This window comes from Pleurodeles waltl, chromosome 11 (genome assembly GCF_031143425.1).
Source record: "Pleurodeles waltl isolate 20211129_DDA chromosome 11, aPleWal1.hap1.20221129, whole genome shotgun sequence".
Classification (NCBI taxonomy): Eukaryota; Metazoa; Chordata; class Amphibia; order Caudata; family Salamandridae; genus Pleurodeles; species Pleurodeles waltl.
Genome location: NC_090450.1, coordinates 154486517 through 154558605, shown reverse-complemented (window position 1 = coordinate 154558605; position 72089 = coordinate 154486517).

Here is a 72089-nt window from a genome sequence, read left to right as displayed (position 1 = left end):
CTGTCAAGCCAGTGGCAAGACAGGTGGCACTCCAAAGGCACCCCTTATCCCACTGCCTGTGGTTGGGGTTCCCTTTGAAAGGGTAGGGGTTGACATAGTTGGCCCCCTTGACCCTCCTACTGCTTCAGGCAATAGGTTTATCTTGGTGGTAGTGGACCATGCCACAAGATATCCTGAAGCTATTCCTTTAAGGACCACTACAGCTCCTGCAGTGGCAAAGGCCCTCCTGGGAATATTTTCCAGGGTGGGCTTCCCAAAGGAAGTAGTATCAGACAGGGGAAGCAATTTCATGTCTGCATACTTAAAGGCCATGTGGAAGGAGTGTGGTGTAACTTACAAGTTCACAACACCCTATCATCCACAAACAAATGGACTGGTGGAGAGATTTAATAAAACTCTCAAAGGCATGATTATGGGACTCCCTGAAAAACTCCGCAGGAGATGGGATATCCTTCTACCATGCCTCCTTTTTGCCTACAGGGAGGTACCCCAGAAAGGAGTGGGCTTCAGCCCCTTTGAACTTCTTTTTGGACACCCTGTTAGGGGTCCACTCACACTTGTAAAGGAGGGTTGGGAACAACCTTTAAAAGCTCCTAAGCAGGATATTGTGGATTATGTACTTGGCCTCAGATCAAGGATGGCTGAGTACATTAAAAAGGCCAGTAAAAACCTTCAGGCCAGCCAAGAGCTCCAGAAGCAATGGCATGATCAGAAGGCTGTTTTGGTTCAGTACCAACCAGGGCAGAAAGTGTGGGTCTTGGAGCCTGTGGCCCCAAGAGCACTCCAAGATAAATGGAGTGGACCCCACACAATTGTTGAAAAGAAGGGGGAAGTCACCTACTTGGTTGACTTAGGCACTGCCAGGAGTCCCCTTAGGGTGCTCCATGTCAACCGCCTGAAACCCTACTATGACAGGGCTGATCTCACCCTGCTCATGGCAACAGATGAGGGACAGGAAGAAGACAGTGATCCTCTACCTGATCTCTTCTCTTCCAAAGAACAAGATGCTCTTGTGGAAGGTGTAGTTTTGGCTGATTGTCTTACTGCTGAGCAGAAAGATAATTGCATAAATCTCCTAGGACAATTTTCTGAACTCTTCTCCATTGTGCCAGGCACCACTTCTTGGTGTGAGCACACTATAGATACTGGAGACAGTTTACCTGTCAAAAGTAAGATCTATAGGCAGCCTGACCATGTCAGGGACTGCATAAAGCAAGAAGTTCAGAAGATGTTGGAACTAGGAGTGGTTGAGCACTCTGACAGTCCATGGGCTTCTCCTGTGGTACTGGTACCAAAACCCAAATCTAAAGATGGAAAGAAGGAAATGAGGTTTTGTGTCGACTATAGAGGTCTCAACTTGGTAACCAAAACTGATGCTCACCCTATACCCAGGGCAGATGAGCTCATAGATACACTGGCATCTGCCAAGTATCTAAGCACTTTTGATTTGACTGCAGGGTATTGGCAGATCAAATTGTCAGAAGATGCTAAATCTAAGACTGCATTTTCTACCATTGGAGGACATTACCAGTTTACTGTGATGCCTTTTGGTCTGAAAAATGCACCTGCCACTTTTCAGAGGTTGGTGAACACAGTCCTGCAAGGGCTGGAAGCTTTCAGTGCAGCATATTTGGATGATATAGCTGTCTTTAGCTCCAGCTGGGATGATCACCTGGTCCACCTATGGAAAGTTTTGGAGGCCCTGCAAAAGGCAGGCCTCACTATCAAGGCTTCAAAGTGCCAGATAGGGCAGGGTAAGGTGGTTTATCTGGGACACCTTGTTGGTGGGGAACAGATTGCACCACTTCAGGGGAAAATCCAAACTATTATTGATTGGGTTCCCCCTACCACTCAGACTCAGGTGAGAGCCTTCCTAGGCCTCACTGGGTATTACAGGAGGTTCATTAAGAACTATGGCTCCATTGCAGCCCCTCTTAATGACCTCACATCCAAGAAAATGCCTAAAAAGGTATTATGGACAGCAAACTGTCAGAAAGCTTTTGAGGAGCTGAAGCAGGCCATGTGCTCTGCACCTGTCCTGAAAAGCCCTTGTTACTCTAAAAAATTCTATGTCCAGACTGATGCATCTGAATTAGGAGTAGGGGCAGTCCTATCACAACTTAATTCTGAGGGCCAGGATCAACCTGTTGCTTTTATTAGTAGAAGGTTGACCCCTAGAGAAAAGCGTTGGTCTGCCATTGAGAGGGAGGCCTTTGCTGTGGTCTGGGCTCTGAAGAAGTTGAGGCCATACCTGTTTGGCACTCACTTCATTGTTCAGACAGACCACAAACCTCTACTTTGGCTAAAACAAATGAAAGGTGAAAATCCTAAATTGTTGAGGTGGTCCATATCCCTACAGGGAATGGACTATACAGTGGAACATAGACCTGGGAGTAGCCACTCCAATGCAGATGGACTCTCCAGATATTTCCACTTAGACAATGAAGACTCATCAGGTAATGGCTAGTCTTATTGTCCTTCGTTTGGGGGGGGGGTTGTGTAGGAAAGTACCATCTTGCCTGGCATGTTACCCCCATTTTTCACTGTATATATGTTGTTTTAGTTGTATGTGTCACTGGGACCCTGGTAACCCAGGGCCCCAGTGCTCATAAGTGTGCCTGAATGTGTTACCTGTGTAGTGACTAACTGTCTCACTGAGGCTCTGCTAATCAGAACCTCAGTGGTTATGCTCTCTCATTTCTTTCCAAATTGTCACTGACAGGCTAGTGACCATTTTTACCAATTTACATTGGCTTACTGGAACACCCTTATAATTCCCTAGTATATGGTACTGAGGTACCCAGGGTATTGGGGTTCCAGGAGATCCCTATGGGCTGCAGCATTTCTTTTGCCACCCATAGGGAGCTCTGACAATTCTTACACAGGCCTGCCACTGCAGCCTGAGTGAAATAACGTCCACGTTATTTCACAGCCATTTTACACTGCACTGAAGTAACTTATAAGTCACCTATATGTCTAACCTTTACCTGGTAAAGGTTAGGTGCAAAGTTACTTAGTGTGAGGGCACCCTGGCACTAGCCAAGGTGCCCCCACATTGTTCAGAGCCAATTCACTGAACTTTGTGAGTGCGGGGACACCATTACACGCGTGCACTACATATAGGTCACTACCTATATGTAGCTTCACCATGGTAACTCCGAATATGGCCATGTAACATGTCTATGATCATGGAATTGCCCCCTCTATGCCATCCTGGCATTGTTGGTACAATTCCATGATCCAAGTGGTCTGTAGCACAGACCCTGGTACTGCCAGACTGCCCTTCCTGGGGTTTCACTGCAGCTGCTGCTGCTGCCAACCCCTCAGACAGGCAGCTGCCCTCCTGGGGTCCAGCCAGGCCTGGCCCAGGATGGCAGAACAAAGAACTTCCTCTGAGAGAGGGTGTGACACCCTCTCCCTTTGGAAAATGGTGTGAAGGCAGGGGAGGAGTAGCCTCCCCCAGCCTCTGGAAATGCTTTGTTGGGCACAGATGTGCCCAATTCTGCATAAGCCAGTCTACACCGGTTCAGGGACCCCTTAGCCCCTGCTCTGGCGCGAAACTGGACAAAGGAAAGGGGAGTGACCACTCCCCTGACCTGCACCTCCCCTGGGAGGTGTCCAGAGCTCCTCCAGTGTGCTCCAGACCTCTGCCATCTTGGAAACAGAGGTGCTGCTGGCACACTGGACTGCTCTGAGTGGCCAGTGCCACCAGGTGACGTCAGAGACTCCTTGTGATAGGCTCCTTCAGGTGTTAGTAGCCTTTCCTCTCTCCTAGGTAGCCAAACCCTCTTTTCTGGCTATTTAGGGTCTCTGTCTCTGGGGAAACTTTAGATAACGAATGCATGAGCTCAGCCGAGTTCCTCTGCATCTCCCTCTTCACCTTCTGATAAGGAATCGACCGCTGACCGCGCTGGAAGCCTGCAAACCTGCAACATAGTAGCAAAGACGACTACTGCAACTCTGTAACGCTGATCCTGCCGCCTTCTCGACTGTTTTCCTGCTTGTGCATGCTGTGGGGGTAGCCTGCCTCCTCTCTGCACCAGAAGCTCCGAAGAAATCTCCCGTGGGTCGACGAAATCTTCCCCCTGCAACCGCAGGCACCAAAAAGCTGCATCTCCGGTCCCTTGGGTCTCCTCTCAACACGACGAGCGAGGTCCCTCGAATCCAGCGACACCGTCCAAGTGACCCCCACAGTCCAGTGACTCTTCAGCCCAAGTTTGGTGGAGGTAAGTCCTTGCCTCACCTCGCTGGGCTGCATTGCTGGGAACCGCGACTTTGCAAGCTTCTCCGGCCCCTGTGCACTTCCGGCGGAAATCCTGTGTGCACAGCCAAGCCTGGGTCCACGGCACTCTAACCTGCATTGCACGACTTTCTAAGTTGGTCTCCGGCGACGTGGGACTCCTTTGTGCAACTTCGGCGAGCACCGTTTCACGCATCCTCGTAGTGCCTGTTTCTGGCACTTCTCCGGGTGCTACCTGCTTCAGTGAGGGCTCTTTGTCTTGCTCGACGTCCCCTCTCTCTGCAGGTCCAATTTGCGACCTTCTGGTCCCTCCTGGGCCCCAGCAGCGTCCAAAAACGCCAAACGCACGATTTGCGTGTAGCAAGGCTTGTTGGCGTCCATCCGGCGGGAAAATACTTCTGCACGACTCTCCAAGGCGTGGGGGATCCATCCTCCAAAGGGGAAGTCTCTAGCCCTTGTCGTTCCTGCAGTATTCACAGTTCTTCAGCCTAGAAAGAGCTTCTTTGCACCAACCGCTGGCATTTCTTGGGCATCTGCCCATCTCCGAGCTGCTTGTGACTTTTGGACTTGGTCCCCTTGTTCCACAGGTACCTTCAGACAGGAATCCATCGTTGTTGCATTGCTGATTTGTGTTTTCCTTGCATTCTCCCTCTAACACGACTATTTTGTCCTTAGGGGAACTTTGGTGCACTTTGCACTCACTTTTCAGGGTCTTGGGGAGGGTTATTTTTCTAACTCTCACTATTTTCTAATAGTCCCAGCGACCCTCTACAAGGTCACATAGGTTTGGGGTCCATTCGTGGTTCACATTCCACTTTTGGAGTATATGGTTTGTGTTGCCCCTATCCCTATGTTTCCCCATTGCATCCTATTGTAACTATACATTGTTTGCACTGTTTTCTAAGACTATACTGCATATTTTTGCTATTGTGTATATATATCTTGTGTATATTTCCTATCCTCTCACTGAGGGTACACTCTAAGATACTTTGGCATATTGTCATAAAAATAAAGTACCTTTATTTTTAGTATAACTGTGTATTGTGTTTTCTTATGATATTGTGCATATGACACTAAGTGGTACTGTAGTAGCTTCACACGTCTCCTAGTTCAGCCTAAGCTGCTCTGCTAAGCTACCATTATCTATCAGCCTAAGCTGCTAGACACCCTATACACTAATAAGGGATAACTGGGCCTGGTGCAAGGTGCAAGTACCCCTTGGTACTCACTACAAGCCAGTCCAGCCTCCTACAGTAATCCCTATTCCTAAAAAAGGATACATCTAGACCCAAGTGTACACTTCTACACTTGTTCTAATCAGCATGCAATGGGTGCACAGCACTGCATGATCTTGCCATGAAGTCCTGGAGTCACTAGCTGCAGTTGTTGGAGAATGCCAAATTACTCCCACTCCCGTGTCCAGCAGGCGAGACCTCACAAATTCATTACATTTATGCCAAGCAAACTAGAGACACCAGAATCCAGCCTGAAATGTCCCAAAGGAGAATCCAGGAGAATTGTGTGTAAGGAACCTGCCTTATCTCTGCTAGCCCTCGTACTGGAGAATGGGCAGAGTGAGGGGAGTTTTTTTCGTTTTTGTAGTCTTTCTAGCTTTGTATAAAACGCTCCATTAAGACAATTTTTCCAAAGGGTTGGATGGCTTTCGTGTTGGTCTCCGTTTCCTTGCTTTTATTTATGGCTTTTCTCCCTTTTGTGCTTTGCCTGCGCACAAGAGCTTTTTGTTTTTGCAGATTGTAGATTCGTCATTCTGACCTGCTCCAAACACAGCATTACATTAAACAATTGCAAACGCCAACCCGTCTTGCTTGTATACAAAGCTGTAGGCGAGACCCATTGGCATTGCCAGCGCCTGTTTAACACTGTGAGATGAATTTCCTTCCAAATAAGAACTATGACATTAAAGGCCAGTGTGGGTGTAATTTGTTTGCTGACTCAGTGTAACATTCAACATGTTCATGAAATGGTCTTTAGTCAATCTCCGAAAAAGCAAATGAATGCAAACCACTTCTCCAAATGCGAATATCAAGTTTAGTTAATATGATATTTTTTCGCTTTTAATGCTGATTAGTCATCTGACAGGAAAGGAGTGTGCAGTTTCACAGCGGAAACAGCAGTTTAAAGAAAGACCTAATTTTGACCTCACTAACGATTTTCATCAGATGCTGTTGGTATGTGTCTTCCTTCAGCCTCAAGCAGTAAAGTCATTTCTTCTGGCAAGCCAGAGCTGCATTTGGCCTGGGAAAAAACATACTATGGTGTGATATATATATATATATATATATATGTATATACCAAAGACACGTAGGTTAAAAAGCGCAAAGCCTTATCTGCGTTCAACACACACAACGAGCCAAGACGAATTCGGCATCAGCGTATTTATTTGAAAGAAATCCCTTATGCGTTTCGAGCCGAATCTCTTTGCTCACAGGTAGTTACACATACCTCATTCAGAAACTTATTTAAAGCCCACCACCATGTTTTTTCAAATTGCAACATAAACAAAGGACTATCAAAACCCCCGTTTTCAAAGAAAACATGTCGGCCATCTTTGAACATATTTTTTTCTGCTTCTACAAATCTACTGCGTATTATTTAGTAAAGCAACCTATTATCTTGTGTATAATATATGTTATATATTACTGTTAATAAGTAATGCAAAATGATGATTCCAAAAGTTATTTCCGAAAATTATTGTCTTATAATAAATACCTTTATCAAACAAATAATATAATTTAGCTCAATCATACAGTATCACAACTGCCAATATAAATTCTAAACCTTTCTACAATCTGTACTCTTTTAACATATATGCTAGATCCGCAGAGTAGTATTCACGTTTATAACAGAATAAAAAAAGAAACTTAATTATACACCACAGTTAATCTTATCTGTTCTCATACTGGCATCCATACAATAGCTCTTTTGCATTCGATGTACCTAAAAAACAAAAACAAAATAGATCAACAAATGCTATTAAACATATGTGCCTGCTTAAAACAATTACCTTATTAGTGAAAACCAATAAATAATGCTGTATATTATAGTGACACCTATACATTACTTTATATGACCTTTGCAATGTACATATTGTGACAGCTGCACTCATCCTAAATGTACTGATAATTCCTCATCAGACTGGAGTCGAAATATATTATTTAATATAGAACAATGTCCCCCGATGGGTTCAATCTTGATGAGGAATATAAAAGTGAATATTACTCTGCGGATCTAGCATATATGTTAAAAGAGTACGTATTGTAGAAAGGTTTAGAATTTATATTGGCAGTTGTGATACTGTATGATTGAGCTAGATTATGTTATTTGTTTGATAAAGGTATTTAATATAAGACAATAATTTTGGGAAATAACTTTTGGAATCATCAGTTTGCATTACTTATTAACAGTAATATATAAAGTCTATTATACGCAGGATAATAGGTTGCTTTACTATATAATACGCAGTAGATTTGTAGAAGCAGAAAAAAATATGTTCAAAGATGGCTGACATGTTTTCTTTGAAAACGGGGGTTTTGATAGTCCTTTGTTTATGTTGCAATTTGAAAAAACATGGTGGTGGGCTTTAAAAAACTTTAGGAATGAGGTACGTGTAACTACCTGTGAGCAAGGAGCATCGGCTCCGAAACGCGTAAGGGATTTCTTTAAAATAAATACGCTGATGCTGTATTCATTTCGGCTCGTTGTGTGTGTTGAACGCAGATAAGGCTTTGCATTTTTCAACTGACGTGTCTTTGGGATTAATAAGGATTCGCTACCATGCCATGTAGAGCCAAGCACAAAGGTGTTAGTTACTTAGGTACGTCATAGTTAGCTGCATATTTAAACATACAAAACCATAGAAGCTCACCAGTTAAGGTTAGAGTTAGCTGAAGTAAGTATAACTCGTGCCCTAAGGTAACTATAACTAGCGCCCTCACCATGCACAGTTTTTTCATCAAAAAAGTTACTGCAAATATTACAGTGATATTATCAATGAAGTTATCAAAGATATAATGAGTGCTGCAATTTATGGGGTAATTATCAGTGCATGGCAAGGGCACAAGTGTTGGCAGCCAATCAGATCTCAGAATGAGATTGAGAAGGGTTGTGAATCCTTAGCATCCCTATATATACATATGTATTTTTCCTTTAATTTCTCAAAAACATCTGAACAGGTTTTTACCAAATAACAACAAGCATTTGCAATGCAATGGGTCTTGTGTTTGCTTGAGTTACGGCTATTAGCATTGTAAACTCCTAACCAGACTTTTCTTGCCACATAAACTGAAAATGAAAAATGAAACAGTGCCACATAACTAACCGGACTTTTCTTGCCATATAAACTGAAAAGTAAAAGTTTCACATAAGTGAGCCAACGGCCGCCATCAGGGCAAAGCAGATACACAAAGGGAAATAAAAGTTTGCTTGGAGTGAAACCTAGCGGCAAAAGTGCAATTATCCATGTAACTGGCAAAACTGCAATTATCTATGTAACCGGAAAAAGTGCAATTACCTATGTAACAGGATCGATGTCATGCAAAGCGCTCGACTACTGCCCAGCGAGATCGTGCTGCGAAAAAAAAGAGAAAAAGTAGTTCAGAAACCACACGGAAAACATCGAGCCTCGTATGTTTTCAGTAGTTGGTCAATGAGCTCGAGGAGGGCTAAACACCGGAAAAGGCATGACGTATGCATGCATTTTACTAATGAAAGCAAGCGGATTTTAAAAGGCAAGCCCACGAACCAATGAAAGTGACTGACGTGACATGGGCATGGTTAGGAGCCCAAAGAGAGATTACAACAGGGGACGGAGAGCTTTGCGCTTGCCCCTAAAAAAGGCTCTTTCTGGACCACGAACTACCTTTCTGCCAAATTTGGTGTAATTCCGTCTCGTAGTTTTGGTGCCATAGCTACTCAATTTTTCTTATGTGATTTAACATTGAAAACGCTCTAAATTTTTCTTTAGAAACTAGCTCCTAGCTATACCTACCTGGTGCCGACCGCCATTAGGTGCTATATACATATATGAAAATATGTTACATATTTTAGGCTCATGCATAGACGTCATTCAGGGGTCAGTAGTGACACCTTGCTCCAACTTGCTACCCCGGCACTGCCTTTCCGACCCCTGGCTTCCAATAGATAAAGATATTTCACGCTGCTTGCTAGTTTCACATGGGATACATGCACGTGCGTTCTACAAAAGAAAGCCTCACTCTTAATTTTCTAATGCGGATGGAGCAGGAGGAGGGATGGCATCCTGGGCCTTGACAGCACCCTCGGGTTCTAGGGGCCTGACCTTGGCATTGACTGTAGGGATAATTTAAAATTACCATGTGCTGCTGGCAGAATCGGCCTGCTGCACATGCGTCCTTCAAAGTCACTTTTAGTGCTCAGACAAATATAAAAGGAGCGTGACTCACAAGTCTCTGTAGTTCCTCAGAGTTGGCCCAGGGACAGCCTGCAAAATCCTGATGCTAAAGTGTGTGGGTCTTAAAACATTAAATGAAAATGTATTTATGTAGAAGACCTGACTTTTTATTTTTATTTCTAGTAAATATATTACTCTATACTTCTGGATTCATAGGGCCTAGGTAGCAAGAAAGCATGTCGGTTGAGTAGTGCACAATACAGATCAGTGGTGTGGCCTAAAAGCCTATCTGATATTTTTGAAGGTGACCAATAAAACAGCTCACATATCGAGCCCTTCCCTTAGGAAGGAATAATATACAAACAATTGCTAACTTATCTGCTGAGAGCACAGTGCAGATAATAATCTATAGCTTGCAATGCCTACCTAAACACAAAACTCTGCTGCTCTTTTGGATGCTAGACAGGTAGAGCCAAGATTGGAGGGATTTAGGCTGTCACTCAGTGCTTAATTTGTAAATAAAAAGGTTCCGGTGCCCAAAGCCCTCCTCTTAAACGCGCGGCTGCTGCAATTAAATGTGTGAACCCGAAATACTGAGGTGGCGTAATCCTTAAACCATCTCGGGCCTCTTCAATCCAAATAAAGCCACTCCCTGCCCCTTCAGCTCACTCTTGCAGCTTTCTGCTTTCTCCCTTTATGACACTTTTTTGCTTTTCTCTTCCTCCGTCTTTCCCATATATGTGTATTGCTCGCAGCAAATGCTCGAAGCATAACAATAAGACCCGGCCCTAAAAAATAAGTGCTGGTGCTCTGAACCGGAAACCACAAGCACAAATTAAGCACTGCTGTCACTTGAATAGAGGTGTGTGTTCGGATTTTAGTTTCAGTTAATTTTAGGAAACTATCAGTAAATAGGTACTTGCATAAAAATGCACATGACATGTTTTTTTTAGACTAGTCTAAGCTGTATGTGTTAATGATCTTCCCACTGCAATTAAGATTTGCTGTTGAATGCAGTAGAAATACTAGGTTATAGACTCATGCACCAGCAAAAAGGCCTGGCATAAGTGACCTGACCAGAATTTAAGGTATTAGAACTCAATAACAATGTAGCAGGGCCAGGTATGTGCATTTAGCTATTGAATCTTAACTGTTCTGTTAGCTGGGTCTGGTGGCTCAGTGGTGTAATGTATGCTCTACAAGAACAAGTGTTTAACCTCCATGGTCACAGGTTTGAATCCACATGGGTCCACTCAGCCCTTAATCCTTCCTAGAGTGATAATGTAAATACCATTAACTTCGGAAAAAAACGTGTAAACCTGTGCTTTTCACACCGATTACATCATGTGTTCTCTCAAGAAGTCATTTGGCTGATTCATTAATGCCCCTGTGTGAAATTCAGAGGCTTGCATATGACGAAGGTCCAACATATATACATATAGTCTTAAAAAGAATAACCAACTGTAACAGCTATTTAAAGTTATGGACATAATCATGGTTCCTATGAGTGCAAATTTATCAGGGTTTAAATGAGCATAATAATATAATCACCTAATAGGACATTGTGCTCATAATCACAATAATTGTGTTGTACATTGTACACATGCCCATTTACACAAATCCTGGTGGACACATACCTATGGATTACCATTTTCTGTTTATTTTACAAATATTTACTCTTTGTGGGCAGGGTCCAGATTATTACCAGTGTAGTGTTTTTTCTTTCTTGAAAATAATGTTCTATAACGCAATATGATAATTTATGGCAATAATCTATGTTCCTTTCAGTTCATGTATACATCTGCTTTATATTACTTTTACTTATGTGCAGCTGCAGAAGTTTACTGCCAGAAGCTGTTTAGAGTCCATGGGGCCAGCTGAGACTGCTACGTCTTAGCCCCGAGGCTTGAGGTTGTTTGCCTGTGATGTCCTGAGGTCTGTTCTACAATGGTTTTGCAAACTAAACCGGGTATAATCCCTTAAGCATGTGATACTCAGAGGTAGCGATGGTGCTCATCTCTGAAAAGAGAATCCAAGAACTTTGTTTGTGTGCTGGGCCCAGGGAAAGACATGCCCGCCACCTCAGTGACTGATACACAAGCCAGTTCATAGTATAAGCCAATCTTTGCACCTCTACTGTCCTTCTGTGGCTGCATGGTACTCCTAATTCTCCACACTAGTTTTACTCAGCCTGGACTTGACACTGCTAACGAAAGCTGAAGTGGGAGTAACAAAATGCTACAGAGGCTCCAGCTGCAAGGGAACAGCTAGCTGAAAAGACTAAGATAAAAGTAGTTCCAAAAGTCACAAGGAAAATAGGAATGTTAACAATAAATATTTTGTTGTTTCATACTTCAAATTGTAACATGCAATATGTAAAGGTTCTACATTTTTGTAAAGTTTAGCCCTTCCCAGTATGTATATGTATCTTTTATTTGTATAGTGAATACTTAGCCTAAAGGCAGTTTAGCGCTGCGGAGAATCGAAGACAGAGATGCAGAGGACAGTGAGTGTTGGGTTCTGGGAGGGGTGTGTGGACTATTTACTGTATCATGGTATAAATAGTCCACCAATTGCTCTGCACTGCAGATTCAATTACCTAAGCACTATTTTAGGCATAGAAGTATTGGTCATGTTTCTGTTTCATCTCCCATTATTTATATGGCAGCTCTGCTGAAAAGTGTTAGTAAAATGTAATTCAAAGTACATGAGGTGACTGAGAAGACCTGGATTTGTCTATCACTAATATACCACCTTTATAAGAAGTACCTGTGCTGGGTGATGCATGCACTGTCCCTTACTAGAATAATAACCCTGCTAAGATGTGATGCCACTGTGGTTTACTATAACCCAGAGCTGGTGGTTCAGAAAATTAAGGCTGCCACTACAGGAACCTGTGTTTCATCCCATGCACGTAGACTTGATTCCCATCATACCCTCTGGGTATTTTATCCTTCCGAAGTGAAGTACACAAATGTCATTGAATGTGACAAAATGAGATCCTTGATCACCTCAAGCAGTAAATCAAAGTGCATTATGCTGACTGACAGATATTAGAAGCACTTGAGGCTGTATCATTGCTTGGAGATGTCAGATGTTGTGCCAGTGTGGGTGTGTACTGTGACTGAGCACTGGAGTTTGCACTGACAAACGGAGGCTGGGACAGTACCTCAGGATGTTGCTCTGGGTATTGGAAGCAGGGTGTACACATTGCAACTTTCTGGTCTATAAATCATTAGCATTCATCATTCAGTCAGAGCATGAGAAACCTTTATGTGAAATGTGGCACTGTATAAGATCCTAAAATTCTAACATGTCTGGATTGTTTCTTAAACTATTTATTATGTATAGCAAAGCGTTTATATTTCTAAATTCACTTTCATATCATCATAGAACATAGTTATTTTTTTCAAACAATAGATTTGTTCTGAATTCTTAGTTTAACAAATTATGTCAGGAGAGCACTGTTGCTGAACACACAGACATTCACTCATTGAGCCTGGGTATTTTCGGTTATAGTTGCATAGGGCTGTAATTGCATATGCAACGGAGTGGGTGCATCCCTGACCTATTTATTATTACTGCATATTAAAATATTTGTGATAATTAAAATAGACATACACCTGCTTAAGCACTGTTAAAGAATGTTATTAATCTTGGAATTATTGTGGGGTTCCTAACTTTAGCAATGTAATTTAGGCGATGTCATCAGGGTCACATGTCATGTGACATCATCTGCTGGTTAGACACTGGGTCCTATGATGTCACATCCTGTAATATCACTGGCATCAAAAGGTTTGTGGTGTCACTTTCGCTACCGCTGTAATTTTGGTGAATTGATTTCCATGGGTTCAAGGCTCAGTAGGATGAAATCGTAATCGTACGAAACACCCAAAATGTACTGTAACTGATAGCATCGTGCTATTATAAAACAGCGAGGACCCAAAACAGTTTTCCGCAAAGTATAAATATTTTTATGTAGTTACATTTTTTGCATTCTTCCACCCAATGAAAGGGGTACGAGTTTCTTTATATTGACGACCAGGAAAAAAAGCACATTGTCTGAAAAACAATATTTATCATACCTCCACATACAGATACATGGTTCAAACCTAAAAATATATTTTAATAACAATAGTATTCTGGACAAAGTAGGTGAAAGTAACATCTTTATTTAAAAGGAATAAGTAAATCTGATTGTTTTTATTTATCATTTGCATTTCTATCCCCCTTCTAGAAAGGCCCAAAAACTGACCTTCGAGGGTAATAACACCTACCCCGTACAACACTAGCGTTCCGACTTTTACACCTCACCAACAACCAGTGCTTGAAATGGAAAAATAGATTTCTGAGAAGTGCCGATACTCTCCAATTAAAACTACTACGTTTTTCTTGAGAAGTGCAGGTACTCTCCCACTCAAAATAAAAAAAGTACCGGCTCATTTAAAGCACTGCTTACACCACTACGGATGCTTAACTACTATAGTTACTTCACTGTTAATTGTAAAGCGCTTCTCAGTCCTCGTGGCTACGGCGATTAATATGAGCAACAATAACAATTAAATAAACATGATCTCCTGTACGTCCCCCTGCCCTTCAAAAACTACTGAATGGAAGAAACATGTATTGACACATTATTGTGTTACAACAACTTCAGCATTTCACACTTCTCAAGGAAGCCTTTGTCTGCACTTACCTTCCAAAGAACACAGGCTGCATTCAACTCGGCCCAATTATCTATAAAGCTGGACTGGAGGTTCCATTTATCTGCCCCTTCTCTATCACTTCACTGTGCTTTCGGTGCAGGCCGGTCGTGTGAGGCTAAACAGAATACTTACCTTGTTTGCCTCTTGGCTCCTACTGCTTGATCCAATTAACAGTGGTCACAGTTAGCAAGGTCTTCCCCCAGGCCCCAATACCAAATAATCAATAACGTCACTCGAAAGGCTGAGTTTTAGCTGACTTTTCCTGTCCTCTCACTACTTCATTATCCACAATAAAGATCCAGGGCCCGGAAATGGATGGCGGCAGACCTGTCACAAGGCCTGTGGGAGCTGGATTGCACCCGTCCTGTAGTGCCTCCGAAGCTTAGTGGTAACACTAGCTATCATCTCGTTCAAAACCTGAACTATTTCTCAGAGCACATTTGGCAACCCCAGCATAAGGCGCCACCTAATGGCGGCAGGAGTTACCTGCTTCATCATAAACATATAAAAACAACAGGCCCAGCCTGCCCCCACTTTTGCCGGCTCTGGATGGACGGTAGCGATGGCCTAGCAAAGCATCACACAAAACATGCATGGACGTCAGTTAGGTGTCGCCAGGGGTCGCAGCTGCGACCTCTGACTTGCCTCTTGCGACCCCTCAGAGGTGTCGAAATCAGTCCCAGGCACACAAGGGTAGCCCGACTTTTCTTTGTTGTCAATTCTTTATTACACTGATGGATGATATGTTATTATGCACATCTAGTGTAATAAAGAATTAATTACAATTTGCTGGAATGGACCCTCCCTGGAAGCTGAGGTAAGTAAAAAATGATTTTAAATATATATTGTGTGCAGGCTCGCGGGTGAGAGTGTTCTTATGTGAGAAGGAGTGTATGTGTAAATGTGTGTGTATCCGTGTGAGTGAAAGTAAAGGTCAAATGGCTATGATGTCACCTCCGCTACCCCTGGCGTTTTGATGAATTGACCTTCATGGACACATGTGGCTTTTACCAGGCCACTCCTTTCTTGGTTGAAACCAGGACAAATGGTGACATTGAAGGCAAGCTGGGAAAGGGAGTGCGCGAAGAGCTGGGAAGTATACTGGGATTACCACAGCCAGAACTGACATTTCTTTAGTCATAGTTGTTGTTTTTGTGTTCTGTATTTCACTGCTGTCTTCGTGTGCAACCATAAAGCATCCATTCTTTCTGAAATGAAGAGCATGTGTATGTGAGCGCAGAGGCTTTGTGTACTGCACGTGGATGAGTAAGGACCCTCTCTAAAGCTGATCAGTGAATACATTGATACCAACCCACAAAAATCTGCCCTCAAATGAATTAATTCTCTTAGTGCCACATTTGCCTCATGAATATTTTGGCAACAAAACACAAAAAACAGCTGCTGAATCTTGAGAAGTAATGAATAGAACATTATTTGACCATCAGGCTGTTTTTTTATGGTGATATTTTGCAGCTGACTGTGCATTATCCTTACGGAGCACCTTTAAGGCGGATTTTCTTTAAAACATTTGTGTTTTTGTCTGTGTTTTTTTAAATCTTTCTTTTAAGTTAAAAATTAACGTTACTTCTAACTCCTACCTCTTGAAAATGAGTTCAGCCCCTCATGCTTTACCAGTAGACCCCCATTAAGCACAATGGTACGTACATGTCCAATATTTCATTTGGGAAAGTAGAACTCCAAGTCCTTCCCTGTAAAGGACTCAGCATGAGTTCCCTGATAAGTCTGCCATTAACTCCGGAGTTACCGACACCAAGGGTATCAGTAACTACCGCGGTGGTGTTAGGAGGGGATTTCAAGTGGATTTACCAGGAAGTTGGTATTTCTTTTCTCCAAAATGTTAGCTGGATATTTCCGATGCTTTAAGACTCCAGGGTCTTCTCAAACAGTCAAATCTTTTAAAAAATTGGTTTACATTTTTCCAAAATTGATTTACATTTTTCATTGTCTATATGAGCTGGCTGGAAAAAACAACAAAATTTGATGCCACAAATAATTAGAATTGTCAACACCAATCCGCTTTTTTATTTATATGTATTTAGTTAGATATTTAAGGAGCACGTACCTAGCCTCAAGAGCAGCAGAGTTGAAAAGTCAACAAGAAATTAGGAAAGAGTAAACCGATCCTATAATTAGACAGAGGACATTTGATTTGAAGACATAGAGAACTAAGCAGGAAAAAGGTTTTGAACAGAAGAGTATTGAGGTATTTTGTGGAAGAAATATACAGTGAATTGTAGAGAGGCATGTTGCCCTACCCTCAGTGCCTGACTACATATGAAAATGCTATACTGATTTTATTTGGGCCCCGGAGTCATGCTAACCTAGTGTATGTGCAGAGGTCTAGACCTATGTAGAATAATGCAAGGTTCAGGAAAAGACCAATGACCTGGAGGGGTTCACACAGTATGCCCTCATAGTGGGAGGTGGACTACTGTCCACGTCCCAGGTGTATCACTTTATGGGGCAGCGACAGCGTACAGTGATCTAGAATCTATTGTATGATTAGACTTTTTTCCTGTGTCAGTGTGGGTTTGGTCTAATCGTACCCCTTGTGTAAAGCTGAACTATAAGGTGAAACCCTAATTCTAGTGCTAACATCTTGTGTGCATGGCAAGTGTGTGTTTGAGTACGGACAATGTATGAATGTGGCACCTATAGTAGTAGGACTCTCTGTGTTGTAAGTCCTAGTACTGGAGCCAGTGGGATAATTGCGCATTCCCCTGGTTTGAAATGACCCAGGATGGAGGGTGAGGTTAGCGTCCCTCCGACAGTGGGAGTGCGTTACTTACATTCCTATGGCTTCCGGGTGGAAACAGACGTACCCTTAGAGATCCAGTGACGATCTTGCTAGCAAAGGCCTGTTGCTGGCCAGCTGTTTTAGAGCACCGCCATTTGGTAGATGGTAGGAGTGAATGATGGGGCTGCAGTTTCCGTTGTGGAAGCTGAGACTCTGAGAAGAAGACAGTTTAAGAGGTGAGGCAGACACTGAGTGCAGGGCAGTGAGAGAGTGGGACTGTGAGAAGGCAGAATGGGCAATGTTAAGAAGTTTGGGTAAAGAAACAGACATTCTAGAAACAAACAAACAGCAGATTGGGGAAAGAGGGAGCAAACGCATGGACATGCACAAGGGGAAAGTGAAAGAGGTGAGACGTGCGTTGCCAACGAGGTCTAAAAGTCGAAGGGTATTGAAATTTACATAATGACATACGAAGGATGGGTGGGGAAAACACAAGAATACGGAAGAATGCCATCCATTGAGGATTAGTGAACTGAAATGGGGAAAAAAAACCATCAAATTATGAGCAAAGGACAGACCCAAAGCAAATTCCAATTTTATCTTAAAGTGTTGGTTACAATACATGTGCAATAGGCAACTAAAACTGTCTGGATTGAAACCACACAAATGAGGAATTAGCTCCAGCACACGCAAATGCAGAAGACCTATTGTCATTGGTCAGCCAGGGAGAAGGCAGTTGATCAGGCAGACACAAAAGAAGTAACCAGGCCGCATATATGGATGCAGTTGCGGGTGAAACAGACATGGAAGATTCTGAAATAGCTATATATCCACACAGAAATAGCATAATTCGTCTAGATGCAGTTCACCATAACATGGTGGCACAGACAGTGACACGTCAAAACAGATAAAGAAGGGAGGGAGGTCGAATATAATGGGCACTGCCACGTCATTTAAGACTAAAGTAGCCACCCATTCATTGATTTAAAACTAGACTACTCATACGCAAGGTGTTACTGATGGTGGAATGACACGAGCCATGAATATAGCACTGCAAAGCAGAACGCATTGCTCTGGGAAAACAGCTCTGACAGATCCAAGTGCCAGACAATAACGAGCCAACTCAGAAAAGGAAACATTGGAAATTAATAAGTCAACCTAATAAGAAGAAAGCACAGAACAAAATTCACATGAAAGATTCAGGTATTTGAATGTATAACAGACATATGTCAGCAGCGGCCCATTATTGTTCACCCATGGCAGTCAAACACAAAGAATGTGAAGACGTCAGAGCCTATCCACGATGAGCAGGACCTACACATATATTGAGGTACATATGGATAATGAAATCACGAATTTCTCTGCATAGTGAAAATGGGGAGAAGACATTTGAATGAGTCGTGGGTGAAACAAGAAAATCAATTAAAGTGATATTACAACACTTAATACCAATCTATAAGCCAACTAAAATGTGGGGCAACATTGAGAAATCATTGAGAGATTTCCTAACAGTATTTCGGAATCAGCAGTCACTGATTGTAACACCTCTGCTGGATGCACATTCAAGACAAGGCGCACTTCATTCAAGCAAAGGGAAAAGTAATTACTTTACAGTGGCCAACCCCTACAAGATCACATGCAAAAAATGTGGCTCCAAAGACACTAATGGCATACCTCCTTAAGTTGGGCATCGATGTGTAAAATGCCCTGAAACACAGAATCCAAGCATGAAAACAAGACGCCAATTCCTGTCAATAGAGCTTACGCCAGAGGGAGAAAAATCCAGTCTAGTGCATAGAAGTGCCAGCAAAGCATGGGGGAAAACAAGTTCTGCCAATGTAAATAGGCAACATCACAGAGTGAAATTTGAAAGAAAGAAGGTCTCAAATGTGGATATTTGTCTCCCTCCCCTTAACAAATTTTCTACTCTAACTCCACTTGCACTTTGATTCTGCACTTTTGTCATCCAACACTAAAGGGATCAGTGGACCACTCCACGCACCTTTAAAATAAACAAGTACACAAACACCCACCCACATACAACACCAAGTGAAGGTGCAAGTCTTTGATAATAGGAAAGGTATGATCATTTTAGTGAGAGAACAGACAGTCTGAATTAGCTAATGATGCATGCAATATCTTCACCTAACTATTGTATTGCCCAGTCATTTTATGCTGATTGCACGTAGGGGAATTATCAGGAGCCAGTTCTTCAAATACCAACATTATATTTAATCTAGGCAGTTTGACTAGAATTTAGAACTGAAATAAATCGAAGCAAGGAAGAGACATAGTAGCTGATTTTGTAATGCACCATAGGCAGCAGACAGAGACTCAAATGCAGGGAAAACTGGTATGGAACGAGAGCAACAACTCACAGTTGGTGTGAAAAAATACTTTAGACAGAGAAAAAAATGCTTGAAGTATACTTTACCAGAAATAAAAGCCCTGTAAGTCAGGCTGCAGGTGAATATAAGCGTGCTTTAAAAATATACTCCAAAGTGATTTGAATAGGATATCCAAATAATGTTGGAGCATAAGCAAAGTTAAACAATGGAAGTGCATTTTGGCAGGCCAGATTGTGGAATAGGGTGGTATAAAATGGTTACTGAAAAGGGTCACTGTTGATGTGACTGAGGAGTCTAGGCCATGCGGATGCATGTTATCTTACATGTTTATAGAACATAAGATGGTGACTGTTAGAAATGTTCAAGCAAGGACCCTCACTCTAGTCAGGGTAAAAGAGAATCACCCTCAGCTAACCCCTGCTTAGCCCCTTGGTAGCTTGGCAGAGCAGTAGGCTTAACTTCAGAGTGGCAAGGTGTAAAGTATTTGTACCAACACACACAGTAACTTAATGAAAACACTACAAAATGACACAACACCAGTTTAGAAAAATATGAAATATTTATCTAAGCAAAACAAGACCAAAACGACAAAAATCCATAATACACAAGTCAAGTTATCAATTAAAAATCAAAAAAAGTCTTGAAGTAGTTTCAAACACACACTAACACTGTCAGCATGAAAAGGTACCTTGGGTGCGTCAAAAATAACCCGCATGGACAGGTGCGTGTCAAAAAGGGCTTGTGATGCGTTGATTCCACTCACGAGCGGGACCTTGCGTCATTTCTCCTTTCGGTGGGTCGGGGTGTGTTGTTTCTTCTCTCCGCAGGAGAGCGATGCATCGATCCAGTCAGCACTCTCGGATCCGGGCAGGACTTGCGTTGTTTTTCCACGCCCAGCAGAACTTGAGTCGGAAATCCAGCCGCACGATGATCCGAAAACCCCGCAGCACGGGTTGTGATCTCCCAGCCTCCGTCGGCGATACTGTGCGTCATTTCTCCTGCTCCGTGCATCGATTCTTCGGTCGCATTTCCTGTGAGCGCCGTTTCTCAGCTGCGGAGCCGGTGGTGCGTCATTTCTTCAGCCACAGATCGGAGTCGCCTTGATCTTTTCCCCCACTCCGCACTCTGCGTGGATTTCCTTGTCTTTAGGCTACCAGCTTCTCCTTTCTGGGTCCCAGGAACTGGATGGGCACCACAGGGCAGAGTAGGAGTCTCTCCAGAGACTCCAGGTGCTGACAGTGAGAAGACTTTGCTGTCCCTGAGACTTCAAACAACAGGAGGGAAGCTCTAAATCAAGCCCTTGGAGATTTCTTCTCAAGATGGAAGGCACACAAAGTCCAGTCTTTGCCCTCTTGCTCTGGCAGAAGCAGCGACTGCAGGATAGCTCCACAAAGTACAGTCACAGGCAGGGTAGGTCTTCTTCCTCAGCTCTTCAGCTCTTCTCCAGGCAGAGGTTCCTCCTGTTTCCAGAAGGGTTTCTAAAGTCTGTGGTTTTGGGTGCCCTTCTTATACCCAATTTCTCCTTTGAAGTAGGCCTACTTCAAAGTAAAGTCTCTTTCGAATGTGAAATCCTGCCTTGCCCAGGCCAGGCGCCAGACACACACCAGGGGGTTGGAGACAGCATTGTGTGAGGGCAGGCACAGCCCTTTCAGGTGTTAGTGACCACTCCTCCCCTCTCTCCTAGCACAAATGGCTCACCAGGAACGCATACTACACCCCAGCTCCCTTTGTGTCACTGTCTAGTATGAGGTGCAGCCAGCCCAACTGTCAAACTGACCCAGATAGGGAATCCACAAACAGGCAGAGTCACAGAAATGGTATAAGCAAGAAAATGCTCCCTTTCTAAAAGTGGCATTTTAAACACACAATCTTAAAATTATCTTTACTAAAAGATGTATTTTTAAATTGTGAGCTCAGAGACCCCAAACTCCACATGTCCATCCGCTCCCAAAGGGAATCTACACTTTAATCAGGGACGGCCTTGCAACAGTAAAAAACGAATGTAGCAATAGTTCACCGTCAGGACATATAAAACACATTACTATATGTCCTACCTTAAACATACACTGCACCCTGCTCTTGGGGATACATAGGGCCTACCTTAGGGGTGTCTGACATGTAAGAAAAGGGAAGGTTTAGGCCTGGCAAGTTGGTAAACTTGCCAAGTCGAATTTACAGTTAAAACTGCACACACAGACACTGCAATGGCAGGTCTGAGACATGATTACAGAGCTACTTATGTGGGTGGCACAATCAGTGCTGCAGGCCCACTAGTAGCATTTGATTTACAGGCCCTGGACACCTCTAGTGCACTGTACTAGGGACTTACTAATAAATCAAATATGGCAATCATGGATAAGCCAATTACATACACATTTTTTAAAGGAGCACTTGCACTTTAGCACTGGTTAGTAGTGGTAAAGTGCCCGAGTAACAAAAACAGTAAAGTCAGAGTCCTGCAAACATCAACAACCTGGGGAACAGAGGCACAAAGTTAAGGGAGACCACGCCAAGGATGAAAAGTCTAACATTGACGTTTGTATTTATGCCCTAAGGGGCATATTTACTAGAAAGTGATGCCTAGGTCCTGCTGCACCACTTTTCTTGCATACCACTGTGCCCCCTAACCACACCATGGTTGCACCGTATTTACAATACGGCTCACAATGGTGGTTGTTACGGCAACAGCATCAACATTTTTGGCGCTGTTGTGGCGCTTTGCTGCACTAGCACCCAAAGTTTAGGAGCTAGTGCAGCAAAGCACAGGGAGGCCCATAGGCCAATACAGGAGCGTCACTTCAACGCCTGCCACGAAGAGGCAATAAAAATGACAGGAACAAAATGGTGCAGTGAAATCTTGTAAATTTCACTGCACCATTTTTTCTGGCCTCTCTGCGGAGAAACACCCTCTTTCATACATTATGCTTGGGGCAGGCATAACGTGATGCATGGGGTTACAAAGTGGTGCAATGCATGCATTGCACCACTTTGTAAATATGGGGTGGGCGAATGGCCTTGTTAATGCCACCTTAGCGTAAAAAAGGCAGCGTAGGGGCTTTTAAATATGCAGTGTGTTTGGAAATGCAGATATGAGCCACCTCAGATGCGATGGGTGGTAAAGTTGTTAAACTTGCAGCAGATCTGACAGTTGAATGAACATCTTTAACGACTGGAGGCTGCAGTAATGGTGTCACTTCTAGCCAGTATTACACAGAGTGCTGTGTTGATTATCCTATTATTCACAGAATTTTAGCACACTGACAAATGCAAATGTCGTTTTTAGACTGGTGTAATTTCGTTTTTACCCTTGTCAGGTGCTGCAAGTCTCGGCGCAGATTTGCACAAGTTCAATATATGTAAGCCACTGGTGTATCATGACCCAATTTTATGTCTGTACAGGAAACAGAACAGAGCCGTACGCCCATTTTTCACAAAATCATACTGCCTTCCGCACATTTACTAATTTGACAACTGTACTATTTAGAGCACCAGCTGCAGGTGGCATAGTTTAGACACGTGGAGCGGTCAGAGAATCTAATTTCAAATTTGTTTGAGGAATGAGCTTTAAGGAACAACTGTTGACCCGGTAGCATCACCGGAAGTTACATCACCAAAAGTGACGTCACCGAAAGTGTTTTATGTGCACTGAAGTATCAATTGGGCACATTAAAACGGTGTTGTTTAAAGTTTAGAGCACTGCACCAATGTTCCCTCAACACCATCTACGCTCTACTGTTCACAGAGCAGCCCCATGCCCATCAAACTGGCACAAAGTAATGAGGAATGCAGGAAATAAAGACAAGGGTATACAGAGCCCAATATTCCGACAAGCATAGATAGAACATAAATGCATCCAACTTTAAAACCAATATCTACTAAGAAGGTACACAATATAAAAAGACTATTTTTAGGTTAACAATTGCTTTGTTGATGTAGAGACCTTTGTTTCGCTTCCTGTCATGTGCATAGCCCCCTAACTACCCTTCTACATTGGAATCTGTGACCTTTAGGCTACAGATAGATTACTGTAGTAAACACTTAGGCCCAGATTTTTGTTTGTTTATTTTGCAACACCTTTGCGTAATTGTTTTTGACACAAAAGTGGTGCAAACGTAACACCATATTTATATTTTGACGCAAAACCCGTCTAGCGTATAAATAACCGAGTTAGCATAATCTTTTGGTAGCTCCAACCCACCTTGCATCGTATTGCAAGGTAGGCATTCCCTTCCCAAAAATTAGGCTAGCCCTCTAGCGCTATATTTACCTCCCACTGAAAAAACGACACACACTAAGGAAGCGATCCCAAAAATTGATGCAAAGGCAGGTTTGCTTCAAATTTTAACACCCGTTCAGACTAGGCATTAAAAAGAGGCCCACACACCACCACTTAAGGAAAACACACAGAAGGAGCATTGGCAACCACCTGGACAACATGGAAGTGTTATTGGTCCTGCTTGGCACATGCTGCAGACCACCACCGCAGCAACCCCAAACACCACCACAGCAGCCACAAGGGCGACACAGAAGGTGGGAGGGTAACCTTTGACAGCATGCACCCATCCTTGGGCGCAGGGAACAAGATGTTATGAGGAATCACCGTCTGAACCAGGAGTCAATTGTACGCCTGTTGCACCACATTGTGCCAGAAATCACTGCAAGGGTGGCAGCTCCAACAAACATACCACTCTTAACCCAACTCCTCGCTGTCCTCCATATGCTTGTGTCAGTATCTTTTCAGACAATGGATGCACAAGTGGCTGGTATCTCCCAGCCATCCTTTTCGGTCTTCCTTCCAAAGGTTTTGGATGCAGTCATACGCCTCACATACCCAACATCTGCTTCCCAAACACCAAGCAACTGCAGAAGGAGAACAAGCAAGGTTTCTTTCTAATTGCTGGGTTCCTGCATGTGCTGGGTGTAATGGACTGCACCCATGTCCAACTGGTGCTACCTTCAGCAACGGAACACCTATACAGGAACCGCAGGCACACCCATTCCATAAATGTGCAGGCCATTGTGGACCACCGTTGGCTCTTCTCAAACATCCTTACCAAATACTCCGGCAGCGTCCATGATGCCTACAAATTCCGGCATTCCTCCATCAACAAGCAGTTCCAGGATGGGCAATATGGCAATGTTCTACTCGTAGGTAAGCCACCTTAACAATCAGTACATGGACAACACACTTACCATGTAGGAGATACAGGACATACCCCTCACTAAACATGCATATGCAGGGGAACACAGATCTACAGGCAACAACACATATGCCACACTACAAGGAAATCATTGCACATCACAAACACATATACACCCACATTTACATAAAACAGCCACACGTGGAAACAGGTGGAGCTATGTCCCCTTTGCATACAGAAGATGGGCACAAACCACTACTAGTGTCCACTCTTTGACACCAAAATACAAATCCCACACACATTACAAATAATAATGTATAGCTAAGCAATATGAACGGCATAGGCCATGTCAATGTAAAGAAAGTCACACATAGGCACAGCCCCACATCAGTCATGGGGGGTACAAGCATCTGGCGGCACCAATATCAAATGCCACCCAAGTGTTGCCATGACCAACTACATATCAACTACACATACCTGACATAGCAGTAGTGTGCACTTTAACCTGTCTGCTGCAATGTAGCAATGTAGCATACGTAGGAATACAACATTATCTGCCATGGAAGACCATGGGGCAGAATGAAGAGAAGTAATGCAGCACCTAGTTCAGGACCACCTCACATGTGCCCCTTAGCACCCCCTAATGCCAGCATGTGTGTGCCATATACAAGAAACAGTCCACCATGGCACAGAGTTTTTTCAGAACTGTAAAGATAATGGATGCCATTGTAGGACTCTGTAGGAGTATAGAGGACATAGCTGACCTTTCAAGCACCATGCATAGGGACCCATGTAACAGAATGGTGTGCCCCCACCCAAACGTCTGCACTGTGCATGTGTTGAAAGTGTCTGTGATAAATCATGTATAGGAATTTTGAAGGTTCCACTGTACCAGCTTTTGATCATCTTACAAATGTGTGATTCACACCCTAGGACACTTGATGGCTGAACACCCATCACTTGCCACAAAGGGTCACTATGTGTTGCACTGCATGCGTAGTGCCACACAGCAACATGGAGGACAGAGTTTGGCTTTGTAGGGCTACTATGCTGTCTCTACATATGATATCACTGTTGTGTAAGGAGGTGGAAGGTTCCACCAATAAAAGGACACTGGCACAAATATGGACAACACATATCTGCCATGGCTGAACCGCCTGTATGGATTGAATATTACAATCCCAAGGTCCATGAGCAACAACCCAAGATTCTCATGTCCATCAACATAGACCTATGAAACCATTTCACAAAACAGGAACACACACTCTACCAGATACAAGTCGGAAGGGCGCTCTATACCTGTATGGGGGGCTAAAGTACATGGCTGTGGGAAATATGATAAATTTCCTATTGCCATATTTCCTGCACTTTGAATGGCTGTTCATTGCAGGTGTTAAATGGCCAAATCATTGTATATGATGGTCCCCTATGTACACAGCAGAAGTCGTGCTAATTTATTTGTTGCTACTTCTGATGAGTACATCATTTGCGTCCATATCAATTGATGCAGTTGCCCCCGATCAGCACCATGCTGCGCTGTATTTTTCATACGGCGCACACATGGCGGGGGAATGGGGTGTACTAAGGGCCACAAGGACTGTAATGACGCACTTGGTGCAGCACCACTTTTCTTAAATCTGCCCCTTTGTGTCATTGGCTAATGCCATTTAAGGGAGCTTGACTGTGCACTGGATCCAGACTACCAGCACTTTTCTCTTCTTCCACATTCTGTATAAGATCCACCCCAAAATGTGTCTATTACCCCGCACACATGTGCTGAATTTGTGCCACAGACCTGCCGTGTATAACAGACAGTATGGGGCAGGCCTGCATCTGCACCAGCACTAGCACATTACCCAGAAACCGGCACCAACACAGGCATCCTTGGACCACAGAGCAAGTGTGTCTGTGTTGAGGCAAATGTCTATGCTCATGTTGGCATCCCTTCCTGGAGAATTAATGGAATGCCATGGCAACAATGGCAGGCCACACAGTATTGGCAAGACATCCGTAATTTCAATCAGTTAATATGCAGGTAGGAACAACTAAATAAACATAAGTAAACTACCATCACATAATAGCACAAATGTGTGTGCCTTGTACTGGCACACACATATTAGTAACTTGAAACAAGGATGTATCAAAGCATTCCTCAACACTTTGCAATATTCACACAACCCCTGGGCAGTTGTCCGTCTCTTTGCGGTGACACTGAGTTAGATGTCTCCAACATCTGGGGCAGGTTCAAAAGCTATGGGTGTCACAATGGGATGGCTACTGCAACAACCATTGCATGTCCCTCAGCTGCAGAACACTGTGTCATGCAACACCCACACGGTCATGGAGGTATAAAGCAACAAAACACCTGCATGACAATTCCATGTACATATGGTGGAGTTAAATGCACCACAGGATTGTCAGGGAAAGTGATCGTTTGTAGGTGCCAGGGTCTCCATTATCTGACCCTATGTCTGACAGATTAAAGATGTTTGACAGTTGGTCTGATCTACCACTAGGCTGACTTGCTCACTCAACAAGTTGATATTGAAACTGTAGTCCATGCACTGAAATGTCCAAATACCACAAAGCTATGTTTCCCTTTTATGTATTGGAGGTGGACCAACACCAGTGGAAAGGTATCCAGATTTGAATACCCCAATGTTGCCAATAAGTGCCTCTTTGTATGTCACGAGTGGCAAACCAGAATTTTGTGTGAGACAGTCCGATGTGTGAAATGCAATGAATAAAAAGTTTGCCTGACCAATGCTATGATATCAACTGAGTTAGTATGGTGACATCATGTCTGATGCAAGGGTGAGCACTGAGAATGGCTTGATTGTTGCACAAGTGGCAAGGTGTGCTGCTATGGAATTGTGGGTGTTAGGAAATGGAAAGCATGGCCACATTTACATTGATGTCAATCATGATAGGTGTCAGAGCTGCTGTTTATGTCATGAGCATGCCTGTTGACAACAACTTTCTCACAGCTCTTTTGACAGTACTGTGTGCCACACATAGCTAACAATTATTCATGAAACGGTACAAATGAAGGCAATGTATAGAGGTCTATAGGGTACTTATTTAGGAGACACTTGCACCACTGGTGCCTCAGTACCCTTCAGATATAAATTGAGGCCGCAGTCTAGCAAGGAGCCATATTGTGCTGGGCAACAGTCATTAGAGTATCCAATTAGTATACAACTCAGCTTCAGATGGTTGTGGGAAATTTCTATCGATTGTTGCAAGCTAGATCTCAGCAGATTTACCAACATGGTCTACCTTCATGATATTTGTGAGTGATCTTGGTCACATCACATGTGCATAAAATATGGATGCTAAGGGCCAGATGTAGGAAACTAGCAAATTGCGACTTGCAATTTGCGAGTCCGTGCGATTCACAAATTGCAAGTCGCAATTTGCTATGCAGAAAGGTGTCTCAGACACCTTCTGCGAGTTGCTATGGGGTCGCAAAGACCCACCTCATTAATATTAATGAGGTGGGTCGCAATTTGCACCCCCATAGCGACTCTGGGCACTCACTGGGAACAGCAGACCTCCATGTCCGTGACTGCTTTTAAATAAAGCAGTTTTTTTTTCCAAGTGTAGCCCGTTTTCCTTAAAGGAAAACGAGCTGCACTTAGAAAAAAAAGAAACGAAACCTTTAGTTTCGGATTTTTTCAGGGCAGGTAGTGATCCCTTGGACCACTGCTTGCTCTGAAAAAATTATTTTGGGTCCAGTCACAAAGGGGAAGAGGTCCCATGGGGACCCCTTCCCGTTTGCGAGTGGGTTACCATCCACTTCAAGTGAATGGTAACTGCGACTCCATTTGCGACCGCGTACGTGGTCGCAAATGGAATTGCATACCACTGCGACTCGGAAATAGGAAGGGAACACCCCTTCCTATTTGCGACTCGGAAATGCATTTTGCGAGTCGGTTCCGACTCGCAAAATGCATTTCTGCATAGCAAACACGCATTTGCGAGTCGAAAACGGCGATTTTTGCCGTTTGCGAGTCGCAAACAGTTTGCTACATCTGGCCCTAAGTGTGTACCTGGTATTTAGGTAATGTCTGACATGAATGTGCACATGATGTTTAATAGATGCAAATGCTGTAGCAGCACCCAGCCAGTACCAATATTACTGTTGCCCCAAGGTCACCCATACAGTCACCATTTGTGTGCCATTTGTTTGCCACATTACACATTTTGCACAACATTGCACAGGGTACGTAATCTGTAGACAACTTTGATGTGCTTTTCAGGTTTTGGCCAAACGTTATGGGGACTTTACATTATTTGTACATGTGGGTACATCATTAGCAATGGTGGGCCACCTTGTAACATATGCTCAGACCAGGTCTTAAACCAAGACACTTAAATAAAGCTTTAACAAACCTTTGAATAGCCGGTGGGAAGTTTCCAGCCCCCATCAGATGACTCCCACCTTGCATCCATGATGCTTGGCCAAGGCTTGATGTAGCACCAGAGGTGTCAAAGTGGTGGACTGCATACAAAGTGCCCCATGTTGACAATTGCACAGGGAATCTAGGCTTGTTGAGCCACATGATCCTCACTAGTTTGTTAACACCAATGTTGAGCAAGGACGCAGTAGTCCACTCACCTCTGGGCCCTGATGGTCAACAATGGATAGCAGTTATCCCAGTGCCATGTACATGATAGCGTAGATGGCTGGTAGACAGATGTGGAGTAAGTCATTGTGAAATGTGTGGTGGACTGTATGTGTCATCTGCGGATGCTGCGTACATTGCATGTCTGTTCTACCTACACCCATTACTGTATGTAATGCTTTATTCTCATCATTTTCCAGCTGCCATTATGACACCAGCAGAACAACATGCATTTTACAGACTGCAGAAAGATACAGGCACATATTGTAGGTGAATGCCTTGAACCGGAGGATGGAGAGGAGGGCATAGGGGCATGGCGTGCTTTCCCGCAAAGGGGACCTCCGCAGCATCCACAAAAAAGCAGGCCACATTGGGGACAAAATCAGGGATCCAGGGGACCTCTGTGGGTCCAACCCCCTCCACATCAGCTGCACCTGTCACAAGCCAGGCAACTGTACAGCCACCTATTGCAGCCATTACATCTAACTTTGAAAGAGACATGAGATGGGTCATGGCCGCCATGATGGCCAGATAAGAACATTTGAAAAAGGAGAGTGCAAAAAGTCATAAGTTGTTAAAGTACATTGAGAGATAATGGAAAAAAAAGTGAAGCGGCAGTGCCACAGCCTCCCAGTTCCCCCCCTCTCCCTTTTACAGTTAATAGATATTTATACTGGGCTTTAGATGGGTAGTGTTAGGTTAGTGAAATAGGGTAGGATAGGCATAGGTTAGAGTAAGTATAGTTGGGGGTAGGTTTTAGTACTTTTTTATTTGGGGAGTTGGGTGGGTGTTATGTTGGGGATATATATATATATATATATATATATATATATATATATATATATATATATATATATATATTTGTTTAGGATATAGGTTAAGCAAGTACATGTGTAACCTTAGTTTATGTTGTCCTTCTTTAGATCGTGTCTCTTAAGTGGGTTGGGGACAATAGTTAGAATGTGGCATTACATGTGTGAGATTAGTTAAGAATAGGTTAGATAGGAGTAGATGTATGTTCTGCTAAATTAGTTCAGGTTAGTTCAGTGTAGGGTAGTTTTTAAGATAGGATTAGGTATGAAGTTTTGAATAATTTTAAATGAATCCTGTTTGTATTAGAGTATTTTTTTCTCCATGTTGATTGAGTGTCTGGGTGTTCTCGTGTGTACACTGGTCAAGTAGGAGGAATGGCTTAGGCTATGCTTACTGTCTTCATGTCCATGGATTACATTGTGTATCCCCTATGACCAAAGGACTGTCATATTGGCTGCTAAATTACATCAACTAGTCAATCCATTTGTCATCCACTGTTCCAGCCATTCACATTGTGTATGTGTACGTTATCTTGGACAGGTATGGATGGAACTTCAACTGTCATTGGTTTGGTCTTGCAGTATCATTAATGGCAAATGTGGCACATATGACAACTGCCAAATTTGAGACTGTATCTTGCAACACTGACAGCTGCTCGTCACTGATTAGGTTAGCCTATTAGTTGTACTGGTACGCCATCTGGGTAAATTACCATTGACTTGGTTTTGAGCCATAAATGCCATATGACAACTTTCATAATTTTCTGTTCAATACATGTATTGAATACCCTGTAAGTTGGTTGCAGCCCATAACACCATCATTCACCTTTTTCATGTTAGGATCCTAGTTTGTGGCTTTGTGTCTGTTAGAAATTGGGTCTTTGGTTGGTAGACAAGTTACCCCCTGTCCAAGCAAGGACCCTCACTCTAGTCAAGGTAAGTCACACACAATCCAAATTATCCTGTGCCCACCCTCTGGTAGTTTGGCACTGAGCAGTCAGGCTTAACTTAGAAGGCAGTGTGTAAAGTATTTGTGCAATAAATCATACACCAACACAACATAGCACCACCAAAATACACCACACAGTGTTTAGAAAAATATATAATATTTATCCGGTAAGATGCAGGTCAAAACAATTAAAATGCAATAAGTATATGTTGAGATATCACTTAAAAGTGATATAAAGGGGGTCATTCTGACCCTGGCGGCCGGTGACCGCCAGGGTCACTGACCACGGGAGCACCGCCAACAGGCTGGCGGTGCTCCCAAGGGCATTCTGACCGCGGCGGTTCAGCCGCGGTCAGAAAGGGTAAACCGGCGGTCTCCCGCCGGTTTACCGCTGCCCCATTGAATCCTCCATGGCGGCGGAGCGCGCTCCGCCGCCATGGGGATTCAGACACCCCCTACCGCCATCCTGTTCATGGCGGGAAACCCCCCATGAACAGGATGGCGGTAGGGGGTGCCGCGGGGCCCCTGGGGGCCCCTGCAGTGCCCATGCCAATGGCATGGGCACTGCAGGGGCCCCCGTAAGAGGGCCCCACAAAGTATTTCAGTGTCTGCTTTGCAGACACTGAAATACGCGACGGGTGCAACTGCACCCGTCGCACCCCTGCAACTACGCCGGCTCAATTCTGAGCCGGCGTCCACGTTGCAGGGGCATTTCCGCTGGGCCGGCGGGCGCTCTTTTGGAGAGCGCCCGCCGGCCCAGCGGAAATGTTTGAATGGCCGCCGCGGTCTTTTGACCGCGGTGCGGTCATTTGTCGGCGGTACCTTGGCGGACGGCCTCCGCCATCCGCCAAGGTCTGAATGACCCCCAAAGGGTCTTAAGTCTTTTAAAAGCAAAACAAAGTCTCTATCAAGGAAAAAGTACCTGGCTTGCGTGAAAAATATCAGCAAAAAAACGCAGAGGAGGAAGTGTGTGCAAACAAAGGGGTCTGCGTCGATTTCTCGGGCCGCCCACGGCGATGCGTCATTTAGTTTTCATGCAGGGACTACTGTGTGTCGATTTACGGTGCTCGGTCATGGATCCTCTTTGGGTTACAAGGTTTTCAGACACCCCAGGGACGATGCGTGGATTTCCGGCGCTGCTAGGATGAAGTCACAGGAGCTGCGTCGATCCGTTAGGCGTTGCGTCAAATTTTTTACCGCACAGCAGGTGCTGCCTCCATTCCTCTATGGAAGTCAGACTGCGTCGTTCTGGCTTGGCTGTGCGTTGATCCGGTGAGGCCGTGCGTCGAATTTCCAGTCGCTACACTGGCATTGCGTTGATCTTCTCATTGCGAAGTCGGGCTGTGTCGTTCTGGTTCAGCATGCAGTGAAATGTTCACCTCGGTGCAGGCTGTGCATCATTTCTGGCAGGCAGTGCATCTAATTTTGCCGCACAAGGAGTCTTTCTTGTAGAGATGAAGTCCTGAGACTTCAAGGAACAGGAGGCAAGCTCTATCCAAGCCCTTGGAGAGCACTTCTTCACCACAGCCAGAGAGCAGCAAGGCAGCAGGTCAACAGCAAGGCAGCAGTCCTTCACAGAAAGCAGACAGGTGAGTCCTTTGAACAGCCAGGCAGGTCTTCTTGGCAGGATTCAGGTTCTGGTTCAGGTTCTCTTCTCCAGGAAGTGTCTGTGAGGTAGAGTGTCTACCCCAAGAAGTGTCTGACTTGGTAGGGGCAGAGGCCCTGTTTAAATACCCAAATGTGTCTTTGAAGTGGGGGAGACTTCAAAGAGCGGCTTAGAAGTGCACAAGGTCCCCTTTCAGTTCAAACCTGTCTGCCAGGGTCCCAGTAGGGGGTGTGGCAGTCCTTCGTGTGAGGGCAGGCTACTGCCCTTTGACATGCAAGTATCAGGCCCTCCAAGCCCAGGAAGACCCATTCAAAATCCAACTTCACCAGTCAGCAGGATTTTGTATTACCATTTTGGCCATACTAAATATGACCTTCCTGCTCCTTTCAGATCAGCAGCTACCTCTCAAACAATGTATGAGGGCAGCCCCAATGTTAGCCTATGAAGGGAGCAGGTCTCATAGCAGTGTAAAAACGGGTTTAGGAGTTTTATACTACCAGGAAATGTAAACTACCCAGGCGCATGTCCTGCCTTTTGCCTACACAGCACCCTGCACTATGGGTTACCTAGGGCATACCTTAGGGGTGTTTTATATGCAGAAAAGGGGAGTTTTAGGCTTGGCAAGTACTTTTAAATGGCAAGTTGAATTGGCAGTGAAACTGCACACACAGGCCTTTCAATGACAGGCCTGAGACAAGGTTAAGGGGCTACTTAAGAGGGTGTCACAATCAGTGCTGCAGCAAAAACAATATCTAAAAAGTGGAGGGAGGCAGGCATAAGGTCAGGGGTGACCACCCTAAGGCTGTCAGGTCTAACAGTGTCTGACAGCAATACACTCATGTAATTATGTTCTGTATGCATTGACATGGATTCACAAAAAAGAAATCATTTTGCTGAGTTGATGGATCACAGTAAACCTAGAAATGTTACATATCAACAAGGTGCTTTATTTGCAGGTGAAAGTGTAATTTCAAAAGCTATATAATGTCCAGTTCACAGACCCCATGGCAGAACCTTAGCCATTTGTAATACAATCAGAGTCCAGGGGTGAGGGACATGTAATGAGACGTGGTTAGGAGAAGTGTCCAAATTGCCAATAGGTAAGATTTGAGACAATGACAGTACATAGCAGGCAAGTCAACAGTGGTTGAGTGAAGAGGGCACATTTCCTGCTGTCACAACAATAGCATGATCGTAAGCCCAGAACTAAGGAGATACTGTCCAAGTGGCACAGACTGGTGCTACGGGGTGGTTTTCCTTGTAAATGTTGTTACTTCCACATCTTCATCCTTTGTTGTGTATGGTGCTTCCTGTGGTGTGGGTGGTGCTGTTGTTGATGGCGTCCAGATACACATCAGGGGATAGAGATGTGGAGCCATAGGTCCCGACAGCTGCCATTTGTGGGAACACATAAGGAATCATTGCAGCAATGAGGAACTGCTAATTTCTCAAAACCGAAGCAACATCAGAATGGTAGGCAGCCATGTTTTCCCTGAGAGAGGCCACTTCCAGCTGTATGGACAAGGTATTCTGTACAGCCCCCAGGCTGTTGTCTCTCATGGTGCTGCCAATTTGGGAAGGCAATTGTTGAAGCCTCTGCCTCATGACAGCAGCTATGTTGGCCCGGGACTGCTGGAGTCCATGTAGCGGGGAGTGGGTGCCTCTGATGGCAGCTGAGTTGTCCTTAATTGGACTGAGGTACCTTTCCACTCCCTCTAGGATGCCTGCCATAGTCTCCATCCCCACCTGCACCTGTTTGGCCATCTCCCGCTGCACTCCTACCACTGTCATCTTGAAAGTGATATCTGAGTCTAGAGCTGTGTCATAACTGGCTGGTGCTGTATGTTGGTAGCTGGGTAGTTCATGTGGAGCCCATGCAATGCTGTGTGTCCTCCCTGCGACTGGAGGAGGTGTCTGGAGGGAATCTAGGACATCCTTGAGAGTCTCTTCATTGATGGTCGGCAGCTGGTCATCCATGTCATCTGTAAAATCCAGGACAGGCAGGTCAGCAGGAGGTAAGGCATCATCCTCTGCAAAGAGATAGTGAATTGTCAATCTTGGATTGTGGTGGCTGTTGACATGGCACATCATTTACTTGCTAATGGAGGCTTAGTGACAGACCCAACGTTGTAGTTGTATATTATGTGTAGCATTGTGCATCACACATGGGTCAAGCTCACAAGGTATTTTGAGGCATATTTAGGTGCCCCTTTCATGACGCTGAGGTGGTGCAATGCCCTGTGATGGTTTTAGAAGGTGGCACTAAGCGACATCGTGGCTTAACGCTGTTTTATAAAAAGGGCCCCTTCACACGCAGTACTTTTCATGGTAGGGCCATGCAATGGGTGTTCCTGTGGGCGTGCCATAGTAACACCAATTGCATTTTGACAATGCCTCAGATTTGAGATTTCGTAAACCAGAGTCCTTGCCAAAATATAACGCCACCCCAGGGGTCACATTGGCATGGCGTAATGAAAATATATGCTATTGTTTCTCCTAATTTTGAACTTGTTCAATGTGTGCTGCATTTTGAAACACACAAAGACAGAGGTAATGGCCTTTTAAGAATGTTTCTGTGCAGAAAGGTATTCCTTCCTCCACAAAAACAATCTCCCCCTCAATGCAGCCATCATTGCACCATGATGCAAAGGTTGCTGCATTGGCCCAAGTCAGCTAATTTAGTGCCGGCACAGGGAATGACACAGGGGTGCCCCGAATTCTAGTAAATACTGGCCATCAGTGGGTTTTGGAAAATTACGGTGCACGACACTACCAAATTTGGGGAAGTATGGCACACCATAATTTCCTCTTACAATTGGCCCTTTGTGCTTTGATCCCACACAACCTACTTCCTTGTAGGCTCCTTCTCCCTGCCACTGACAGCATGGTGGAATGTAATTATCCTTCCTATTCACCATGATGGACATTGCCACAGTAGTGTAATGTGTGCTGTCAGTCTTTGGAGGAATGATGCATTGTAACCATGAATGATGGGACTAATGCAACATAGCACAGTTAGGTCAATTGCATACAATGCTTTTGTTACATTCTCATCTGCCTGTAGCAGGCCTAACACATGTGCCAATTGGAAGGGACAGTGCAACCATTATGGACTGTATGCCCCATTAGGCTGTCCCTCCATTAATCTGGTACATTTCCTTGCACACAACATATCAGCAACAGGCATGTGTTGGTGTAAGGATGTTGAATGTGGAGCAATGCATGCATTTTGTGACTTTGTAGATGTCGCACAAGCGGACTGTGCAGCTTTGTTCCACATAGACTATTATTAGAATGATGATACAGCTGCATTACTGGCTGGTGACATTGTGCTGGTAGTGCAAAATTGATGCCACTTGTGCCAGTTCTCGCGCATGTTGATATGTACCATCAAGCAGTAGACCAACCATTCACACAAAACACTCTATCTTGTCAGATGGTGAGATTGCAGCTACTCATACAGGTGCACACATGATGTTCACAGGCATGCCCCATGTGTTGTGTGTGTTTACATTTCTGGCCATTCCCATATGACACATGGAGTTGTGTGAGAGTTGTAGTAATTTGTTAGAAATAGGGTCTCCGGTTGGCAGTCAGTTTGCACTCTGTTCAAGCAGGGACCCTCACTCTAGTCAGGGCAATGGAGATACACACTTAAGATAACCCCTGCTCACCCACCCGGTAGCTTAGCACAAGCAGTCAGTCTTATCTCAATGACAATGTATAAAGTATTTGTACCAAAACACACAGTGATACAGTGAAAACACTACAAAATGGACAATACGCCAGTTTAGAAAAATTGGCAATGTTTATCAAAATCAAACAAGACCAAAACTACAAAAATCCAACATACTCAAGTAAAGTTATGAATTTTCAAAGTAAAAAGAGTCTTACTCCATAGAAAACAATGGAAACTTTATCATTACACAAAGTGCCTGGTTTGCGCAAAAAATAAAGCCGCCCGGGCGAGTGTGCGTCGAAAAAGTCAGCAATGCATCATTTTCTCACTCGCATGTAAGGCTGTGCATCGTTTCCCAGACGGGGCACCTCAGGTCCGCGCAGGTTTACGTTGATTTTAATGCCCACGATGATGCTTGAGAAATCCGGTTGCACGGTGATGGAAAACTGCGCTGGTGGGGTTTGCGTCATGTTCAGCAGCTGCAAGTGGATGTTTCATCATTTCTTCAGCCGCAATGCAGGTGATGCTTCAATTTCCCAGTCGCGATGTAGGTGGTGCGCTGTTTTTACAGCCGAGTGCAGGTGGTGCCTCAAAATGTTTTCCGCACGCCTTCCTGTGCATAGATTTCAGTCCTTGTTTTACCAGCTTCACCTCTCAAGGGCTCAGAGACTGGATAGGGCACCACTTGGCAGGGCAGGAGTCTCAGCAGAGAGTCCAGGGACTGGCCGAGGAAGCCTTTGATGACCCTGAGACTTCAAACAGGAGGCAAACTCAGTCCAGGGCCTTGGAGATTCTTTATACGCAGGAATATACCACAAAGTCCAACTTTGTCCTCTTCCATGCAGAAGCAGCAACTGTAGGCCAACCCAGCAAAGCACAGTCACAAGCAAAGGGGCAGTACTCCTTTTGGGTCCACTACTTATACCCCTTTCTGCCTTTGAAGTAGGCAAACTTAAAAGGAAAGTCTCTGTTGTTCGAAAGATCCTGCCTTTCCCAGGCCTGACTCCAGACTCACATCATGGGGTTGGAGACTGTATTGTGGGAGGGCAGGCACAGCCCATTCAGGTGTAAGTGACCACTCCCCCCCCCACTTTAGTTCACTTGGCCCATTAGGATATGCAGGCTACACCCCAGCTCCATTTGTGTCACTGTCTTGTGGAGATTCACAAACAGCCCAACTCTCAGTCAGGGAATACACAAGCAGGCATAGTCACAGAATGGTTTAAACAAGAAAACGTCCACTTTCTAAAAGTGGCATTTTCAGACAATTTAAAAAACAACTTTATCAAAAGATATATTTGTAAATTGTGGGTTCAGAGACCCCAAACTCCAACTCTCCTTCTGCTCCCAAAGGGAAACTGCACTTAAGTGTTATTTTAAGGCAACCACAATGTTAACCTATGGGAGAGATTGGCCTTGCAACAGTAAAAACCACATTTGGCAGTATTTCACTGTTAGGACATGTAAAACACATCAGTACATGTCCCACATTTAACATACACTGCACCCTGCCCATGGAGCAACATAGGGGCTACCTAAGGGGTGCCTTACATGTATACAATGGGAAGGTTTGAGCCTGAAATGGCAGTTTAAAACTGCATACACAGACACAGCTATGGCAGGTCTGAGCCATATTTACAAGGCTAATCATGTGGGTCGCACACCAGTGCTGCAGGCCCACTAGTAGCATTTGATGTACAGGCCCGGGGCCCTGGGCACCTCTAGTGCACTTTACTAGAGACTTATTAGTAAATCAAATATGCCAATCATGAAAAAGCCAATTACACATATAATTTACCCAGGGAACACTTGCACTTTAGCAGTGGTCAGCAGTGGTAATGTGCCCAGAGTAAGAAAACCAGCAAAAACAGAGTCCACACAGTCAACACATGGGAAGCAGGGGCAAAAAAGATAGAGGAGACCACAACAAGGATGTCAGGTCTAAAATGGGTTCACCCTGTGTAGTTTGCATTTCTCAATTAGCACAACTCAATGCAGCAGCAATATGTGTTGCATATTACTGTACTAGATTAGAAATGCAGGGGTGTGCCATGTTTACTGGAATATGGTACAACCCTACAATTTCCCCTGCACAGATTTGTTCTCCCTGCACCAATGCAGGAATTGTTGCAGCATGATGAAGGGGTGCCTGCGTTGAGGGGATACATTGTTTATGTGCCGGGAGGTGTCCCTTCCAGCACATGTACAAGCTACTTTTGCTAAGGTGGCATTTCAATGTGTGCTGCAAAATGCAGCACACATGGGAAGGGCATTGTAACAAGGAGGAAGGGAAGCCTTTTGGCCTGTTACACCATCCTGACACCACTCCTGGGGTGGTATTGACTTCAGTCATAGTCTCTCATGTACAGGTTGTGTTGGATAAGGTGCTATGACAATATGCAATGGGTGTTGTTGTGGCATAGCCACAGCCAGACTAATTGCATGTCACTTCCAGGCAAAGTGCTGCATATTTTCATGATGGAGTATTGACATAGTGAGTGACTTATGTCTATGTTGCGTATATGTCGGAGTGCATTGCGCAACCAGAGCATCAGTACAAGTGTGGCTTTGGTGGCAATGGAGCGTTTTGATTCAGGGCCTATATCTGTCCGATGAAACCCTTTAGCATGCTTTGAGTGTGTTGCATGTGCCTCCCCCTTCTGCCATTTGTGAGATTCCAGATATTCCCCCCTGCAACTTACCCTGCATTTGTGTTTGTTCTTGGTAGTCTGTGCTGTCCTGCGATTCCAGTGACCAGCTCCTCCGGAACGACTGCTGCGACCGTCTCCTCCAGCTCATTCAGGTCCTTCTCTGGTGCAGGACTTCCACCTCCAGTCTGTAGTGCTGCCTTTTGGTTCCTGGCCAGTTTCTCCTTAGTCCTGCACTTGCAATCATGCCGGTGCTTTTTGCAATTGGTTATAGTCCTCCTCACCTTTGCCACACTGTTGACTTTGTCTACTATTGAATTCTATATGGCGTCTCTCCTACCGACTGACAATTTGGAGGTGATGAAGAGCTGGTGTTGGTGCTCTGTCACCTCTCTGACCAAGATGTCATGCTCCTCCTCACTAAAGGGGCACTACTGCTTCCTCTTCTCCTTCTCCTGGGACTTTGTTTGACCCTCCTGGCTGGTACTTGGGTGATTGGGGTCTCCCTGGGGTCTCTCCTGGCCTGCAATTTCCATCTTGTCTTTCAAATAGTTTTTTTCTCGATAATGAGGTTAAAAATGGCGTTAACCCATTTTGCATCAAAAATATGTGCCGCAAAACGGTCTTGCAGCACTTTTGCAGCATTAACGTAATTTTTCCATACGGCATGTCGCAATGGTTAGCGTAATTTTTTTTGTACGTTAACCATTCTTTAGCACTTTCCAGTGTCATTTTTAAATATGGTGCACGGATGGCGCTAGGGCATTAAGGCAGCTTGCGCGAAAAATTTTGACGCACAACTGTGCTAGCGCAATTGTGCGTCATTTTGAATAAATATGGACCTAAGCCTTCTGAGCCATCTTATTGAGGTTTTGAAAGTGTATTCTGTGAATGTTATCGTCTCACTGTAATGCTTGAATGTGGTGGAACGTCTTAAGGATCATTGTGTACCTTCTGGATTATATTCCTTTAAATAACAAATAACATAACCCAAATAATTTAACATGGCACAGGCAAACACACACATAGCCTTCCCAACACCCCTTTCCAGTTCATGAATCACACCCGTCTGCAAAACCCTTCCCCAAACTCATCACACCTTTTTAGGTCTGGATTTAGCCAAGACCCTTTAATTTAATTAACATTACATGTGTAATATTCATATATAAAGGGTTTTTCAGCCACCTCCCTTTGTCCATTGTTCTGTCATGTGTAATTCACATTTTACTTCCACCCATTGGAGCATTCATCATGGGGCAGTGGGTCAGCCTACTTCAGTCACTGGCTTATGTCACTTTGAGTGACTGCATTTAACCCTTTCACAAGGAGCATATGTGCAAACAAGGTAGTTCCCTTCAGTGCCAGAGATTCTGTTTTTACTTTATTATTACTTTAGTTTACTGTTGTAGTACTGATGTGAGAGCAGGAACCTTTCCACTAGGTGAGAGCACAGAGCACATTCTAGCTCTATCAGTTATTGTCTCCTGCCAAGGCTGTTGTAAATTCCTTTTGTAATGTCCTTTGTTTACCTGGCTGCTGCTTCTTCACACCATACATGCAGCTCACATGAACTCTAAGGCCCATATTTATACTTTTTGACGCAAAACTGCGCTAACGCAGTTTTGTGTCAAAAAAATTAGCGCCGGCTAACGCCATTCTGAAGCGCCATGCGGGCGCCGTATTTATTGAATGACGTTAGCCGGCGTTAGCCGGCGTTAGCCGACGTCGCCGTCTGGTGTGCGTTAAAAAAAACGACGTACACCAGGCAGCGCCGGCATAGGGGGAAAATGGAGTATGGGCGTCCAAAAATGGGGCAAGTCAGGCTGAGGCAAAAAAATCGCCTCAACCCGATTTGCGCCATTTTTTTTCACTCCCAACCCCCATTGAAATGACTCCTGTCTTAGCAAAGACAGGAGTCATGCCCCCTTGCCCAATGGCCATGCCCAGGGGACTTATGTCTCCTGGGCATGGTCATTGGGCATAGTGGCATGTAGGGGGGCACAAATCAGGCCCCCCTATGCCACAATTTTTTTTTTTTAAATATACTTACCCGAACTTACCTTAATGTCCTTGGGGTGGGTCCCTCCATCCTTGGGTGTCCTCTTGGGGTGGGCAAGGGTGGCAGGGGGTGTCCCTGGGGGCAGGGGAGGGCACCTCTGGGCTCATCCTGAGCCCACAGGTCCCTTAACGCCTGCCCTGACCCAGGCGTTAAAATCCTGCGCTAATGCGGGTTTTTTAGACCAGCCCACTCCCGGGCGTCATTTTTGCCCGGGAGTATAAATACGACGCATATGCATCGGAGTCATTTTTAAGACGGGAACGCCTACCTTGCATATCATTAACGCAAGGAAGGTGTTCACGCAAAAAAATGACGCTAACTCCATGAACTTTGGCGCTAGATGCGTCTAACGCCAAAGTATAAATATGGAGTTAGTTTTGCGTCGAATTTGCGTCGAAAAAAACAACGCAAATTCGGCTCAAACGGAGTATAAATATGCCCCTAAGTATAATAAACACTCGTGTGCACTATCGTTTCAACCCAAACTCATCATTCACTCCCTCCCTCCCTTCCTCCCTTTCCCTTTCCCTTTCACTTCCCTTCTCTTTCCTCCTTACTGAAATGTATGTTTTTTAAAGAACAAAACAACACTTTTGCCTTTAGCCAATGTTTTTATTTAGATTGTTGAGGCCCCGGCAGCTTCCTGAACAATAATGTTTTTCAAAAAACATGATAAAACCAAGCAAGAAGTGCCAAAAGGCTTGTGGCCAATGCCACACCTATTGGCTTGGCCAATGCTTGTTTATTTAATGATTGTTGGAAACTCTCATATACCTCCTGAAGAGCAATATAGCAGCTGTGTCTGCAGTTCTTGCAGCCTGACCTTCAGAAGCAGAGCACCTGTAGAACCGAATAAGCCAGGCTCTTGTCTGGAATGTAGGTCTCAGAAGGTCTAGGATACAGGGGATTTCAGCATTTAACTGCTTGCCACTCAAAGTCATAAATTGGCACCAGCAAGTAAAACACATAGAAGCTGATTCTCTAAAGCATTCGCAATTCTTTTACATGCCATTGTGAATAGGCTGTGAAACCTGTTAGTAACACGGCAAACAAAGCTTGGTCCTTTCTTTTTGCATTAACATTTTATTAATATTTCCTCAATATAAAGTTTTTATTTCCATTCAGGTATTTTGGGGCCAAATCACAAAGGTCTATGAGAATATGGGAAAGGCGTACTACAGGAGTGCTACTTTAAGTCCTCCAAAATGCCTAAGTGAATAGGACCCTGAAGAATGCTACGATTTTGGCATCAACCTCCGGTTGATAATCAGCAAACCAAAGTTGATAGTATACCACTGACATACACATCCTTCTTTCTGCTGTTTCTCTTCATCCCAGCTTTTCAGGCACGAATACTGAGAACAAAAATAGACATATGGGTACAGTATCCATTTTTTCCTTCTCTGGCCTGCTTGGTGACAGAATTACCACAGATGTTGCTCCTGGACTTCAGTAGACAATACTTAGCTGCAGCGTGGTGGAATTTTGTCGTTCCCAAGGGGGCAAGCCCACCCTTTCTTTATAGGAGGCAGAGCTTGCTCTTCTCCACCCTTAGTTGGTGCTCCTAGCAGCAATCATTGTTCCTTGATTCCGAACTTTACTGTCTGCAGCTCATGCACAAACTCACAGAGCTACTGAGCTGGTGTATGTGCTCTACAATGCACAGTTTCATAAAACACATGACCACAGTTTCAATCTGCGTGTTTGCAGATGCGGAAGGTTTCACAATACTACCCCAGAAACGCTGGTGAAAAACCGCACAGGCACTGTTGAAATGAAGGTATTATAACCCCAGTTTATTGTAGATTCTTTATACTTCAGAACATTTAATGTTGAAATAAAAATAATCAAGATGATAATCTCTATTTTGCATAAGTAACTTATATGCCCTGCATCATTTATATTTTCAGTGGAACCTGTACATATTCACATACTAATATATGGGTGAATTAGGGTGTCATGAACAAAGGGTTTTAGTGTTTGCAAACCCTCTCAATCGGGACGTCAGAGGGTTTAGGAGCGCCAAAACCCTTTACCAAATTAATTAAACCCATTATCGATTCGGAATATGTTTTCCAACTCATTAAATGGGTTAGAAAATCATCCTGAATCTGTATTTGGGAGTGACGTTTTTTGGCATAAATCAACAAAACAGAAATCGGGTTGCAAAACATTATATTTTAAGGAATATATAACTAGTAGAAAGCCATTCACAAGCCCAAAGGGGTTCCCAAGGGACTCCTTCCACTTTGTGATTTTTAAGGAAAAGGGTTGCATTAAAAAAAATTACTTTATTTGAAAGCAATCACAGACATGGTGGTTAGCTGATCCCAGCAGGTCACCATCCCTGTGAAGGCTGGGAACCATAGTGTGTTGCAATTTGCGCCCTGCCTCAATTATATTCATGAAGTAGGCTGACAAACAAGGACTCAGTATTTTGTGACCCAAATTGTTAGTACATAGGTCAGTTTGCAAAATAACAATCCATTCAGCGAGCCGGTACTCAAATTATAACCTCTTTTACTGAATGCATTTTAGTACGCGTGGCCCTTTGCAACCAATTACTTCTAGTCAGTTGTTTTCTAAACCAAACAATGAACCCCCTGTCTGAGTTGAATGTCATGTATTTCTAAGTATACATCTACCAGATAGGCTATGATCTATACTTACCTGTGAGACATTACATAAAAATTAAAATGTATCTAAATGTTAATGATCTCGCCATGCCATATCATAATCATTTCCTTTTGTAGTTTGCCCAATGTAGCCCTATATTTCAAGGACATTTTCTGACATTTTCTGCTACCACTGCTAACAAAAAATAAATGGACACCATCTTTTAGCTTGTTGTTGCAAATTATTAGGAAACTTCTTTGAAGTTGCCAAGGAAAATCTCGGTAATTGTAGCAGTTGGCAGAATGGCTTAATTTTCTGATCTCAATAGCAAAATATTATTTTAAATTATTATTTTTTGAGCATTTGATTGTTTCATAAACAGCTGCTCAGCAAGCGTTTTCTCTGTAGGAAAAAATGTTATTGTGCATAAAACATTTCAAAAGAGAGCGCCATTAGTGAATTCTAAGGATTTTTAATTTTAGGCGAATACCATGGTGCAATTGTTATATTTTAGAAAAGTACACAGTCAGGTGGAACAATCAACAATGAATCCCAGCAAGACTTTGCAACAGAAGCTGTGGCTTGATATATTTAGAAATATTGCAGAGCAGTATATCAAAGGACAGATAACTCTGTTCCTTTAAATGAACCAAAGATAATGATGCAGGTTCTAACACATGGACGTTTTGCAATCCCTGAATAAAAAAAAAGAAACTGTCTCTAGTTTCTTTATAATAGATGATTTGTGACTCACCCAGTCACCTACCCTCGGAACGCAACTATGATAACTTACTTCATTAATTATTATCCCGCATGTTTCTATACATTCCAAGGTATTGCACCTTGTTTTTTTTAAAGACTTGTATTAAACTGTTTGTGATATCTTCTTGCAACACAATTCTAACAGCTGTTTTGATGTGTTTAATTTTGCATCAGACGCTCATTTTGTTATTCATGTTTGTAAACATGCTCATTCTTTCACATGAATAAGCTGCGTGGTAAAAATGTAAGTGATTTCTGGGAAAGGTGATGGCGTAACCATTATCATCAATTCACCAAAAGGCCAAGGGTAGCAGAAGTGACATCACACTCCTATTGACCTTTACGTTCACTCACATACACACAAAATCACACATGCAAACACTATCTCACATAAACACACTCTCGCCAGCTTGCATGCAAGAAGAATACATTTGGAAGCAGTATTTCCTACGTCTGATGCCAGGGAGGGTCATATTCCAGCTAATTGCACTCCATTTTGTATTACACTAATAGTGAATATCGTATTGTTATTCACTATTAGTGTAATAAGTAAAATGACAAAAAAATAGGAGATTGGAGCCTCAACCGATGTCTAGAAGTACGAGCTACCTCTGTGTTCCTGGAACTGATTCTGCTACCTCTGAGGCCAGGAGCGCCACATGCAGTGGCATGGGTCAGAAGCATCAAGCCAAGACCACAGCTGCAATCCCTGGTGATGCCTAAATGACATCCATGGATGAGATCCATGGGTGTGACCATTTATTGTACGGAATTATAAGGAATAAAGTGCTCCCTGCCTAACATGATAAGGATATTGCAAGTCTTGTTGGAGTTTCATAACTTTATAAAAAGAAAAGGGCCTTAGGTGTTGTTCCTTAATATCAACATGAAACTCCCCAGTGACTTGAAATATCCTTATAATGTTTGACAGGTAGTATCCCATATACTATGTATTTTCCGATGTATATATGTATATGTAAGTGTAAACAGTAATGCCTACATTAGCAATACAATGTAAAACAAATTTGGTAAACCAAAGCATACATGATGTGCACAAAGGTGATAAGGGAAAGCAACATATTAGACACTTAGGCATCAATGCAATTACATGTTTTGTTACTGGTGGTAGATTTATATATGTGTGTTTTTTTGCAAAGTGCTTTGGGCCTGAAGCTCTTTGGGGCACAACATATAACCCAAAATGAAAAATTAGATCAGGATAATGACCCTAAGTTTAAATTAAATACATGACACTCCAATATGTTAAAATACTACCCAACCTATGCAACTTTTAAGCAATGATATCAGTCCAACATATGTTGATGCCAGGAGAAGACATCTCTTCTTTTCTGGCCTAGAAGTCCTGTTTTGCTACAGTTTAATCTGTGCCCATGCTGTGTAAATGGTGTAGTGCTCAGTTCTGTAGATAAACAGGATTACCCCAAATTCAAACAAATGTCTTCAGGTTAATTGATGTTTCAAGCCCATCACATGGTCAGGTGGATTTTATGATCCACTTTGGGTAAATAAGATGTTGACAGATTGTTTAGGCAACACACGCAGGCTGGGCAGTTAGAGTGGGCACAGGCAACACAATGGCTTGCAGGTGAGACAGGTGTCTTATGGGTTTCCCGGAAACTAAGGGCAAAAACATATGGATTTGCATTAACAATGTGCAAGTTTGATTTCAGTCACTGCATAACTGACACAAACAAAATGCAACTATAGCAGCTAAACTCGAGGATCAAGAAGGCCGATCTCGAAGAAACAACATTAGGGTGGTAGGAGTCCCAGAGGGATCGGAGGGACCAAGTGTGGATCTCTTCCAACAGGATCTAATAACAAACCCGATCCGCTCCAAGAGACTATCGAAATTCTTCTCGATTGAGACAGCACACAGAGCCCTAGGCCCTCCGCCAAAGCTGGGCGCGCCTTCCAGGACTATAATAGCCAGAATTTTTAACTACTGAGAGAGGGACATAATCCTGCAGGCTGCTCGCTCACAAGGCAACCTTCCCATTGATAATGCCACAATTAGATTCTTCCCCAAAGGCAAAGCAGGAATTTCGAGAAGTCAAGCGAGCGCTCCGAGACAAGGAAATCAAATATATGATGATGTACCCAGCCAAACTCAGAGTGAAGCAGAGGGTAAACCATGGCACTTAACGACCCCGGAGGAGGCGTGGGACTTGTTGGAGTGCTGGAGGACAACGAACTGACAGGGAGTCAAGAATAAAAATCACTCCCAACCACACAAGGACCGAGCCCTACAGCACTCACACTGAGTGATGTTCCACTAGAGACCCCAAGCTGAGGTCCAGCAGCACCACAACAGGGTCTCAAGAACTACTGGGAATGTGAGGTGGAATGTCCCCAGGTTCGGGGTGGATGTCAGACTGATAAAAGCTCAAGGAGGCCTGGACGGAATGGTGTGCTGCTATCCAATAGTTAAAATGTATCTTGGTACAGGTCATAACTCTCATAAGTGAGCTGTATGTATTGGGATTGAGTGGCAAGGTCACCTATCGATTGGTGATTATAAGGGGCGTGAGTGGCCCACCCACGTGATGTGATGTTACACATTTGGCGACAGGCACTCTGCAAGTTGGGGTGGTGGGCAGTTCCAGGCTCACAACGCAGGGTAGCAGGGAGGGGGGAATTATGGGGACTAGTTCAAATGTTATTGAAATTGGTTGAGTTATTGCATCATGCCAGCTCAGGACCAACCCGAACATTAGAGACGTTGTGGTACAGGGCCAGAGCCACTATTACTACTATTACTACTCTTGCCTCAAGACTGACTTACATGGGTACACGACATACCAATTGATGACTAGACGCTATGACATGTACACATGAAAGAGACTTACACATTTGGTCAAGGAAAGGTAACGGACTGGGGCACAAGATTAAGAGAACATTACTACTCCAGTGTTTGCAAAGGCAGCAGACCTGGTATTGATCAGGGAAGCACACCTAAGGGGCACCCACTATAAGGCTTTGGACCATTTTGGGTATCAACTCTTAGCACAAGCCGACTATACAATTGACTCCAGAGGGGTGGGAATATTAATTAAGAAAACAGTACCATTCATGATCCAACTTGTTTGGCACAATAGCTAAGGCAGATACATAGAGATCTCTGGACTATGGGAGGTTCAGATACTCAATCTCTGTTCTTTTTATGTGCTGCAGAGACTCCACAGCACAACCCTCCCAGAGGTTGGAGAACTCCTATTGGCCCTTTCAGAGGGGATATTAATATTGGGAAGGAACTTGAACAATGTGATGGATGACCCAGTGAGGGACATAGAGCTACCTGCAACCCTTTGTAGAGGCACTAGGGATGGCTGACCTCTGGAGGGAACACAACCCAGGTAGACAACAATATACTTACTACTCAGCCACACATAGAAGCTTCTCCCGCTTAGATCATATATTCACACACCACTTGACAGCTGAAAGATTCAGGGGGGGGCAAAACACTATCCTAGAGGCATATCGGACCACTTCCTGATAGGGGTACGACTGCAGGGGCCAATTAGAGACTATACAAGCATCACCAGGATAGACACATGGTTCCTCAAGGATAAGGACCTGAAAGACAATGTTACGGAAGAGACAGCACTACACTTTGAAGAAAATCAGGGCACAATGGGATCAGCCTGCATCCTGTGTGCAAGCCTTTAAGACGGTGCTGTAGGGCCGAATACAACCCCTGATGGTGGAAAAGAAAGCGCAGAGACGGGAAATTGAAGCACTTGAGAAAGAACTGAAGCAACTAGAAGATCGGGTGACTAGAGAGGGGACGGTCAGCCTAACCCACCAACTGCAACTTAAACAACAATAACTCCTCTCACTAGTGGAACTTAAGGCGTAGCAGTATGCACTGGCAAGGCAGTGTTGGTTATATGATGTGGGAGATACAGCCGGGAAATTACTGTGAGAGGAGGCCTCTTTTTACATGGTTAGTCCCTACTTTCTCCCTGATATTGATGTGTTCTAGAAGTTGGTAGTGGCCAGGGCCCCTGCTAACCAGGTTCCCTGGGCCAGAGCTCTTTCCCTAAATCTGTTGTGATGCTTGGCACAAGTGTATACACTCTTACATACCACTATAAGACCCTAGTAAATGGGTACCCCAGCACCCAAGGCATGGGATAGTATGAGTAGGCCCCTGAGGGCAGCAGCACTGATTGTGCCACTGTCAAAATCAGGACAGTGCGTGCTCTACGGGCGTCGTAATGCAAAAAAGCCAATCCATATGTAAAGTAATAATTCATGCACTATGTGTTAAAACAGTATGTTAACCTTTTTCATTGCAGAGATTCATCTTGAAATGTCATTAATGCTGTTTGCAATGTATTGCTAATTTTCAAGGCTTTGCTGCAGGATTACAGGGTGTGGTTAGGGTGTGGTCCCTATGCTGAGCCTTTCTAGAATCCTTTCCTGCAGTCTGGCTGGGTGTGGCACGTGGGTGGGGCCTGGGTCTATTTAAGGGACCCAGCCCAGCTCCACGTGCTTACTATTCAGAGGTCCCGGTGCAGAGCAGCAGCATTTTCCTGAGCTCTTGTTCTGGGGGCCTACCTAGGATTTTCAGGCCCTGTCTTCATTTCCTTGGTGATCTCCAAGCAGGGCGGTAAGCTGGAGGTCTGGTTAGGCCCCCGACTCCGTTTTCAGAAATACTCGAGTTTTGGGTCTTTTGGTTAAATCGCTTGTGCAATAGTTTTCTTGGCATTTAACTCTTGCAATTCAGATCGACAGTGTGCGCGATCGTATCTTGGCATTTAAACCTTGATGGTTGAATCGGCAACAGAGTGCACAATTAATTCTTGGTCTGTAACTCTTACAGTTCGGATCGTCAGTGTGCGCAATCGTATCTAGACATTTAAACCTTGATGGCTGAATCGGCAGCAGTGTGCACAATTCATTCTTGGCATTTAACTCTTGTAGTTAGGATCGGCAATGTGCGCGATCAAACCCCAGCATTTAAACCTTGATGGTTGAATCAGCAGCATTGTGCACGATTCATTCTTGGCATTTAACTCTTGTAGTTCGGATCAGCAGTGTGCACAATCATATCCTGGCATTTAAACCTTGATGGTTGAATCAGCAGCATTGTGCACGATTCATTCTTGGCATTTAACTCTCGTAGTTCTGATCGGAAGTGTGTGCGATCATATTTTGACATTTGAACCTTGATGGTCGAATCGGCATCAGTGGGCGCGATTCATTCTTGGCAATTAAAACTTGCAACTTAGATTGGCAGAGTGGGCAATCAAATTTTGACATTTAAATCCTGATGGTTGAATCATGCCAGAGTGTGTGAGTCATTCTTGGCATTTAACCCTTGTGTTTCAGATCGGCAGATTGCGCGATCATTTCTAGACATTGAAATCTTGATGCATAGTTTGATATTCAAAGTGTATAATAATTCCTAAGCAATTGAATCTTGAGTGTGTTCTTGCAGTATCATTCATGAGCTTAGCACAGTTTATTCCTGAAAAACCAATGTGTTCATTCATGAGCTTATCACAGTTTATTCCTGAACACCAATGTGTTAATTGATTACTGTTATAGTGTGTCCTTACAGTATCATTCATGAGTCCTACGTAGTTTATTCCTGAAAACGAACATGTCTATTGATTAGTTATTAAGTAGTTTCTAGTCAAAGAAATAACTTGAGTCAGTTCAAGGTTCAGAGCATAAGATTGTATTCTACAAAACTTTCACGTGAAAGCTTGCATAATCCTTATTTATTTTCCAAGTACTCATAACCAATAAGGTCTTGATATAAAAAAAGCTCTTGATTATTCATTTTATCAATATATAAATATTAGGAACAAAGTTTATGAAAGTCAATGTAAATAATCTTGCTATTGTTCTCTTAACTTTTGCTTCCACAGGTCCCCTTCCCCGCTGTTCCCAACCTAAAACCCCATCCCCCACTTGGCCATTCTTTAACTCTGTGCTTTAATAGCTGGGAGAGTTTGGAGCTGCCAAGAGGTGGACATATTGGGAACAGGCGCAAGCCCCGATGATCCGGTCTCCCTGACAGCCACCCTCTAGGGTCCTACACTCAGATGCACCCAGCACTGCCAGTGCAGGTTGAGTGTACTGGAGCAAACCCAAAAAGGCAAGCTTGACATGGCACACTCCCTGTGTGCCCTGTCCACCCTACACTGCATATGATATGGGTAAGTCATGCATCTGGTAGGCCCTACAACCCTAAGGCAGGGAGCACATACTATGGCCCTCATTATAACCCTGGTAGTGTGTGATAAAGTGAGGGTAATACTGCCAACAGGCTGGCGGTAAATCCTGCCAAATTATGACCCTGGCGGTGATAACTCCCATAGATCGCCAATGCACCACACCAACCTGCAGGGCGGAAACAACTCTCACCACGGCGGTAGTCAACAACAGCCAGGCGGAAGACAAAGTACCGCCCACCATATTAAAACACATCACTCCGCCACCTTTTCCGGGGCAGTACCAATGCCATCAAAAGCCTGACGGAAATGCATCACTGAAAGAAAGAACTCACCATCGGAGACACAGAGAAGAACAACACCGCCATGGAACCCGAACTGCAAGTCTTTCCGATGATCTTCTACGTTATGCTCCACCTGGAACACCAATGCCAACGAAGACGACGGTGAGTACAGCTGCCTAGCACACAAGGGAGGGTGGGCGGAAAACAATAGTGACAGACACACATGCACAACACATACCTGACACACACAAACCATACACACAACCAGCTGCACACGAAAAACAATTTGACCCCAAAAAACAGCAGAATAATGCAAGGACAACAACAATGGATGAAAGTGATTGTAATCAGATCAACATCAAAATTAATATTTCGATTTGTCAATGAAACAGATATGTACACATATACACAATGGGACACTGCCCAGTCCAATGTTCAAAGGGCCCACATGGCCACAGGGCACAGTCTAAGGCCCAACTCGATTCCTGACCACATCTGGATAGTACACTGCAGGGTCATCAGTTTGCAAATACGCAGGCACCATAGGTAGGGGGCTCCTCAGCCAGATGCGGGAACAAGCCCACTGGTTCTGGAAGGGCCTCCATGCCCATTGCTCTGTCCTGGGGAGTGCATGGCCACAGTCTCTCAGGTGGCTGACTACCCCACTGGTTCTGGAGGGGATCCATGCCCATTGCTCTGTCCTGGGGAGTGCAAGGTCACAGTCTCTCAGGTGGGTGACTACCCCACTAGTTCTGAAAGGGGTTCCATGCCCATTGCTTTGTCCTGAGGAGTCCAAGGCCACAGTCTCTCAGGTGGGTGACTACCCTACTGGTTCTGGAGGGGGTTCCATGACCGTTGCTCTCTCCAGGGGAGTGCAAGGCCACAGCCTCTCGAGTGGGTGACTACCCCACTGGTTCTGGAGCGGGTAACTTGCACAGCAGCCCCTGGAGTGTGGCCTTCATGGTGTCTGCTGGCAGTGATGGCTGCAGTGTGGTGGTGGATGGAGGAGCCTCCTGGGCAGCCTCTGCAGTGTCTGATGGCTGCAGTGTGTTGGTGGATGGAGGAGACTCCTGGGCAGCCTCTGCACTGTCTGATGGCTGCAGTGTGGTGGGGGATGGAAAAGCCTCCTGGGCAGCCTTTGCACTTTCTGATGGCTACACTTCCTCAGCTGGCGGTTAGGACCCGCTGGAGTAGAGGGCTTTGTCTCCTCCAGTACTTGGTGCGTGGATCCCTTACCCTTCCTGGCACGGGTAGATGGCCTCCTCTCCTTCCTGCCTGGTGGTGCAGGTTCCTTCCCCTTCTTTCCTGGTGGTGCAGGCTCCCTCCCCTTCTTTCTTCGTGGTGCAGGCTCCTTTCCCTTCTTCGATGGAGGTGTGGTATCCTTACCATCACTAGTAGGTGGTGCTACCCCTCTCCCCGTGGACTGTTTGGCTTAGGTGCTGGGCTGTGCCGTTGGCACCCTGCTCATACGGGCAGGACGGGGGTTAGGGAAGAGGTCAATTTGAGAAAGGAAAAGCTTTTTAGGGATGGTAGGGTGGAAGAAGGGAGGAGTAATGGGAGTGGAGATTGAGGGAGTAGTTGTTGGAGGTTTATGTCTCCTGGACTTGGGTTAAGGTGCATGGGCTGTATACTGATGTTAGGTGGATGGCTGTTGGGTGTGTGAGTGCTTGCGTTTGAGTCCTTTAGGCAGGGGGACAGACAGGGTAGGAGAGGACAGAGGGGACATGTGCAAGGCTGTTGTGGAGGTGTCTGTCAGTGAGGTGTGTGTTCTGCTTGGTGTGGTGATGCTGGTAGTGGATGTTGATGTAGTGCATGCAGGTGTGAGTGTGAACGTGACTGGGACGGAGGTGGTGGAGGAGGAGGAGGGGGAAACAGTGGAGGCAGTAGATGTTGTCTTGTCTGCAACTGTATGGTGTTTGCATGAGTGCTTGTGGGATGAAGTGTGGTGCCTGTGTTTGCCTGTTCCACTCTTGGGTCTTGTCTTGTGTGCATGCTCATCTGTATGTGTGCCTGGGATGGGTAGGGGTTGAGGAGAATAGGGCTGGGAAGTGGTAGTTGGAGGGGGGATGGTAGAAACAGGGACAATGGCTGCCATCAGAGTGGAGGCCATACCTGAATCGATCTCTGATGGGCCGCCAATCCACTGTGCATGACCTCCAGGAATGCATTACATTGCTGGATCTGGGATGCCAGCCCCGGGATGGCATTCAAAATGGTTGACTGCCCTACAGAGATGGATCTCAGGAGGTCAATAGCCTCCTCACTCAGGGCAGCAGGGCTCACTGGGGCAGGGCCTGAGGTGCATGGGGCAAAGGAGATGCCCGCCCTCCTGGGTGAGCATGAACGAGAAACTCACTGAGGGGCTGCTGGGAGGGCGGTTCTGGTACGGGGGTGGTGGCTGTACCTGCAGCTGGTGTGGTCCCTGAGGTGTCCGCCACCACCAGGGAGCTCCCAAAGGAGGAGGTATCTGAGTCTTTGTTGTCTCCTCCAGTCTCTGCGGTGGTGCTCCCCTCGCCCTCCATCAACTGGTTCCCTCGGCGTTGGTGGATTCTGCCTCCTGGGTCATGTGGATTGCAGCTCCCTCTGCCCCTGCTCCTCCACCAGATGAAGCTAATGCACACAAGGACAGGATGTCAAAACAAGAAAGGGGGGAGAGAGACAAAGGATACACTGGGTCAATGAGTGCACCAACACCACAGTTGGCATACACATCACTATCACACACAGGGAACAGGCTTAGGCACTATGCACTGTACTACCAGGGATATGGCTAGTCACTAAGGCAAGATAAGGACCACACGCCGCCAACTGCAGCACTCCTGGGACCCACGATGCCCTGCCTGAAATGGACTGCTAATAAGCTAGTTCACCTGTCTTTGCCATACACCCATTACCCTTCAGATGACCCACGCTGCAATGTCTGGCCTGGCCTTAAGGGCATCCACTAACACACATCCACCACCCCCATACCACCCCACTAGCCAAAATATGTATTGATACCGACTTTACTCACCCCTTTGTGGCTGCTGTGATGCCCTCAAGCGCCCATCCAGCTCAGGGTGGGCCTCTGCCAGTATGCAAGCCATCAGGAGTGGTCAGGGTCCGAGAGGCACCCCTTCCTCTTTGGGAGGCCATCCCCAGCTGGGCCTCCGTGGTCTTCCATGCCCAGCGTCTCAGGTCCTCCCACCGTTTCCGACAGTGGGTGCTCCGCCTGCCATAGACCCCCAGGGTCCGCACGTCCTTGGAGATGGCACGCCATAATCCCTTCTTTTGATGGGCGCTGACCTGCAGAGGCAATACAGACAGGAGATTCCCATTAAACAAACAGTCCAGCCTGTCACACAAATGGCCCACCATACCCATTTCCATCACCATTGGCACACACATAGGCCAGCAAAATCAATAGGGAAATGCCATTCTGGCATTGGGGGACAATTCCATGATCCCCCGGGTCTCTAGCACAGAATCCGGGTACTGCCAAACTGCCTTTCCGGGGTCTCCACTGCAGCTGCTGCTGCTGCCAACCCCTCAGACAGGTTTCTGCCCTACTGGGGTCCAGGCAGCCCTGGCCCAGGAAGGCAGAACAAAGGACTTCCTCTGAGACAGGGTGTAACACCCTCTCCCTTTGGAAATAGGTGTGAAGCCTGGGGAGGAGTAGCCTCCCTCAGCCTCTGGAAATGCTTTGATGGGCACAGATGGTGCCCATTTCTGCATAAGCCAGTCTACACCGGTTCAGGGATCCCCCAGCCCTGCTCTGGCGTGAAACTGGACAAAGGAAAGGGGAGGGACCACTCCCCTGACCTGCACCTGCCAGGGCAGGCAACACAAGACTGCATCACCGGTCCTCTGGTTCCCCTCTCACCACGATGAGCGTGGTCCCTGGAACTCAGCTACTCTGTCCAAGTGACTGCCACAGTCCAGTGACTCTTCAGTCCAAGTTTGTTAGAGGTAAGTCCTTGCATCCCCACGCTAGACTGCATTGCTGGGTACCGCGTGATTTGCAGCTGCTCTGGCTCCTGTGCACTCTTCCAGGATTTCCTTCGTGTACAGCCAAGCCTGGGTCCCCAACACTCTAACCTGCAGTGCACAACCTTCTGAGTTGTCCTCCGGCATCGTGGGACTCCCTATTGTGACTTTGGGTGGACTCCGGTTCACTTTTCTTCTAAGTGCCTGTTCAGGTACTTCTGCGGGTGCTGCCTGCTTCTGTGAGGGCTTCCTGACTTGCTGGGCGCCCCCTCTGTCTCCTCATCCAAGTGGCGACATCCTGGTCCCTCCTGGGTTACAGCAGCATCCAAAAACCCTAACTGCGACCCTTGCAGCTAGCAAGGCTTGTTTGCAGTTTTTCTGTGTGGGAACACCTCTGCAAGCTTCTTCACGACGTGGGACATCCATCTTCCAAAGGGGAAGTTCCTAGTCCTCTTCGTTCTTGCAGAACACCAATCTTCTTCCAACAGGTGGCAGCTTCCTTGCACCCTCAGCTGGCATTTCCTGCCCACTCTCAACACTGTCGCGACTCTTGGACTTGGTCCCCTTGTCTTACAGGTACTCAGGTCTGGAAATCCACTGTTGTTGCATTGCTGGTGTTTGTCTCCTTGCAGAATCCCCCTATCACGACTTCTGTGCTCTCTGGGGGTTGTAGGTGCACTTTACACCTACCTTTCAGGGTCTTGGAGTGGGCTATTTTTCTAACCCTCACTGTTTTCTTACAGTCCCAGGGACCGTCAACAAGCTCACATAGGTTTGGGGTCCATTTGTGGTTTGCATTCCACTTTTGGAGTATATGGTTTGTGTTGCCCCTATACCTATGTGCTCCTATTGCAATCTACTGTAACTTTACATTGCTTGCATTACTTCCTTTTGCTATTATCTGCATAATTTTGCTTTGTGTTCATATATCTTGTGTATATATTTTATCCTCATACTGAAGGTACTCACTGAGATACTTTTGGCATATTGTCATAAAAATGAAGTACCTTTAGTTTTAGTATATCTGTGTATTGTGTTTTCTTATGATATTGTGCATATGACACCAGTGGTATAGTAGGAGCTTTACATGTCTCCTAGTTCAGCCTAAGCTGCTTTGCCATAGCTACCTTATATCAGCCTAAGCTGCTAGAAACACCTCTTGTACACTAATAAGGTTTATCTGGACCTGGCACAAGGTGTAAGTACCTCTGGTACCCACTACAAGCCAGGCCAGCCTCCTACACATACAAGTATTCAAGTTGTTTTCAAGAGTGTTTATTGTAGTGCTAAGAAATTGAGAAGTGCAATGGAATGAAGTGATGATGGAGGAAAGTCCAGGATATTGTTCCAGCCTGTTTGTTGCACAGTGTCCAGGTGGCCATAGGAAGGGGAGCAACTGCAGTTCAAGGTGGACAAGGTGACTCAGTGGGACACAAGGGGACAATCAGTAGAGTCTCATTTCCTGGTGGTGGTCTTGGCTAGTGTCTCTCGCTTCTGTCTGGGTCGCAGGAAACATTTGTGGGGTGGTTCATCTTCTGCAGTGGGACGGATGCTTGTGGCCTGTGGGGCCTGTGGCGGGGCCTCCTGCCCACTAGCGCCAGCAGAAGTGGAGGGCTGGTCAGTGGACCGGCTAGTGGTAAGGGCCTGCTGGTGTGCTGTTGCCTCCATCATGATGTTGGGAATGTCTTCCACCACCCCTGCTATGGAGATGAGGGTGGTGTCAATGGCCTGCAAGTCCTCCCTGATCCCCTTATACTGTCCCTCCTGTAGCCACCTGTTCTCCTGCACGTAGTCAAGGATCTGGCCCATCGTGTTCTGGGAATGTTGGTAGGCTCCCAGGAACTCGGAGAGTGCCTCCTGGAGGGTCGGTTCCCTGGTCCTGTCCTCCCCCTGACGCATAGCAGTCCTCCGAGTGTCCCTGTTGGCCTTTGCCTCTGTCCCCTGGATGGTGTGCCCACTGCCACTGACCCCAGGTCCCTGATTGTCTTAGGTATGAGGTGTGGCCTGGGGTCCCTGTACAGGGGGGCATACTGCTGATTGATGTGTCCTGGGAACAACGGTGTGGGTACGCTAGGTGGGTGCTGTGGCTTGGATCCTGATCGGTCAGACTCTGTGGTGGTCTGTGAGTGGGCTTGGGTTATCGGCTGTCCAGTGGTCCCTGATGGGCCAGGTAGGTCATCCAGATCCAGAAGTCCAGAGTTACTGTCATCACTGGGGCATCTTCTGTTGGTGGACTAGAAAGTCGTGGCACCTCCTCTCCACTGACATTGGCTGGGGTACCTGTGGGGATGTAAGTGATGTATTATGCTTCATGTCTGTGACATATTGTATATTCCTGGCTTCCCCTCTATCGTTGATGTTGCCCTGCTACCATTTGCTTGTGTATGGTAATGTATTGTGGGAATGTTAGATTCCCTATGCTGTGCATGCTTTAGTGATAGGTGTCCATGCAGGGCTGGGAGGGGTGCCCATGCATTGGTATAGCATGCTGGGCTTGGCATTGGGTTTAGTCATATGTCTATGAGCAGTGTGTGTGATGGAGTAGAGTGATGGGAGTGAGGGTGAGGGTGTGAGATGGCATGCAGGTATGGAGGATGATAAGTAGTAAATATTGACTTACCAGTGCCCAGTCCTCCGGCTACTTCAGCAAGTCCCTCAGGATGCGGTATTGCCAGTACTTGCTCCTACCATGCTGTGAGCTGTGGGGGAGGAGGTGGAGGTCCACCACCAGTTCTATGTATGGCAAGCTGGTGGCTTGCTGCAATGGAACGTACCTTCCCTTGTAGGTCATTCCAACTCTTCCTGATGTCATCCCTTGTTCTTGGGTGGTGTCCCACGGCGTTCACCCGGTCCACGATTCTCTGCCATAGCTCCATCTTCCTGGCAATGGATATCTGCTGTACCTGTGCTGCAAACAGCTGTGGCTGTACCCTGACAATTTCCTCCACCATGACCCTTAACTCCTCCTCAGTGAAACGGGGGTGACTTTGAGGTGCCATGGGTGTTGTGTTGGTGAGAATGTGTTGAGTAATGTGTTAGGGTGTCTAATGTGTGGTGCATGAGAGATGTATGGGTGTAAGGTGAGTGTCTAGTTGTCTAAGTGATCTTGGTGTCAGTCTGGTGGCTATGATTTGTATTTATAAAGGGTTGTGGGTAATGCGGGTGTGTGTTTTATAGTGTTGTGGGTGTGTGGGTGTGGTGTGTGTATGGGGGCCAGGTGTGTGTTTTTCATACTGCCTAATGTGGTGTTGTTTTGCATGTGGGTGTCCATTCAGAGTGCGGCGGTATGTACCGCCAATGGTTTACCTCCATTGACTGTCTGCAGTGGTGATTCGTGGGTCATAATGTGATGGGCGTTGTTTTGTTGGCATAATGGTATGGGTTTTGGGACTGCCACTTTATCACTGACCTTTGGTCTGGTGGATTTGTGTATGTGGCTGTGTGTGTCGGATTGGTGTGTGTGTGTCATAATATGGTGAACGGATATTCGCCATCGTAGCGGTATGTTGGCGGACCTCAGCGTGGCAGTAGGCGGCCGCCAATGTCATCAGGAGGGCCTATATGTACTAAATATAAAATGTGAGGCACAACTGTGAACAGAGGACCAACTGCACCAGAAGAGGCTTCAAGTCTTCTTCTTGCTGCATAAGAGTCCTGACAATCGCCCTTGCAGAGGAGCTGACTACTGGACTGACCTCAAAAGACCCTGAGGACCTCCAAGCTTTGCAAATAGCCTGAGATCTCCCTCCTGGGTGGAGGCCCCACTCAAGAAACCAAAGAAACACCTGCAAGGAATCTGCAAACCGCTGAGGGACACTTCACCAACTGGACGATATCTCCGCAACCGGAAGTGCAGCCGGATCTGACAACAGACCAACGACAGCCCAGACGAGATCTAAAAGTGTGCCAAGTTTGATGGTGCAGCGCCCTCCTATGGCTGAGTTGTAGCAATACCCCAGTACTGACCAGTGCACATCGGACATCATCAGGAACAGCTCTCCCAGAGCTGCAACTGGACCAGGAGGAATCCCTAGTCACTTCAGTTACACTCCGGACCTCCTGCCAGAGCACCCCCGATGTCCTGCAACACCCCAAGAAGTATACTTACCTCCAGCTCCAAATGGTCCCTTTGCGCACAGCATCCAGGCCCTCCAAAACACCCTGCACCTGCCCGCCCTGAGTCTTGCATCACTGGATCTGCTGTGTGCCCCGGGTCCCCAATCCCTTGCAACCTCAACCGCCCTAGGCGACCCTCAGGCACCAACTTCAAATCTGCACACCTCCTCTTTTTCCAAGTGGCCCCTCCAGGTGGCACTGTGCCTGTACCAAGAGGTTTTCCAATGCTGCTCCTTCAGAGAGCTGTGTCTCCAGCACACACAAAGGAACCTGACACTAGGCCTCCCCTTCTTTTTGTCCTCCTAGACTTTTGGGAACCAACCCCAGGAAGGACAGATGAACTGGCCCGAGTAGTTTTGGAGGTAAGTCAGCAAATTTCTCCACACAAAGTTTGGGGCTGAGGATTAATGTGGGCAGTCTTAGACCCCACTCCAGATCAGACCTGTGGCGGATTCTGCTTCTGGAAAGACTCTATTGTTCTGTTGGAAGTACTGCTCTGCCCCCCTGCTATCTAAAGAAGAAAGCCTGGACCATCTCCTTTGAGCTCAGGATCTCCGGTGTGACTCCCACTGATAGTTATCTAGCCTCCTCTACAAGCTCAGTGTAGACAACAAGCATCCAGAGGCCTCAAACCCAGGTGCTGGCCTGTGGTGGAGTTCAGCCTAACCCCTGACCTCAAGTGATAATCCCAGTTCTGGGACCCTTGGAAGTGGCGTTGGTGGTACCCTTGGTAGTTTTTTGCCTAACACTAAAAGCTGAGACTTAGAATCATTTGTATGATATTGTGCTCTAAGAACTAACAGGAGACCAGGACCTACCTGCAAGCCAATCCAGCGAATGTATATCATCGGTGAGATTGAATTTGCCACAGATCCCACTATGTTCTCCGCAGCAGCAAATCCTTTTTAGCAGAACCTTTTGACAAAGGTATTCAGCCTTGTGCAGTCCTTTTTGGCTATGCCCTGCAGATTTATCCCACTGCAGAAATTCACCCTCTGAAAAATCTTCCAAGTCTGAACCTAACAATCTTCACTGCAACATCATCCATCGGCTCCTCATTCACAAGGACATCCTCTGAACAAGAGCTTGCTGCCTTGCCCCACTTAGCACTTTACCTTCTCCAGAAATCTTCCAGAAGTGTTTTATTTTTTAATAGAACTTTTAGACAGATGCAAACTTGGTTCTTGAAAAAGCCAGCTCTTCATAGCGGTTGGTCTTAATTTGTTACTTTTGTCTGAGTCTTGTGTGACAAGATGCCTGTGGTTGGTGCTATGGTCTTTACGTTGCTATTTTCACTAAAGATTTACAAAATTCCAACTCCACTTCGAATGATTAGATTTAATTCATTTTAGTGTCATTTTATTTATTAAAATGCACTCTATTTTTTCTAAAATGGTTTGGGATTTTTCTTTTGGGTTTTCACTTTATTGCTAGTAGTGCGCTGCATAGATGCTTCACATTGCCTCTAAATTAAGCCTGACTACATTGGTGCCAAGCTACTAAAGGGTTAAGCACAGGTTAATTTTGTGACTTTTTGTGGTTCACCCTGACACTGTTTATTATTTGAGTGGAGCTTCCACTCCTCTCATCTACTACCCAGTTCCTTAAAATGTTCAAATAAATTCATTCAAACTTTTACAATCAATGTGTATATGTTTTATTTTATCTTAACACTATATATATATAAATACAAAATAAATGTTTCTTACATTTAAATATTTTAATAACATTTTATAATTTAAAAATAAATGTGACTTTAAAAAAAATAATTGCATTAATGTAACATAAGTTTATACATAACCTTAAGTAACTATCCAAAGATAATACATGAATCGAGTAATTTAAAGGAGTATTTCTTTAAGAAACGCTACATAAATAAATATAATTTAGATTAATATATAAAATTATTAAATATTTTTTTTCTCAAAATTATGTTGTGTGTAACATTTTTTAATTCTTCTATATTTAAAATAAATGCATGAAACTTGTGTACATTAATATGTAACATAAAAATGTTTTACCTGTTTTTTTTTAAGTTTGATATACTTTTGTACAATTTCCTCCTACTTTCCCAGGAGGAGATCTAGTACAAAGTAAAAGTAAATTACACGAGTAGATTTACTCACATGTAAATTTACCTCAAAGAGTTTATCTAGAGACAGAGAGATGTAAGAACATGGACAATTGGGACAGTTTAAACAACACAGTATGTAAAAATACAACAGAACTCTTCCATACTAACATAATCTGGAAGAGAGAATGGATAAATTAGTTCAAGTCTGCACAACCAAGATGACAGAAACCCTCAGCTGAGCAAGCAACACTTACAGACACTATCTCTCACACTGTTCATGAAAAAAGAAAATTCCCCTCATGCTATTTGTAACATGGACAAAGCTCCTCTATATTGTGGGAATAACATTCAACCTTACACACATCATTGAATGTGATATCTAAACATTTGGCAGATGGGAAGCTATGGCAATATAAGATAGAAGGATCATGCCAGTGATCAATGTGTTCTATCCCAAAGTATGCAACTGAGCAATGTTTCAAACGTATGATTAGTTGACAGGAATTGAGTCATTTAGTTAGGAGGAGATGCCCCCTGCCAACTAAATAACTGCAATCTGGTTAGGCCAAACCACAATTCTTGGAGAATATCTGCTCAACCCCACATAGCAAGGGCACAAGTAGCAGGTAACTTCTCAGATAAATGTGCTGTAAGTATAAGCAGTATAAACAATTTTACATTCCAGAGAAAGAAACAATATAGCATTCCTAAACTGGTTTATAAAATAGATAACAATCTAATGCTCAAAGAGATATCAAAATCAGTGGAAAATGGAAAGGGATGTTTTTTAAAGTTTTAAGGCAAAAAGCACCCATAAAAAAGTTTTCTGTTGACCAGGACGTAGTCATGATTTCAGACCAGCCAGAATGTAGTGAAGGTCAGATACACAAGCAGGTTGTTTTGGTCAAAGTTTTAACTTTGATATATTGAATATTTCATTGTCATTGTCACGCACGCATAGTTCATGATTTTGGAACCTACTGCTATGAGCAGACTAAGCAAATTTTCATAATGAATGAGGTCACTTTGGGGCTCAAATAGAGTTTCTGCCTGGCCAAGGTCACCATGAACTTATTCACTTTTTTGGTTCTCAAAGTTATGCAGAAGGGCAAGGCTGGACGCTGTAGGCAGGTTGGACTCTATAAGGTCAGGTGCATTTATTGCAGAACTTTTTTTAAGCATGAAAAAAGCTCAAAAGGTTCTGAGGGGGATGAACCTAGTTTTCTTGCTCTCCTTGATTGTGATGACCATGAGCAAGCCTCAGCACCTTGTTTGGCCTCCCAGTGGTGCAAAAATGACTAAGGACCTAATTACGAGTGTGGCGGTCCAAGATCCACCACACTCATGTTGATGGTTGGACCACAGCAAGCATGCTGAGTATTCTAACTGCCCAATTATAACCCTGGCAGACGACTCGCCAGCTGACCGCCGTCCGCACCAGGAACATGGTTCCCGATGGCATGAATGTGGTCAGAGTTTTACTCAGCCAGGACAGCGCTGAACTCATGCACCGACTGGCTGATTACAACTCCCCTCACTGCCAGCCTTTCCATGTTTTTTTTCACTGACATGGAAAGGCTAGTATGAGGATGTGCAGGGGGCCACAGGGTGGGGCCCAGCACTGGCCATGTCAATGGCATGGGCAGTGCAGAGTCCACTCTGTCCAGCGCCGTCATAATAGGCACTGTCTACCTTGCAGGCAGTGTGCATTCCAGGGGTCCTGGTAGGCCCCCTCTGTGCATTTGGCTCCTTTAAGGGAGCCAAGTGCTATCTCATAGCACTGTTCCTGCCGGTCCAAACAGTTGGAACCCTCTGTTATAACATTACAGCCAGTCAGACCAACAGGAACATTGTACTATTTCAGGGGGGATGCCACTGCCATAGGAGTGGAGTTCTCCCTGCGAGTTTGGCTGTCCTGCAGTGAAACAATTAACCTCATAATGAGGCTGTAAGTCTCCCTTTTCTCAAATTACTTGGTAAGTTGTGTCTGGTTAGTCCTTCAGCCCCTAGGTTCTCATGGCAGGCTTCTAGGCAGTAGATCTCTATCCAGTCAGGGGTCTTTCAAGGCCCAGTTATCTGTGGCCAGCTAAGCCTTTTTGGAGTAAGTTGCCTTTCTGATTTTTGTGTATATGGAGTAGGCAAACAGGAGTAATGATATGGAAGGTGTACGCTTCATGTTCCTCTGCTTATACCACCTGCTTCTCCATCAGCCAAGGAGATAAGTCGTAAAACTGTGTGCAAAGTCAGTGCCCATCACAGTCCCAGATACTTGGCAATAGTATTTTACAACAAAGCAAAAGATAGTTTATTTCAAGCAGGAGCACATCATCCTACTTAACATGAGTGTATGATCCAAACGTTTTACAGGGAGTTGACATCCAAGGCCATCATTTATAGGTACTGTCCCAATACATCTTAGGTACCTTAGTAAGAAAATCAGTGGTGTTTCTACAGTAGGATGGTAAGGATAGAACATGTAGGGCCAAAAAGTGATTGAAATAAATTGCAGTTGGTTCTAACAGCCCCCATTGGCGGAAACTATGAGTCTCCCAGGTGGTCTATTTGTGTATTTTCATGTTTATTTTACTGAGTTTCATGTGATAAATTATGCACATGTTACCCACCTGGGGCTGTACCATATATGACCTATATGAGGTGATATATGCGAGAAGCCATGACTTGTCATCGCCCACTGGAGCATTACAAGGGTCTCAGTTTTAAACTATGGATTTGGTACCATTCAGCATTAATCGAAGGAGCATATTATGCACTCCATGCTCAGGAAATTGTGATTTGGATTTTAGACCATGTTGGCTTTTTAATTTACAGGTTGTGGCCTCTCTTCCAGTAGGGTTAAAGTATTCATGATTAATCTTGCAAAAGCAGTTTACGGGCATTATTGATTGAAAGCACAACATATACATTTGTGTATTTTACATCTATCAATGTAATTGTTCAGTCGCAATCTTTAAATATAAATGTATTGATTTATTGTCATTAGAAGGAATCACATATATCTATTGATTTATGTGATTAAATGTTTGATTTAAAAATTGGCTGTTACCACTTTTAATGTCTTTTAGTGTTGATATGTTTAGAAATGATTAAATCATGTGCAAATTTCAATATATTGTTTATTTAGAAGGACAAATGTACCCAAGAATTATTTGTTTTTTGAACAATCGTGCCCAGTGTCTTCGTTTTGTGTTAATGACTATAAGCACAAGATGTATTTCTATGTATTTAACATTTATTGGTGTCAGTGTTTGGTTCTTCTTAAACATAGTCTGTTTACTATGTTTTTTCATTGGTGATTGGTTTGCAATATATAGTTTCCATGGTGGATAGAACTCACACTTGAAAAATGGTTTGTTAGCCGAAACACATTGTCCTTGACATTTTGAATAAAATAATATTTCACCATGAGGAGTGCCTTCAAGTTTTATTTTTTTGGTCTTCGGTTTTCTGCCAAGCTTTCAAAAAGCAAATAAATACCCACCTAAACAAGTTTTCTGGCAGTGGTAGAATGAATTGATTGTGCCCATGGGTGTAAAAACAGGCCCCTTGAGCTCCTGTGGTGCTTCCCTCCAGCATTCTAAAGCCTACGAATATCAGTGAAATATGGTTCCTCAGAGGTCCCTTCGACATTCAATAGGGTGGGCATCTTGTGGTTACACTATTACTTTGTTTTTGTATACTCCATGATGTTTGGTTGGTTATTGCTGGGTCTTGACATCGCTGACAAGAAAGGAACAATAGCGTTGATTTATTGCAGGCCCAGAATGAGATGTATTGCAGCATCTTGAATAGTTTGCACCCTGCCTGACAGAAACTGGGTGCTCCCAAGTACAGTGCATTCTCATAATCTGATTGGAAGAGTATAGGAGCTTACATCACTCATATAAGGCAAGAGGAGAAATCAAAAGGGCAATTTCCCTAGGCACTTAAAAAAGGTTTAAAACAACAAATCAAATGAAGTGAATTTGTTCACCAGAGCACTATGGTGTCAACACCAGAGCAGTACGCGCTCTAATGGCGACAAAAATGCAAAAACCCAGCACTCTCAAAACAAAGTAATTTATGCTTTGTGCTGATATGTTGTGGTTTAACCTTTTGCACTGCAGAGTTCAATCCTGAAAACTTATTTTTAATATGCTTGCAAATACTGTTCCTTTGCAATGTATTGCTGCAGGTTTTCAGAGTGTGTTAGGGTGTGTTAGGGTGTGGCCCCTTTCCAGGGCCTTCCAGAGAATTTCCCTGCAACATGCCTGGGTGTGGTTCTGGGCTGGGCCAAGACTCTATAAAAGAGAGCCAGCCCAACTCCCAGTGCTCACTATTCAGAGGTCTTGGTGCAGAGCAGCAGCTTCTTCCTGAGCTCCTGTTCCTGCGGCCTATTTGGATCCTCCAGTCTTCTGCCCTAATCCGTCATTGGTGATCATTGTTCCAGGCGGTAAGACGGTGGTTCGACTGTCCCGACACCCTTATTTAGAATATTCATATTCTTGGTTTAAATTCTTAAATGAGTAACAGATTACTTGTGCGCTACCATTTCTTGACATTTATATGGTAGTTTACAAATAGGCAAGACGCGCAATTTATTGCATAAAGGTTTGACTTTGTTATTCATTGCGTGCTACCATTTCTTGACATTCACATGGTGGCTTGAGAATCGTCAAGATGCGCGATTCGTTTTATGGTGTTTAAACATTGTTGTCCATTGTGCGCTACTATTTCTTGACATTTACATGATGTTTTACAAATTGGCAAGACGCACAACTCGTTTCATGAGCATTTAACTTTGACATTTTACATGGTGGCTTAAGAATCGGCAAAAGAAGCGCAATTTTTTCCATTGTACTTTGATATTGTTATTCATTTGTGAGCTGTTATTCCTTGACATTTACATCGTGTTTTACGAATTGGCAACACCCTTGATTCAATTAATGATGATTTGACTTTGATATTCATTACGTGCTACCATTTCTTGGTATTTTACATGGTAACACTCGAATTGGCAAGAAGCACGATACTCTACTAGAGTTTAATTCATGTTGTTTATTGTATGCTTCTATTCTAAGATATTTATTATGTAATATTCCAGTTGACAAGTTATGTGATTTGTTTCCTGAATCCATAATGTGTTATTCATGATGCACAATCCTTTAATGGTGTTTTATATATATATATATATATATATATATATATATATATATATATATATATATCTGTAATATGCACAATTTGTGTTGAAACATTTTAAGAGTACACAGAAGGCCAGAGTTTCTAGATGCAATATTGTATGGTCCTAGTATAGATTCTCAAAACAGGATTTATATGACTGGTTTAAAATTTTGTCAGAATGTTTTTTTCTGATTCTCATGTAAAGGAAAGTACTTGAATAAGAAAGTTTTCATTTAATTCATCTTGATTCCCCTACAGGTATCCGGCCATCTTGAAACTTAGTCATTTTAAACTTAACTCTTAGATTTTTCATGTTTTCAGAGTGACTAGGCTTAGAATCATATTCTAGTATTGATTTCAGGAGATATAGGGGGTCATTCCGACTCCCGCCGGCGGCGGTAACCGCACGCCCGGCGGGAGCCGCTGAATGACCGCACCGCGGTCAAATGACCGTGGCGGCCATTCTGGCTTTCCCGCTGGGCTGGCGGGCGACCGCCAGAAGGCCGCCCGCCGGCCCAGCGGGAAAGCACCTTCAACGAGGAAGCCGGCACCTTCAACGAGGAAGACAGCAGTGGCACCTGTCGCGATTTTCAGTGTCTGCTTGGCAGACACTGAAAATCAATGTGGGGCCCTCAGGGGCCCCACGACACCCGTTACCGCCATCCTGTTCCTGGCGGTGAAAACCGCCAGGAACAGGATGGCGGTAAGGGGGTCGGAATCCCCATGGCGGCGCTGCAAGCAGCGCCGCCGTGGAGGATTCCCTGGGGCAGCGGGAAACCGGCGGGACACTGCCGGTTTCCCGTTTCTGACCGCGGCGGTACCGCCGCGGTCAGAATGCCCATGGAAGCACCGCCAGCCTGTTGGCGGTGCTTCCGCGGTCGTTGGCCCTGGCGGTCGGTGACCGCCAGGGTCAGAATGATCCCCATAATTTTCATATTGTGTGTTCTAACCTTTTTCTTACTACAGGTCTCCTTCCCAGCTGTTCCCTTCCTAATCCCCTCTTCCCCTCTTGAACTCTCTCAGTCTCTATGATTTATCTATCAGAGTCTTGGAGCTGTTCAGTGCTGGATGTGTTGGGAACGTTCACAGACCCCGAGGATCTGGTGACTATGACATACAGGGATGTATCTGGTCAAAATGAAAACCTAAATTCCTACTTATTGGAATTAGATGTGGAGGACATCACAGGTCCTGTGACCACCAAATGGTTCATCTACTAGAGATAGCCTTTCTTACCCTAAGTACATCACTTTTGCCTATGTTTATTTTTAAGGTTTTGGCACACATTGATTTGGAGAGTGCAATAATACTACTGTGAAAGCTACTTTGAGAGAAAGCTGAATGATCATAAGTGGACTACTAATTGTGTGTAGTCCACAATTAGTTGTGAAAAAACTGATCTCAGAACACCACAATGTTTAATCAGCATGAAGAAATGTGACATGTAGCTGAAAAACAAGAACAGGGACATCAAAGGGGGACATCAGAGAGGGCATTAATTAAGCCCCAGGCCCTGAGATACTTCAGGGCCCTGTGTCGCGTATTTCCCAGCCTGGTACCTGCTGAATGACTAGGCTATACTTGGAGCTGCAAGTCTGTCTTTATTCCTCTGCATGTTCCTGTGAACTCCAACATTTAACTCTTTCGTCTAGGTACGTGTTGTAGAGCTCTCTTAGTGACAATACCACAATATCCTTCATGAGCCATTTCTACAATCTTTTGTAATAGACTCCCGAAACAGGATCCTCACAGAATAACTCCTTCCTGAGATATGGATAATTCATGTTTGACATTCTTGTACTTTTGATATGCATTATCATTATTGAGAGAATAAACATGTTTGTTCCACGACTGATGTGTGATTATGTCTTTCAATTTGAGCAGGTCACTATCATGACTCGTAGCAGTTACAGTCTGGGCTAACAATAGAGCAGCTGGTGTACTTGACCTGATAATTAAATTGATGTAGGCCACAGCCATTTTGGATGGGGTTCCATGCCCTTGATTGGGCACTCTTGAAAAGAACTCAGTAGGATTTTAGGGCCAGATTTGCGTAGCATTTTGCATAGTGCAAACTGCGAAAATCGCAGTTTGCGCCATGCAAAATGCATATCGCGATGCTCATTCACATTTTGCGAGTCGGTACCGACTCGCAAAATGTGAATGCGACTCGCAAATAGAAAGGGGTATCCCCTTCCTATTTGTGACTCGCACCACAAGGCTAAATTGCTTTGTGACTGCGAACGTGGTTGCAAAACAATTTGCAGTTACCACAAGTGTCACACTGGTGGGAACCCGTTCGCAAAAGGGAAGGGGTCCCCATGGGACCCCTTCCCCTTTGTGAATGTTGCCAAAAATGTTTTTTTAGAGCAGGCAGTGGTCCAATGGACCGCTACCTACTCTGAAAAAACGAAACCAAATGGTTCCATTATTTTTTTTTGTATTGCAACTCGTTTTCCTTCAAGGAAAACGGGCTGCAATACAGAAAAGAAAACTGCTTTATTTAAAAAGCAGTCACAGACATGGAGGTCTGCTGTCTCCAGCAGGCCACCATCCCTGTGAGTGCAGGGAATCGCTAATGGGTCGCAAAATGCGACCCCATAGCGATTCGCAGACGGTGTCTGAGACACCGTTCTGCATCTGAATTTGTGTTTCGGAAATTGTGAGTTGCACCGACTCGCAATTTCCGAATCGCAAATTCGGAACTTGCTACATCGGGCCCTAAATCCTTTCCTGGAGCTAGGCATAATTCCCTTACAATCGTAGTCCCCATCATTCAATTTGAGGAGGCGTCTTGGCTTTTGGATCTCCTAAGATGGTGAGCAAGGCTGGATGATAAATCACCAGCACAAAAGGCTTTCTATAAAGGAATATATGGAAATGTTCACAAGCCCATACTACAGTCAAACTTGCCTTTTATGGATGTGAGTAAGCATGTCCTGTTTGAGACAAACATCTACTAGCATGGGTCAAAAGTTGTCATCTTGTGTTTGGGCATCCACTACGCGGTGCAAGCATAGCGCCTAACTCAGTGGGGCTGATGTCAACAACAATTTGGGTATGGAGCTTTGGATTGCAGTACACCATTTCCTATAGGATGTTTGATTCTCTTTAAACTCTTTTCAAATTCTTGTGACCATTTGAAAGAAACATTTTTCTTGCTTAGCTCTCATAATGGAGCACTAACAGTGGAAAAGTCCTTTATGTATCATAAACAGTAGCTGGCCATTACAGGAAACAAACGTACCATTGAAGCATCTTGTGAGGGTCCAGAATTTGTTAAAGCTTGCACTTTTGCAGGATCTGGCATTGTGCCCCCTTCAGTAAATATATGGCCCAAGAATTTCAGTTTTATCTTATTGCTCTCACACTTGTCTGCATTTAAAGTCAAACCTGCATCACTGAGTAATTGACATTCTTCTGTGAGGGCTCTGTCATGCTCCTTCAGTGTAGCTTCAAAGACCAGTATGTCATCGCTATAGTTAAATGCATTTGTAATAGGTTGTATGATGCGTCATAAATCACCTTGGAAATGTTCAATCAAGTTGAGGAAAGATTGGCACTACTCAATTGTAGGATCATGTCAGCAATGTGCAGACATGGATGTCGCTCTCATTCAATTACTTTGTTTGCTTGATACAATATGCACACAGCTCCTCCATAGTCCTTTTTAGGCACTACTACAATGGGAGAAACCTATGGCATTGAATCAGTGGAACGTTCAATAATATCATGCTTAAATATTGACTCAAGTTCTTTTTCTACAGCTTCTTGCAAATGAAAAGCAACTGGTCTATGTTTCTGAGCAACAGGATGAACATCCTCATTACTATGCACCTTTACGTTGATAGTCTTTAATTTACATAGACCATTAAATACCAAAGAAGAGAATTGACTTACTAATTTGTGATGAGCATTCATGTTGTAATTCACTGAAATCAATACCCATGTCAACTGCTGTTTTGAAAATGAGCAAGCAGGCACTTGCCACTGTAGCTTGAGGTACATGAATCAGTGCTTGTACATTTGTTTTCTTATGTTTCACTGTCACCAAAAACGAACCTTTGTTCTTCTTGGGTGTCGATGCAGCCCAAGTGTATTCTTTGGCCTTTGATGTCATGAGCCCCAGTAACAGAGACAGTTCATTGTACTTTTCTTCTGGCATTATATTTATCAAAGCACAACTATCAATAATAAAATATATTGAACATTCATTTATTTTCAATGTCATCCTTAGACAGTGTTTGTATGATTTAGTTGCTTTGACATGTTGACTTTACTTTGACTGGCTTTCCTCCTCACTTAAGCCACTCTGACATATCCACATTTTTCTGAGGTAAGCACAATCACTTTCTTGACTTTCAGTTATTATTGAGAATGAAGAACTGTTTGACAATGATTTAGATTACGATCAACTTTGTTTAGTATCTATTTGCCTCAACTAATGTCACCTCTTGGCCTTGTGGGTGTGCATCAAACTTTGCTTCTGGAACGTTCTGGTGGTCATTTTGTCTTCATGATATACTTACTCTTTTTTTTGCTCTGCACATCATTACAAAATGGCTGTATTTACCATAGCCTTTTCATATCTGACCAATGGTGGTGCCACTTTCCTTCATTTGGAAATGCAAATCCGCATCTGAAATAGAACTTCTTCCATGTAGACATCACTTAGTGTCCCTCAGACTTTTGCTATAAATTACTTTTCATACTCATCACTTAGTCGCACCTCCGGCCTCCGTGTCAGCAGCTTGTTTTTCAGCAAGGTCCTCAGCTCTACAAACCATCCACACTGACTCTAGTGTAAGATTTTCTCACAGTATTCATTGTGTGAATGAATGGGACAAGCATCCATTGATCCCTCTAAGACGTATAGCTCCTTCATCATTAAATTAATTGAACTTAGAGTGTTTGATGAGTGTGCAGCTTATTTCCATTAATTAATCGATTGTTTCATCAACTCTTTGACATTCCTGACTAAACCATCAATCATAGTTGAGATTTGGTACTGGATTACACTCATTCAAGCATTCTTAATCTGATGGCACGTGACTTCTTTGTAGGTTCTCAGCATTTTCATTATTGCTTCTTTCACATGATCACAGCAAGATTTTTGAGATTTTTGATAATCTCTTGTTATCAGTCCCCTCAAGTGCATCAATGAACTCTTCAAATGTTTCTATCCATGCAGTCCATCTATCACCAGTATTTTGTTTTTTTTGGCAGTGTCGAATGGTGGTGGTAGTTTGTGGAAGGTGGCAGCATTATAACTCAGTGTGGCACTCACTGACGTTGAAAGTGGCACATTCTTTGACGCTTTCAAATGATCAAATCCTCTTTAAAGTCATTTGATGTGTAAGTCTCAGGATAATCTTTAATTTTAATGAGAGTGTGTTGTTTTGTCTCACGCCTAGCTAATCTCTGCCTTATAGTGCTATTTGATATCTGATAACTGTCTTTAACTGAACTTTGAAACCCTGTTTCATTCTGCCTTCAGCGTTAACACTCCAATATTGTATAACTTTATTTTTCCTGGATAGTTAGCACTTTCTTTTCCCCTTTTGCTCGGATGACAATTTCATTAGTGACCTAAGATGCTAGTCATTAGTCTTGTGCCACACATACAAGGCCTTTATTTATGTTGTAGATGAAGCAACATTATGATCTATTAAAACATATAAGCAAGAGACTTATGTACAGTCTAAATCATGAACTAAATTATGGTAGGGTGCTCTCATACACGATGATCACAGAAAAGAAGGAAGAGGGAAGAAAGTAATTGCAGAGGAGAACATGGTTTGGTCAAGATTTGACATTGTGACTAAAAGGAGGGTTGCTGGGTCATAGCCACCAAGCTTGTTTTTGCCGTGGGTCCAACAAAAGATTTCAACTGGCATGGGTACATCAGTTAAGTACAT